Source organism: Dasypus novemcinctus, chromosome 20 (assembly GCF_030445035.2).
Source record: "Dasypus novemcinctus isolate mDasNov1 chromosome 20, mDasNov1.1.hap2, whole genome shotgun sequence".
NCBI lineage: Eukaryota > Metazoa > Chordata > Mammalia > Cingulata > Dasypodidae > Dasypus > Dasypus novemcinctus.
This window is the reverse complement of record NC_080692.1, coordinates 28,826,213-28,898,301: the sequence shown is the minus strand read 5'-3', so window position 1 is coordinate 28,898,301 and position 72,089 is coordinate 28,826,213. Positions and strand designations below refer to the sequence as shown.

The following is a 72,089-nucleotide window of genomic DNA, read 5'->3' as shown; positions in this document are numbered from 1 at the left end:
TGCATTCTTGTCGGTGGCACCTAGAATCTGTGTCTCTTTTTGTTGCGTCATCTTGCTGTCAGTGATCCGTGTGTGCAGCGCCATTTCTGGGCAGTCTGCACTTTTTTCATGCTCCCGTGGAGGCTCCCCTACGTGGGGGACACCCGTGTGGCAGGGCACTCCTTGCGCACATCAGCACTGCACATGGGCCAGCTCCACACGGGTCAGAAGGCTCTGGGTTTGAACCTTGGACCTCCCATGTGGTAGGCGAATGCCCTATCCATTGGGCCAAATCTGCTTCCCTAAATATATACTTTTAATGTTTCTTATTAAAATTTCAATGTGATAGTATTTTTAATATTTTTTTAAAAGTTATTTTTAGAGCAGTTGGATGCTTAACAGAAAAATCATGCAGAAAGTACAGAGTTTCCAGATTACAACACACACAAACAGTTTCTAATGTTCCTAAACCTTACCCACCTCTGTAATTTCTTCACCTTTTTGAATCTTTTCAAATCTGTTTCAGGAAGGTTTAAAAATTATCCTTCATAGAAATTGTTTTCCAGATTTAACATATTTTGACAGATGTTAAATAACTGTACTATGCTGGAAAACATTTTACATGACTTTCTTTTTATGTATAAATGCAGTTCTAGAAGGATAAACAAGACAATATTAACAATAGTTAATCTTGTATTTTTACCTTTTTGTGGTATTTGAGGTTTTTATAATGTAAGTTTATTGATTTTATTTAAGGTAACAATCAATAAAGATATTCTTAAGCTCTGTGGAAATGCTCAGGGAATGAAAGGGAAATCTACCACTTGTGCATCCCGCAATCTGTCAATGTACTTTTATTAGTCAGCCAAAGGGGTGCTGAGGCAAAATACCAGAAATTGGTGGGTTTTTATAAAGGATATTTATTTGGGGTAGGAGCTTACAGATACCAGGCCATAAAGCATAAGTTACTTCCCTCACCAAAGACGATTTTCACGTGTTGGAGCAAGATGGCTGCCGACGTCTGCCAGGGTTCAGGCTTCCAGGGATCCTCTCTTCCCAGGTCCTGCTTCTCTCTGAGCTCAGGTCCTCTGGTTTCTCCACAAGGTCAGCTGTAGACTATGAGGCTCTCTAGGCTTTGCCTCTGCCACAAGGTCAGTTGTAGACTATCAGGTGAATGGCTCTGTCTCTCTCCCCAGGGCTTCTGCCATGTCTAAGGAGCCATCTCTATTCCTCTGTGTTCTTCTCCTGGCTCAGGTCCTCTCTTCCTGGGGCTCCAGCTCAAGACTCCAGCCTCAAACTCCAGATCAAAAGTCCCACATCAAAATCCCAGCCTCAAAAACTCCAACTCTGTCCTTTGCCATGCCTTTTATCTGTGAGCCCCCACCCACCAAAGGGAGGTGAATCAACACCCTATTGGCACGGCCCAGTCAAAGCCCTATTCATAATTTAATCATGCCCAGGTACAGACCAGTTTACAAACATAATCCAATATCTATTTTTGGAATTCATAACTATATCAAACTGCTACAGTACTGTATCTGTATCTCTAAACAGCAACCCCTGCTTTTTCTCAGCAAACCTGACTGCACTCCTTGGGAGAGTACTTTTTGTCTGTCTTGTATGTGACTGCATGAGAGGAGCAAGGTTGTTTAGATTTTTGCTAAATTGAGTTGATGGATGGCCCACAGATAAGGAAGTGAGGCAGGTAGCACTAATAGACAAGAGGAGGGTCTCTTCCCAGATTTTATCAGATTTTTATATTTGGTGTGATTTTCAGAATCCATGAGGTAGATGGATCATGTAACAGTCACGCCTTATACTTCATTTTTCTGAAACCCACAGATCTTCATCCTCTCATGGCCAAAAGCTAGACCTTGTTACCCAGTGTATTTATCAACAGAAATCTCAAACCAAAATCCTGCTCTCCTGAGAAGACTTCATTCTTGAGATGACTCTTAGACTTTGAAATCCAATCAAGTATGCTTTGCAGGTTTTCAGAACTGTTTGGGACCTGTGATGCCTGTTTTCCTTCCAATTTCTAGTTATGCTTATCTTGTGACTGTCACTCTATTGCATATTGGAATAAGAGAACTTGTTTGCTAAGTTTCACAGGTCAATAGCCAGAGGGGAATTTTCCCTAAGACAAACTGCAAGCCTATAACTGAATTTTATGAGATTTTGTACTTAGCATTGCTACTGAATTATGTATTAAGAGTTTGTAATATTGTGGTGTAACGAATGCATTTTGAGTATGAAAAGAACATATATTTTTGGGATTCAAAGAGTTGAGTGTGACATTTTGAATTTTGTTAATCCCTGGAAGAGAGAGAGACACACAGGAAAAGCAGCTCTGCCATTTTGACCTGACCATATGAAAGAGAGCATGCCAAGTTTGCCCACAGCTGCAGAAAGACAGAGATGTCCTGAGAGGCTCAGGGAGGCAAGGGCCATGGAGAGATGCCTGATTGTTCACAGCTGAACTGCAGGAGAGAGTAGAGAAAGCCCGGAAGACGCGTCATCTTGCCTCACCACATGATAGGACTACAGGAACTGCCAGCAGATAACACTTTGTTGATGCCTTGATTTGGACATTTCATGGCCTCGGAACTGCACAGTTTTACCCCAAATGCAATTCCAATTGAAAAAACCTACTTATTTCTGGTACTTTGCATTGGCAGCCCTTTGGCAAATTAAGACAGGTATTAATTAAATATAAGTGGTATCTGGTTGCTCTTTGTTTTAGAAAATAATGTTGGGAAGCAGATATGGCTCAAGCAATTGGGCTCCCGCCTACCACGTGGGAGGTCCATGGTCGGTTCCCAGGGCCGCCTAAAGAAGACAGTGAGTTGGCACAAAGGGCAGGTGTGGCAAGCTGACACAATAAGATGATGCAACAAGAGACACAAAAAGAAAAACATAATGAGAGACAAAAAAAGCAGGGAGCAGAGGTTTCCGGTGCCTCCTAAAGAGGACAAGCAGGACAGCGCACTGGTGTGACAGGCAAGTAGCGAGGTGATGCAACAAGATGATGCAACAAGAGACACAAGAGGGAAAACATAATGAGAGACACAACAAAGCAGGGAAAGGAGGTGACTTAACAATTAGGCACCTCCCTCCCACATCAGAGGCCCTAGGTTTGGTTCCCAATGACTCCTAAAGAAACAAAGAAGATGAACAGACATAGCAAAGTGCAAAACAAGAGGGTGGGGAGAGATAAATAAATAAAATAAATCTTAGGGAAAAAAGCATTGCGAGTCTTCAAATTTTATCCTATATTTTGGTTAAAATATATTGAAAAAAAATCCTGCCCCCCAATTTTTTTCTATTCCTCCAGCTATTTCATACTGCCCTTCCCCTTGATGCACCCTCCTGGACCCTATGTTTTGAAGCCTCAATTTTCTTTTGATCTTTTAGCGCCCTTCTCGTCTCACTCCACTCCTGAAATTCTGGAATACGTGATTGACAAACTGAGTCACTATCTCACCAACACCCTCGGTCCCCTCAGTTCTCTCATTCTTTTGTCCCTCCACATGCCTGGCAAAATCTCAGCCTTTCCTGAGTCTCAAATGCCCCCCTATTAGGGTGGTTGAATACTGCTGGTAAGCCTCAGTTTTTAAAAATCACAAAAAGAAAGAGAAGATAGGACTCTCTGATATCTGTGGGGTGGGGCAGATTCAGAGGTGAGGGTAGGCTTTCTGTTGTGTATATTGTATTGTAATTCAGAAAGTAGTTTTATAGTTTTATATTAAAGGCTTCATCAAAATTATCATGCGTTCTTCTTCCATCTCATCTTTTTTATTTTATGCTTTCTTACCGTCAACACAGAAACTTCATAAAAGTCCAGTTCCTTCCTGTGTTTTTTTTTAAAGATTTATTTATTTATTTCTATCCGCTTCCCCCTCTCCCCACCGCCCCGGTTGTCTGTTCTCTGTGTCTATTTGCTGCGTGTTCTTCTTTGTCCACTTCTGTTGTTGTCAATGGCACGGGAATCTGTGTTTCTTTTTGTTGCATCATCTTGTCGTGTGTGTGCGGCGCCATTCCTGGGCAGGCTGCACTTTCTTTCGCGCTGGGCGGCTCTCCTCATGGGGCACACTCCTTGCGCGTGGGGCTCCCTACACGGGGACACCCCTGCGTGGCAGGCCACTCCTTGCGTGCATGCGTGGGCCAGCTCCACACAGGTCAAGGAAGCCCGGGGTTTGAACGCGGACCTCCCATGTGGTAGACAGATGCCCTCACCACTGGGCCAAGTCCGCTTCCACCTGTGTGTTAAACTGAAGCCTTTCTATTCATTCTTTCCCCTCAGTCTATAAACATGTTCAAGCCTCTCTGATCCTTAAAAAAAAAAAAAAAATACACTTCAAGAAAAGCAGGTGGGATATACAGGTACAGATGTAGGTAGCTTAGTGGGATTAGTGCCAGGAAAGTGAAGAGTTTCTCCTTTCTTTGCTTCTATTTTATATGGGATAGAAAAGAGGTCATCAGTCAAGAGTGAGGAGAGGAGAGAGATGGTGAAGGTTGGAGGAGAGAAAAAATGTGAAAAAATCTGGGAGAAGGAATGGACTGGGAAATGGAGTTGATTTGTACTACAGTGGTAAGGGTCTCCTTGGGGTTTGTGACTTGCATCCATCTACCTACTCCTAACTCCTTTTCTCTTATAAATAACTTTTCCTCTTATCCTTGTTTTCTGAATATAAAAGTAAGACACGTTCTTTTGGGAAAATTCTGAAAATCCAAAGGAGAATAAAAATCGCCTGTGAGGGAAGTGGATATGGCTCAGGCAACTGAGCTCCTGCCTACACATGAGAGGTCCATGGTTCAGTTCCCGGTGCCTCCTAAAGAAGACAGTGAGCTGGCAGGATGGGCAGGTGTGGCAAGCTGACACAACAAGATGACGGAAAAAGAGACACAAGAAGAAAAACATAATGAGAGACCCAACAAAGCAGGGAGCAGAGGTTCCCAGTGCCTCCTAAAGAAAACGAGCAAGTCAGCGATCTGAAGCAATGGGCAGGTGTGGCAAATGGATGTAACAAGAGACACAGAAGAGAAAACATAGTAAGAGACACAACAAAGCAGGGAAAAGAGGTAACTCAAGTGATTGGGTGCCTCCCTCTCACATCATAGTTCCCTGGTTCAGTTCCTGGTGTCTCCTAAGGACAAAGCACATAGCTAAGGACAAAGTGAACAATGAGGAGGTAGGGAGAAATCAATCAATCAGTCAATCAATCGTTCAATCAATCTTTTTTTAAAAATTGTCTGTGAATACATTGACCACAGTTACTCATCATTAAACTTTGGTTTCATTTCCTGTTAGCCTTTTTTGGGAATAGATTTCAAACCAATTGGTTTCATATGTATTTACAATTCATTTCTTTTCCTTTTAACACCAAATCTGGAACTTTTTCAAATCCAGTATTGTTTGAAGACATTTTCTGGTTACATAACATTTCATGGATAAATGTATTATTTTCCCAGATTTTTAAATTTAAATCCCACAAAGCAGAATCACTGAGTTATATAAGTATTTTTCTTACATTACCTATAGTTCTATAGAAAGGATTTATGAATTTATTCCCAGTAATAATAAATGAAAGCATTTTTAACCATATTATAGTTTAAATGAACAATGATAATATCAGCCAAGTTTCTTCAAAGAACTTCAGAAATGAAATAAAAAGAATAAAAAAACTATAATAAAAAAAGACCTGCCCCCAAATGTTCCCAATCAATAGGTACTTGTCTGGTTACATCAAAATCACCTGAGAACCTAAAATGCAGCCTGATTCGGAGCCACTAGTAAATCACCTGAGAACCTAAAATGCAGCCTGATTCGGAGCCACTAGTTTACAGTCAAGATCCTTACTTTCTCACTGATTTACTTGAACCCACTGAAAGCTGACATTGACTCCACTAACGGAAATTTTTCTGGCAAAGGTGATTTTTATATTGCCAAGTCCAATGGACTTGGTTCAGTCCGTGGCTTTCCAGCTCACTAATGGTAATAGTCTCAGTCCAACAATTCTTCAATCCCTGTCTCATCCTCAGTCCCCTAAAGCAGTGATTAATATTCCAGGATCTTCCAACTTGACAATCATTTCCTTCCTTATATCCTTTCTTTACACAAACCTATGAAAACACAACCCTCTTTTTTTTTCTTTTTTTTTTTTTTATTCTTTTGAGGTGGTTGAGGCCAGGGATTGAACCCTGGACCTCGTATGTGGAAAGCTGGTGTCAACCACTGAGCCACATAGGTTGCCGAGTTGGTGTTTGTTTGTGTTGCTTATTGTTTGTCTTTGCTTTTTCAGGAGGCACCAGGAACCAAGCCCAGGACCTCCCACATGGGAGGCAGGTCCTCCACCGCTTGAGCCACATCCACTTCTGCCACAATCCTCTTTTAAACTCTTGACTCACTTCATGTTTCATCTGGGCGGTGAAGATGGCTGGAGAAAAACACACCACCATGCTGGCTGGTCTCAATTTAAATTGATGATCACAAACCAAAAATCCACAGGTACCGTCACAACAGCAGTATAAACTGACCCCATTTCCCCGGTCCCTTTATTCTCCCAAACGCTTTCACCTTTTTTCTCTCCTGCAAACTTCACCATCTCTCCCTTTCCTCACTCTTGACCTTCTTTTAGACAGTAGCCCTCACCTGCCTCTGGGCAGCATTCTGAAACACTCCACCTCTTCCAGGAGCACTGATTCAGCTGACCCAGAAGCTCAAACAGAAGGGATTTCCACTGCTGAAAGCTGGCCTGCTCTAGAAAGCAAAGTCCAGTTGAGCCGTACAGAAACACAGATCTTGGAACCCTGGGGAAATGGCTTTTCGCCAGCAATGAAACTCAGGCAGCAGTGCATGACTTCCTTATGGCCGATTTGGCTTGGAACACGGTGGAATCTCAGTTCGGTGCTGCGGAAACTCAGGCATGTGCAGAACTACACACAGTCTCCAACTTCTGAAAGTACAGTCCACGTGCAGGATGGCATTGAGAGTTTTCTTCTGGATTTAGGAAATGGGGAACTGGGACAACAATATTAACTCTTGAATGTAGTTGATTATGCAGATGCTTGCATTCTTTGAGGTTCTTTGCCTTTTGTACTTGCAAACATGAAATGTGTATATAAATGTGAGCCCATTATAAAGTATATGATGTTGATCTAAAAAAAAAGAAGGGAAACGGACTTGGCCCAGTGGTTAGGGCGTCCGTCTACCACATGGGAGGTCCGCGGTTCAAACCCTGGGCCTCCTTGACCTGTGTGGAGCTGGCCCATGCGCAGTGCTGATGCGTGCAAGGAGTGCCCTGCCACCCAGGGGCGTCCCTGCGTAGGGGAGCCCCACGCGCAAGGAGTGTGCCCGTAAGGAGAGCCGCCCAGCGCGAAAGAAAGTGCAGCCTGCCCAGGAATGGCACCACCCACACTTCCCGTGCGGTTGACGACAACAGAAGCGGACAAAGAAACAAGACGCAGCAAATAGACACAGAGAACAGACAACCGGGGGAGAGGGGGGAATTAAATAAATAATAAATCTTTTTAAAAAATTAAAAATTAAAAAAATTTAAAAAAAGAAAAAGATAGTAACACCTCTATGAAAAAAACTATATTTTAGTGGGGGAAAAAAGTTAAATAAGATACACTAATTGTATAAATCATTTTCTGTGTTAAAAAATTCAATATTTTACGTATATAAGTATTCCCAGAATTTCTACTGATTCACTGTAAACCAAATAGAAACCCTCAAAGCGTTTTTAACTTAGAAATCGAATTTTTTTATATGGATATAAAATAAGCCAAAGTTGCCTAAATACTTTTTAAAAAGAAGACTGGAAAATTCTAAATAAAAGAGACAGAAAAACTAAAAAAAAAAAAATTGTTCACCCTCAGATTGGTAATACTTAAATAAATAAATAGGCTATTTTTACATTGCTTAAATAAATAAAATAGGCTGTTTTTACATTGTGAGGTTTTCTGTAGCTTTTTCTTAAATTCCTAAACAGTAGAAATAGATACCTCTTACCACTCTAAGGCACTTGAGAGAGGCAGGTTTACCAGGGTCCACCTGGGATTTTTAGGAAATTTATTTTAGCACTGAAGAGGAGGACTAGAAGACCATAGGAAGCCAATCAAACCATGAAATAAGAGGGAAAGACAAAAATTAGACCGTACCCCTTCTTTAAAGAATTATTTTTTATTTATTTCTCTCCCCTTCCCCACCACCCACCCCAGTTGTCTGCTCTCTGTGTGCATTCACTATGTGTTCTTCTGTGACCTCTTCTATCTTTATCAGTGGCACCAGGAATCTGTGTCTCTTTTTGTTGCATCATCTTGCTGCGTCAGGTCTCCGTGGTTGTGGCACCATTCTTAGGCAGGCTGCACTTTCTTTTGCACTGGGCAGCTCTCCTTACAGGGCGCACTTCTTGGGCGTGGGGCTCCTCTACACAGGGAACACCCCTGCGTGGCAGGGCACTCCTTGAGCATCAGCACTGCGCATGGGCCAGCTCCATGCCGGTCAAGGAGACCCGGAGTCTCAACCGCGGACCTCCCATGTGGCAAGCAGGTGCCCTATCCACTGGGCCAAGTCAGCTTCCCCCCCTTTAATCTTATCAAATAAAACCAACTCTACCAGATTATACCATGTGATTATGGTGAAAACAGCTCTTTAGCTGAAGAGATTTAGCAGGCTTAATCTCATCAAACACCACCTCCTCCCATCTGCTCTGCTTTTCCAAATCCAGGCATTTTACCATCAGTTTGGCGCAAAAGTATCAAGTCCCCATTTTATCTGGTATCACTCAGCCAGTAGGACACCCTGAAAGTGTGGACTCTCAAATGTACTCTGTGGACTCCTACTCTAATATTTGATCATGGGGAGGGACAGAAAAGTCTGTGCACGTTCTTAAAGGAAGGCTAAGGAGAATGTGCCTTGAATCTAGGAGAATTTACGGAACCCCAAAATTTGACTATTGTGATGTAGATATGTCTGATTCCTCAGAATAGAAAAGGCAAGGGAATAGCATGGAACCAGGTGCTAAATAAAGGCCAGGAAAAGTAGATTCACTTGTCCGTGTATGATGATATGTCTAAGGTTTGATCAAGAAATATGACTTTTATTTCTGACCATCTGTTATTTAGAGAGAACCCCATGCCAGCTTGAAGCACAATGGCTGGGCTGGCTACACTGAATCCAAACCCTGTGCACGCTGGAGTCAGTGATTAGTAAAAGCTGCTCCGGAGAATAGGAATAAATAGCCTTTCAATTTCCTTTGAACATGATGGAGTGGTTTCCAGTTGCCCTTGGTAGGTGGGATTAGGAGTTTAAAATCTTTGGGGTGGGCAGGAAGTTTTGGCAGGAAGAGATGTTTTAGAGAATTATCAGGTGATCTTTTTTCCCCTTCTTCTGGAAACTTTTTCCTCCCTGTCCAGTGGTGTTGCAGAAGAAGTAGGAATTTCTGAGAAATATTTCTGCTCACCCTAAGCCTTGTGTTGGAAGGATCAGAAAGTCCCGTACTGGGAGCTATACTCCTTGTACTTTTAAGAGAATGGAGGACCCCCACAAAGCTGCAGTAAGTATGGAGAAACAGGGCTTTGGTAGGTGATATGTGAGAAGGACTGTTGGCTACCCAGGGAGCAGGGGAAACTAGATGGACCTGGAATTCTGTGGTTTGCTTTTTCATTTTTCACATTTTCTTAAGGTTTTACAATTCTGAAAAGTGCAGCTTGATGCCTGAAAAGGAAAAGATCTGGAGTAAGGAAGAATTTGACAGAAGAGGAAAGCATCCTAGAAGGTTGAGGAGGAATCCAAAAAGCAAACCCATCCTGGAGACCCTGTGGGTCCATTTTAGACACCCCAGAAAGGTTAATGCCCACCAGGTACAAGTGCTGGCAAGTTTCTGGACTGGTCACCTGATCAGGTAAGCCCTTCCAGTTTTCTTCTCAAGGTAAATGTCTTGTCCTTATCAGTCTTATTCCTAGGGCTTGCTCCACATCTCACATATACCATGGTCCTTGGATTGTACTGATCTTGCTACTTAATTCCTTTTTTTCAGGTTAGACGCTGGTTTAAAAGAAAGAGATTCCTTGGAAACATTACAAAAGGAATATTTCCAGAGACAAAAGAAATCACCTGGATTAGTAAGAAAGGTAGGAAATGCAGAGAAGTGTGGGAACTCGGAGAACAGAGGCCTGAGGGGGACATCTGGTCAGACTCAGCAGTTGACCTAATGGTTCATGCAAAACACAGCTGTCCAGACTATGGGTGAGATGTCCCAAAAAGTGCCCAACCACTATCGGTGGGATGGAGGCTCCCACTTGTGAAAGTTTTTACTATGGGGGGGAGAGGTGTTTATTATGTATTTTCCTGCTTTGTCCTATTGCTTAATCTTTCTTCAAAGAGAAATGCACTTGCCGGCACCCTTTCCATTTCCTCATCTCCTATTTATTGTACGCCACATCACATCAGACTTCTGGCTCTTGTCACTCCACTGAAAAAGACTGAGTTTTTACGATGGGCGTGGCATTATTCTAGGTACAAGGGATAAGTGGTTATGAATCAGACATGAAACTTTCCTTATAGGGATGGGAGAAATAATAAACAAGTAGACCATTGAACAAGGTCATTCCTGCTGGCGATAAGTACCAGTAAAAATGATAAAGGAATGTGGTAAAGAGTTCCAGGAAGGTGCTGGAGGAGGGGACAACACTAAACAGCATGGTTAGATAAAACCTTCCCTAGGAGGTAGTTTGCAGTGGACTCAGAACCACGAGGCCAGGCATTAGAATATCTTGGGGAAGAATTTCTAAACAAAGCAAATAGTAAATGCAGAGACTCTGAGATGAGAGAGAGCTTGACATGACCAAGGAATGAAAGAGAGTGTGAAGGTGGATTAGATGTAGGGCGGGTAAAGGTTGGAACCTGAGTAATAGCTGGAAGGCTAGGCAATGGCAGAGTGGCAGGAAGAAATCAAGAGCGTGTTTTAGATTGTTCATCTCGAGGTTCCTATTACGCACTGAGGTTGAAAGGTCAAGGATGTATTTCCAGGGAGAGGTCAATATTGGACGTTAGACCTTTCAGTCATTGCATCTACATGGTATTTATACTCCTGAGGTTTTCTATAAGAGAGACAAGCTTTAAAACACTCTGACAATAGGAACTGAGCAGAGGAGGAGGTGTCAGCAAAGAGCTCTAGTCAGGAACAACCAGAAAGAGGAAAATCTCCTTGCGGTCACGGAAGCCTGGAGAGAGGAGTCTTCCAGAAAGAAGGGAGTAACCAAACGGAGGCTGATGAATGTTAAGAAGCTGAGGACTGAAAAGGGATCGCCCATTCCAGCTCCTTCCAGCTCCTTTTATAGTAAACTTTATGCTGGATGAACTTTCTAAACACAAATCTCATCATCCCCCCTCCATTCACAATCCTGGGGCTGCTTAAAACTTTCAAAGATTTTCCAGTTGTCTTACGATAAAATAAGATGGTCCCCAACAGCCACTCCTCCCGCCCTCACCTGTTCTACGTCAGCCACACTGGTTATAGTTCAGGCTCCTGTTCACCATGCCCCTTCCTGCCAGGTATCCCTGCCTGTTTTTCCTCTGTCCAGAAGCTTGGGCCCTCCTTTTTCATCTAATTCACTCGCAATGATTCCTGAAAATCTAAGCTTGGGTTCAACTAACAATAACGGTTAAACTTTTGAGAACTTAAAACCTGTCACCTGCTGTTTTAAACATTGTTGAATGTTTTATGTCATTCAGTCCTCACAACACCTTATAAATTGGTACTATTATTATCCCATTTCATAGACGGGGATACTGAGGCACAGAGCAGGTGAAGTGTCTTGACCTCGCCTTGGTGAAGCAGGATTTGATGCTCCCAGCCACGGGGCTTCACATCATGCTCCTTACCTCACTCTGTTTAATTTGACTCACCTCGTCTGCCTCCCCCCAGGGCACCACAGTGTCACCAGCATCTGCCAAATGTCTGGGTTTTAGTAGATGAGCAGCGAATACTTGTTAAATGAATGACTAGGAACAGAAATGTTTCCCTTTCTTCCCCCAGGGCCAACAACAGCAGCCACAGCAACGCCAGCGGGTCCCTGCTGGGAACCAGAGCCCAGAGGTCCCATCCCCGAGACCGTGAGAACCGCAGTCTGGGGCAGCCAAGGCCCAGGTCCTGCTCTGGATGAACTACCTTCTCATGAACTTCAGGTACACGCCTTAGAACTCCTCCAGTGACTTCAGCCACCAGCTCTCTTTTAGTAACCTCAATTCTAAATGTAGGTACTTACCACCCAGCCTGAAAACAAAAACAAACAAAAATGTCCTGCTTTGAATCCCCATCTCCCAATTGCTCTCCATCCATCCCTTTCAAATTCAAATTTCTTGAAAAAGCAAACCCCATTCCCTACTACTACTTTCATATTTTTAATCCACTCTACCCAAAAACACCCTAAGACATTACTTTTCATGGAAAAATGGGTTTTTATGAAATAGTGCTGGGAATAATCAGAGACTGACTTTGTTTTAATGTCATAACTTGGCAAAATTAGTAGTCAATTTTTTGTTATCTGCCCCTCCTCACCTGCACATCTGATATTGGTTCTAGGTTTGTGTTATTTTGTTCTGAGAACTTATTAGTCTGTCAAACAACATTTTTAAAAAACCTGATCTGCTCATTAATCACAGGTCCATGTTGTATATTTTTTCTTAATTTCAACATATTTATGTTTATTAATATTAATACTTACTGATTATGCATATTTTAATAAAATCATCTACATATTGCTAAATCCAAGGGATTCTTGCCTGTCTTTATTTTACTAAACCTTTTTGCTTTGTTGTGCACTGGAATTTATGCCTTTCTTCTTGAAATTCTCTATTTCTTTAGAAACTAAAATGTGGTACTCTTTTGACCAATTTTGTTTTACTCTCCTTTTTGGACACTAATTTCTATCCTGTCCCAGAGAGCACACTTGCCTAAAAACCTACAAATATCTTCCCCTAACCCTCTCATTCTGAAACATGATTAAAACTGTCTAATGAGTAGGTTTATTAAATTCAATATGACTTGATCTACAAGATTTCTGATGGTTTGGGGAAGTCATCAGTCAACAGTGACTTTATTTCTGGATACCTTTTGTATAACTACTAACTAAAGACTTCTGAAGTCTTTTAGCCAGAATACATAAAGAACACTTACAATTCAATGATAAGACACCATGCAGAAACAACTGAAAAACAAACCCCCACAAATTTGAATACTTTACAAACGAAGAGATATACAAATGGCCAATAATCATATTAAATGATACTCAACATCACTATTCATCAGGGAAATGCAAATAAAAAACACAGTGCAATAATACTATATATAATCTTTAGAACGGTAAGCTTGAGAAGACTGGCAGTACCAAGTGTTGGCAGTTCTCGGGTATCGCTGATGGTTAAGCACAACTTCATAATCTGTCACAGTAATTACACTCCTTCAGTATTACCTGAGGGAACTTAAATTGTATATCCACATGAAGATTTATGCAGAGATGTTCATAACAGCTTTATTCAGCCCAAACCTGAAAATAATCCAGAGTCATCAATAGGTGAATAGATAAAACAAATTGGATTATTGTCAAAAACTCATCGAAATATATACTTAAAATGGGAGGACTTTTTGTATGTAAACTATACTTGAATAAAGTTAATTTTAAAAATCATATAGGTGTTTTCATTCATCCTGAGGGGCAATGCCATCCCCCAGCACCACAGAAGGCTTGGGCATTGAGGCAGACAATGACAGCGTCACCTATTTTAAACGCCATAAAACATTATCATTATTATTATTGTTATTGTTTATTCAAAATTTAGAAATTACTGCAATTCTAAGATATTCAGTAGCAGTGGGTTTACCAAAAGGTAACTAGGAAAACCCAAATTTCTGAAAATTAAGCAATATTTGTCCTTCTAATTAACCCTTGAGTCAAAGAAGAATTCAGTGGAAATAATAAATTTTTTTGGTTTTGTTTTATATATATATATATATACACACACACACATATATATAACAGATACTTAGATTACACAAATGTTACATAAAAATATAGGGGATTCCATATGGCCTGCTCCCTACCCTTCCCACATTTTCCTACATTAACAACATCCTTCATTAGTGTGGTACATTTGTTACAATTGATGCACACATTTTGGAGCATTGCCACTAAGCATGGATTATAGTTTACATTGTAGTTTACACTCCTGCACAATTTTATAAATTAAGACAAGATATATAATGGCCTCTATCTGTCATTGCAATGTCATTCAGGATAATTCCCAAGTCCCAAAATGTCCCCACATTACACCTATTTTTTCCTCTCCCTCCCCTCAGAACCTCTGGTGGCCCCTGTCTCCATATCAATGATAAAAGTTCTTCACATTAAGTCTACCATAGAATAACTAATAACTACTATAGTCCAAAATTTTAAACTGAATAAAATTGAGCACGTGACAAATCAAAATTTGTTGGATGCTATCAAAGCAAAGCTTTGAGGGAAATTTGTATCCTTAAATGCATATATTAGAAAGGAATGAAGCCAGCTAATTAGTGATCTGTATGTTTGCCTCAAGAAATTAGATCACAAACAGCAATATAAAACCTCCAAAATAATATATAAGAAACAATGATGAGAAATTAATAAAATTCAAAATAAATGTGCAATAGAGAAATTCTACAAATCCAATAGTTGGTTCTTTAAAATAATTAATAAAGTTGACAATGCAGCAACATTGATTAGGGAAATAAGAGAAAAACTCAAGCGCCAGTATCAGGAATGAAAATGGAGACATCATTAAAGATCTGAAGTTTTGAAAAGATCATGAGTGGATATAATCATAACTATATATATTAAACAAAATTTTAATTTATTTGAAATTTTAGAGAAAATGGAAAAATACCTAGATAAACACAGTTTGCCAAAATTGACACGGGAAAATAAAAAGTCTGTACAGTCATATCTACTAAAGAAACTGAATCTGTCATTAATACCCCTTCCCAAGAGATAAGTATAGGTCTATCGGTCAGCTCCATCAGTGGTCTTGCAAGCATTTAAGGAAAAAATAACATTCTTAACAAAAACTTTCTGCCACAGGGAAAGAGGTAATACTTAACAAATTGGTTTATGAGGTCATCCTGTACATATGCAAAAATTCAACAAGGATCATTCAAAAATAAATAAGTAAATAAATAAGAGAAAAATCACAGGCCAATCTCTGATGAAATTGTTTGGATGCAAGTTTTTCTAAAGAAAATATGATCAAATTCGGTCAATAAACATATAAAAACAGATAAAACAATACAATCAAATTTGTTTATTCCTTAAGAACAAGGCTGAATTAATCCTAAAAATTAATATACCAAGAATGTAGAATGGTGCAACCACTGCAGAGGATAGTTTGGTGGTTCCTCAGGAAGCTAAGTGGCAATCCCATTAGTAGGAATATGCCCAGAAGAATTGAAAGAAGGGATGCAAAAAAATATATGCACACCAATGTTTATGTCAGCATTATCCACAATTGCCAAATGTTGGAAGCAACCCAAGTGTCCATCAACAGATGAATGGATAAGCAAAATGTGATATATACATACATTAGAGTAGTACTCAGCCGTAAGAAGGAATGAGGTATTGACACATGTGACAACATGAATGAATATCAAAGACTTATGTTGAGTGAAGTAAGCCAGTCACTAACAGACAAATATTGTATATTGATATGAACTGAGGATATTGGGCAGAATCACAGAGGTAAAGTCTGAAAGATAGATTACCAGGAGATATTAACAGAGATTGATGAGCTGATGATCAGTTTGGGCAGAATCTATGATAAGATGGATGGCGGTGGTTTGGCAGTGGAGGGGGTGATGGTGGTACAGCGATGTGAGTGGGGTCTATGTGCTGGAGCATGAGTGTGAGCAGGGTTGGGGGGTGGGTTTGGCTATCCATAGAGTTGGGGGTGGGGGGAGGGCTGGAGGAAGTGCCTAATAAAAGAAAACAGACCAACATGTCAAGCCTTCAATATTAATGCATGTAACCATGAACCTTATTCTTGTACAATTGAAACTCAGCTTAAAAATTATTGCCTAAGAGTTTCCTCCTGAAAACCTCCTTGTTACTCAAATGTGACCTCTCGCTAAGCCAAATTTAGCAAATAAACTCACTGCCTTCCTCCTGGTGTGAGATATGACTTCTGGGGAATAAGCTTCTCCGGCATCAAGGAATTAATACCAAGTGCCAACCTGCAATGCATTTGGAAAAAGTCTTGACCAAAATAGGGAAACATTAAATATGATACAGTTTTTACAGCTTAAGAGATTTCAAAGTGAGTCAAGAGGTCATTCCGGAGATTATGCTTACGCACGTCTCAGGCAGATCTCACTGCCACAGGAAACAAAACCTCATGCAGGGGTGCTCCCAAGGACTCTAGAGACATCTGTACACTATAGACAAGGCACACAACTCCATGAAATCAGCACCACATCGGTGGGCCTTACTCTGGAATATATCATAACCTGTTTCCCCAATGTATCAGAGTTAGACTTATTTATAATTTCCTTACACATAATTCTTCCACCCCTTTTATTCGAACCTATAATTAGCACTATAACCATTAAATATATGTCCCAGAGACTTAACTCTTCTAGCTGTTCATAGGCCAGTTTGAGCCCTGAATCTCAGGAAAGTTTTAACACCCACTCTCCATTCATCAGGCTCTCCCAGAATAACTAACAGAATGATGATGATGGACAAACCCCATCCCAAAAAGCAAAGATTATCTACAACTGCAGGCAAACAGATTCTTACATCTGCCCCTTAAGATCTAAGCCCCCTCTCAATCTGAAGCAGAGCAGGCATCACCATCCCCAAATCCTCAAGATTGAGGAATGAGCAAACCTAAGGCGACAATGCAACCATGGACCAAAATAGACTTATTATTGTAGTAATGGAAGACCTTGTAACATTGATATAAAGACAGTGGTTACCAGAGGTTCTGAGGGAAGGGAAGAATAGGTGGAACAGAGGGCATTTTTAGGGCATTGGAATTGTTCTGTATGATACTGCCATGACAGATACAGGCCATCATACATTTTGTCAAAACCTATATAATTGTATGGTGCAAAGTGTAAACCATAATATAATCTATAGTCCTTCCTTGGATAGTAGCAATGCTTTAAAATTTGTTTATCAGTTGTAACAAATGTACCAGACTAATGTAAGATGCTATTAATAGGGGAAAGTGTGATAAGGGGAGGGGCAGAGTATATGGGAATCCCCTATCCTCTCCATGTAACATGTCTGTAATCTGAAACTTCTTTAAAAATAAAGTTTATTATATGAAATAAAATTAATATCATACCACAATAACTGAATAAAATAATATTCGCATGATCATCTCAGTAGATGCAGAAAAAGCTTTTGCTTTAAAAAATCCATTGATGAGGATAAAGCAAAAACTCTTAGCAAAGTAGGAAGAGAAGGGAAATTCTTTAATCTGGTAAATCCTACAGGCAAACATCAAACATATTTAATGGTAAAATATTGAAAGATTTCTCCACTGTCACCATTTATATTCAGTGGTATGCTACTTTAGGGTTGAGTCAGTGTGGAAAAGCAAGAAAAATAATGGAAAGTATATACATATTATAAAGGAAAAACTAAAATGGTTGTTATAAATAGAAAACCTGTCTGTGTGCCTAGACTATCCTAAATGATCTTCAGATAATCTGTTAGAATAAAGCAAGTCACTGGATACAAAGTCTCCATTAATGCAAAGTCACCTACATTAATAAATCGTATTTTTTTTAAAAGGATTTTATTTATTTATTTATTTCTCTCCTCCCCCCCGCCCCCGTGGTCTGTTCTCTGTGTTTATTTGCTTCCTCGTCTTCCTTTTCGGCTTCTGTTGTTGTCAGCGGCACGGGAATCTGTATTTCTTTTTGTTGCATCATCTTGTGTGTCAGCTCTCCGTGTGTGCTGCGCCATTCCTGGGCAGGCTGCACTTTCTTCCAGGCTGGGCGGCTCTCCTTATGGGGCGCACTCCCTGCACGTGGGGCTCCCCTACGCGGGGGACACCTCTGCGTAGCAGGCACTCCTTGCGTGCATCAGCACTGCGCATGGCCAGCTCCACACGGGTCAAGGAGGCCCGGGGTTTGAACCGCAGACCTCCCATGTGGTAAGCGGATGCCATAACCACTGGGTCAAGTCTGCTGCCCCCAGCCATTGGATCTTGAGCAAGTTAATTGCTAGTTTCTTAACCTGAAAGATAAAATTACTACAACACTTTTGAGATGAAGTATGTAAAACTCCTAACACCTTAACATTTACTTAGCACATTTAGCACTTTCCCCTCATTATTACCCAACATTTAGATTCCTTAATTGAGCAAATTTTGTCACTTTTCTGAATAAATTCCCTGCAGTAATTTACTTGATGCCAAGTAAATTATAAAATTCAGGGAGAGAAATTAATTAATTAATTTTAAAAAAGATCCAATCGCTGGAATAAGGGTAAACTCAGAATTCAAACCCAGGTCTGAACACCTGCTTTTCCAGGTTGCCCAAACCATACCACACCACTGACAGTTTTAAGAGCAAGGGTTGGGAAACTGGACTAATCTGAGAAAAATTTGCAACAGGAGAAAATAGTCATAAAAATTCTATAAATCTACTGTGACCAAAGGATATTCATCTTTTTAAACTGAAAAACTTTGACATTTTGAAGAACATGTGTGTAAAGATCTTAAGGAAAGATTATAATGCTTTAAGAGCAGTGGGTATGAAACAAGAGATTTTGAGTTGAAGGGTTAGGCAATAAAGACAAGTACAGGAAAAGGGGAAATAAATGTGAGAGCCAGAATACTCAAGTAGACGAGGACAGGGGTGAAAAGGAGTCCTTACAATAAAATAGACCAACTATCACAGCCAAGAGGAGCCTATCAAGACATGGCAACTAAATGCAATGTACTTTAGCTGGGATTCTGGAACAGAAAAAGGATATTAAATAAAAACTAGGGAAACTGAATAAAGGATGGACTTTAGTTAATAATAATGTATCTATATATTGGTTTATTAATTGTGACAAATGTACCACACTAAAGTAAAATAATAATAGGGGGAATGGGATGTGGGATGTATGGGAATTCTCTGTATATTGGCTCAATTTTTCTTTAAATCTGAACTATTCCAAAATGACTTTATTTTTTAATTATAAAAAATAAATAAATAACATTGACCTAGAATACTATTTTGGAAATCACCATCTGGATGTATCTGATACATTGATCTCAAAATGCCTAAAATTTAATTAATGCTTTTCTTCCCCAATATTATTCGTCTTCTTGCAATTCAGAGCTGAATGATTGGCACCAGAACCTATCCAGACACTCAAGCCAGAAAAAGTGTCCTAGTGCTCGATCCCCATTTTTGCTACCTACATCAAATAGGTTGCCTCATCCTGTAAATTCTACCTTATTGTAATTCAAAGCCATCCAGTCCACTCTCTCTGGTGGCTCCTGCTTTAGTAAAGACTATTATTACTTTTATCAAGATCAATAGTCAGCAAATTTTGTCTGTAAAGAGCCAAATAGTAAATAATCTTAGGATTTGTGAGCCACACAGTCTCTATGACAACTACTAAACTCGGCTGAGGAAGCAGCCATAGATGATATGTACACAAATATGGTTGTGTTCCAATAAAACTTTATTTAAAATACTGATATGTGAATTTCATATACTTTCACGAGTCACAAAATATTATTCTTCTTTTGAAATTTTCTTTTCTTGTTTTACGTAACCATTTAAAAATGTTAAAACCATTCTTAACTTATGGGTCATATAAAAACATGCCAGTTTGCCACCCCCTACTCTGGATTATTGCATTATTCTTTTCATGGGTCTTCCTGCTTCTATTATTGCTTCTTCCCCCCGTTCTTTCTAGGTATTCTTTATAAAACTGGTTTTATTATCGCCTACTTAAAAAAAAAAAAACCTTCAGTGGCTTCCCATTGCCTACAGGATAAAATCCAAAGAACTTAGCATGACATAGACCTCTATATAACCTGGATCCTAACTACCATTTTTTTAAGCATCATCTCTATCCATACCTGCATCAACTATGTGTAGTCCCCAGTAGATATCAGGGTACTTTGTAATTCTTGCCTTTTTTCCTCTTCTGTTCATCTTTTCAAGACTCAGTTCTAGTGCCACTCTTTTTATGATGATATTTCTAACTCATCTCCCACCAAGATAGAAGTCCCTCATTTGTACTCCTTCTGTATATCTCATCACATATTTCTACCTTAGCTTCAGTAACACTTCAATGTACTTATTTGTTTGCATGGCTAGTTCTCCACACTACATTGTAAAGCACTTTGGTATAGGAAACATACATAATTCACTCTCCCACCCCACGTCAAGCTTTAAGCACAGCACCTGACATTTCATATGTACTTAATTAAATATTGGTTGAATGAATAAATAAATGGATCCCAAAAATACAGCATAGAGAAAAATAATCAATGTAATAGTTAACACTTACTGAGCACCTCTACATGCCAACCACCTTTCTGACCCATTTGCATGTATCAGCTCACTTCAGTGTGCTTTATACTTAAGGAAGCTGAGGTACAGAAATGTGAAACTGCTAGTCATATAACCAGTGGGAAGAACTAGAATTCAAAATCAGGCTGACTCCATCTCTGAAAAACAAAAGAATTTGGAAAAGGTCTAAAGAACACTGGATTTTGAGATTCTTGGACCTTTAACAAAAACGCCAGCTAGTCCACGGTGCTGCTGGAAATTCCCTCTTAATCTGGGTAGTGCTTACATGGGGTGTATAGATAAATAAAAATCCATTAAGCTGTACATTTGAGATTTGTTTACTTCACTGTGGAAGTTATTTCCTAATTTAAGTAAAATTTTAGGACACTTCTCGGCTTTTCCTCACCTTGCGCTAATCGTTTCTAGTACCTTCAACAAATGGTTCCTTAAATTGGAATTCCTCTTTCAGTTTCATGCTCTTTGCTCTGGCTTTGAATTCTTTCCTCCACATGGTTAAACTGCACATTATTCTTGGGAGGCAGAGATATCTTGATCCTGCTACCTCTTTTCTTTACAGTAACTAGAATATTCAGATGTCCCGAACTATTCTAAGTACAATATTTAAAAGCAGCACCTCAATCAGTGTTAACAGCAGTTCGTTTATTGACTACCAGCTAATTAGAGCAATAGTTAAGGTAAGATAAGAGATTCATCACAGGTGCTAGAGTTCTCCTTTTTCTCTCCCCACCACTACCATCTTCCTCCATCCCAGGCCACACCCCTCTGCCTATAATCACAGACTTTTCCAAGTTCTTCCTCATTCTTCAACACCTATGGAGCAACAGAAGAACCTGTTCTCTTCTGGTCTGAGATCACCTGGTCCCAGAGCAAGTTTATTTGTTTGCTAAACTTTGATAGGCATTCCTGGATATTACTCCACATGCCCCCTAGCTGGCCCTAACGGGGTGAAAAGAGAATTCTCTTTTTACTCGGGTCAGGTTCCCTGAGGGTAGGGTGGAAGGAGGGAATAGCAACTGGTAATAGCAGGGCTCTCCAGGTCACAACCTCTGGACAATTCAGTTTGAGGCTTGACCCTCCTGAAGTTTGCATTAGGAGACCTTATACTGTTGTAATTTTAAAATTTTCATTGTGGTAACATATATACAACCCACCATTTACCATTTTAACCACTTCGAAGACCATAGATTTTGGTAAATATAATTTAGTCCCTGAATGTTAAGAAATCCAAAGCTGAGCCATGGGTCAGAAATTTGTCTTATAGAGTTCTTGTAATTCTCCAGTTTCATAGATGTCAGTGTTCTAGGCACTGCAGCGATTCATAAATAACTATTAAGATTTCCCCCTACTGTCACCCACTGTATCCTAGAATGAGTGCTTCTCACACTTTAGGTACAGAGGAATTACAGATTCCTAAAAAACAGATTCCTGGGATCCACCACCCAGAGATTCTGATTCAGCCCGCCTAAAACTTTGCATTTCTAACAAGCTCTCAGGCGATGCGAACTCTCTGGTCTGCAGCTGGAGTTACTAATGTAGCGGGGAATCCAAACACACACAAAAAGTGTCACTAAAATGCACACTGGTAACCACGGTACGATAGGCGAGAGCAGTGGAGGTACCTAAGTCACTGGGGAAGAGGTGCTGCCCAGACCTGAGCTGTCCTGGCGGAGAACTGACAATGAACCAGGCAGAGTGGGCAGAAAAGCATTCGGGGCAGGAGAGGATTGCTTGGGTAAAGTTTTTCCGGAGCTTGAAGTTGGTCTGAGAGGCAGGCAGCAAAACACACTGAGGAGGGTCCTCTTTACCCATGTGTGGAGCCTGAGATCCTAAGCAGAGGGATAACAAGGCTGACTTGGAGGGAGATCACCCTGGCTCACTCTGGAGATAGGGCATGAGGTAAGCCCAGGAAGAGGGCAAGGGAAGGTGTTGGGCATACAGGGGGCAGATTAGAGAAGGGTTATCAAGACATGGCTGCTGAATGAATCAAGTGTGGGACGATGGAAAAAGGAGTGGTTGATGTCCCGTATTTGCCTCTTTTTTTTTCCCCCACTCTTATTTTTTATTCTGTATTGTCTTTTTTTATTATCTTTTTTTTTTACAGATACATAGATGACACAAAATCATATTTGCCTCTTGAGTGAATCTTTAATTGGAATTCAAACATAGTGCACATGGTAGTCATGGATAAACAAGATTGACCTTGAGAAGATTTATTTAAAGACATACGTGAAGATTTATTATATTGTCCATAATACTTCGTAGGTTTGGAAGTTTTCATAATAATAAAGTTATTTCAGTGTGCTTGTGTTCCTTTAGCTACAAAAGGCAGAGTAAGTGTGGAAAAATGCTGTGTAAATCCATTTGGAAACTTTAAATTGGAAGTTGTGATTGTTGTGTGTTACAAGTTACACCACAAGGTAATTTTAGAGTCGTCTATCTCCCATAGAAGGTGGAAGAATTTTTGTAAATTAGATTAAACTCTTCTAGAACTCCAGGCTCATTGAATGATCAGTTTAGGGGACCTATGACCTAGAGGCCCAGAGCATTGTTATTTTTTAAGAGTTATTTTCTATGTCACACTGAATTGCAGTTTAATTTTTAAATGTAAGAAAATGCCTCCCACCCTTAATTTGCTAACAAAGCCCTAGTTTTCAGTTAGGTCCATTCCTTTATTAACAAATAATCTTTGAGCACCTGTTCTAGAACAATAGTTCTCAAACATTAGCATACACAAGAAGCACCTCAAGAACTTGTTAAAACACAGATTCCTAGTCTCCTCTACCAGAGATTCCTGTTCAGGAATTCTGTGGGAAAACCCACCAAGTTGTGGCTCTAAAAGGCTCCCAGTCACACTGATATTGCTGATCTGTAGACCATATCTTCTAGGACTGGGATAGTAAACAAAAGAGGCAAAAATCAAAATAATTGCCTTCCTGGAACTTATATTCTAGCAGAAGTGGGGGAGATAGAAGAAATAGATAGATGATTGATAGATGATAGAAATAGAATGTATATTATGAAAGATGGTGATAAATAACTATAAGAAAAATAAAGTGGAGGAGCATAGGGAGTGAAACGTCACTGAGGAGTTAAGTAAGGATTTAAAGGAGGTGAGAGAGCAAGGAAAAGATAAAAGTAAGGGCAAATGCCCTGATGCTAGAATTTTTCAGACTTGTTCAAGGATGGGCAAGGAGGCTTTGGGGGTAGGGAGAGTACAAGGAGACAAATTAGAGGTAAGAGGAGGCTTTGTAAGTCAGCTCTTTGACTTCTTATTTAGAATGAGAGAAATCCAAAGGGAGAATTTAAGCAAAGGAATGGCTTGATCTGATTTGTCTATTAAAAAAAAAATCTGGCAAATACATTGAGAATAGATTATAGAACGGCTAGGGTGGAAACAGAGAAACCAGTTAGGAGGCTTTTGATAATCCAGGTGATAGATGGTGGTTGGATAGGGTGGTAGCCTTGGAGGTATTTAGAAAAGGCTGAGGGCAGCCTGGATTGGCACAGGTCACATCTGACCTTACCCTTCTGCAGGACACAGGGGTAAATTCCAAATCCCCAGCTCTCCTGTGACATAGGCAACAACAAAAGAAATACATGCCCCTTAAAAAAATATTTCTTGCTACTCTGATGAGTCACCAAGCCCGTGTGATGATCAAAAAATCACTCAACAGTGGAAAAAGAAAACAGGTTGAAAAATAAAAAATAAAAGAAGCGATTGGATTCTAGATCTCTTTTGAAGGCATAGTCAACAGAGATGGCTCTGAAGAATTTAGCCTGAGCAACTGGAAAGATGGAATTGTTACCCACTGGGATGAAGACAACCATGAGAAGTCTGTCATCTAGGGAATAACTTTTGAGAGTTTGGTTTTGGAAATACTAATCTTTTTTTCTTTTTTCTTTTTTTTTTTTTTTGAGTTTTGTAAAAATATAATTCCATAAACATGGCCCATATGCCCAATATTTGAAAGTGTATGAAGTCTTCCAGAATTGATTAGAACACTCTGCAGTTGAGATAGTACAAAAGAAAAGATCTCTGTACATGAAGAAGAATAACATGGTATGGTAAAGATTTTACTTGGAGGCTGTCACTGAATGATTAGTGTAGAGTTCATTTGGGAAATACTAATCTTGATACTCCTACTAAGACTTCAAGTGGAGATGTTAAGTATACAGTTAGTTATATGAGACTTGAGTTTGGGGACTAGGTCTGGGATGAAGATAGAAGAGATGTTTGAGAGCTAAGCCTGGGGAAACATATATGCAGGACAAAGAAGATCCAGCAAAGAAGAAAAAACCACAAGGAAGGCAGGAACACCTATTTAATAAGGGGAGGTTTAATTCAAAACTTAGAGTCTTTTTACTACCCATGGTAACTTCTTTACCTCTCAGGTCTCCTGTTGCAAATTTTCAATGACCTACTTAACATCTCTATTGGTATTTATTTATGAAATCACAATTATCAAACATCTATGTATCAGGCATTGGACTGGATGCTAATTAAGGTAGCTACAAAACTGAAAGCCAGTGCCTAATGCACAGTTCTCACTATAACATATATTGGATGCTGTTGTTATTTCCCACAATTCCCTCATATGCACCCTGCCGTTGAGTCACTGAGTAATATTAAATGACAGTATTGGAACCCATTATATTCTTTCATACCTTAGTGCTTCATTTGCCCAAATTGCTTTTTTCTGGAATTCGCTTCTCTTATTCTCTCCATATTTTTCCCATCTTAGCTCCCCCGAAGACCCTACATGACACTTAGACTTCTTAGACACATGACATCTTAGACCCTTCCTTCCCTGCCCCACCTCCTATTGTTTATGCTTTCTTAGTATCCAGTGCATAGTTCCTTGCTATTTTAGATTAAAACAAAATAAAACAAAACTTATCATAGGATATTATAATTGCTGTCTTTTTGGCCTTACTCTTCTAAATTGTTAGCACTTGAAGAGCAGGGATGGTATTTATTTTCTCTCAACACATGATAGGCACTTATCAGTTAATAAGCAATTAAAAAATACTTGCAGGCCAGTAGATGTTTATTAAGTCACTAAATATATATTGAACCTGATATCACAAGAAACCGATACTGACAGAATGGGTTTATTAAATACAGTGACACATTAAAGAGGAATGAAAGAGAAGCAGAAACTTATGAGAGAATTAAAGAAACTGATATACTCAAGGAAGCTCAAAAGCACAATGGGGGAGGAGTGAAAGCAATGATAAATCAATAAAAAGTTGGATAATTCCATTTCAATTTGATGTACACTCCACACCTGAAAATTGAGGAATGGTGATATTGGCTATCCTGATTACCTTGATAAATCAACCAATTCTGAAGTAGATCTGCGTTCTTAACCGATTGTGTGACCTAAAGGGCAATGCTTATCTATAAATGAGGAATAAATCTTATCTGTAAAATATATTTCATTTCTAATATTCTGCTTCCCCCACCCCACCTCCTTCCCAGAAATCCTAAGAGAATCTAGTTTAAAGCAGGCTATCACCTAATCAGTTTTTCATTTGGGCTGCAGGGCTCTAGCACATTTTAACACACCCTTTCTCCACCCACACAGCCCATCTCCACAAATCCAGTCTCCCACAGCTGACGAAACAAGCTCAATTTATTCAAATTGCTTTCCCTGGTAAAGAATGTAGGATGACTGCCTTCGGAGCTTCCAGCCCCCCTTCCCTTCCTTGGGTCTTTCACTCCGGAGGCGCTTTTCCTAGATACAATAGGACAGGAGGTGGGTGTGTGTGGGGGTGGGGTGTAGCCATCCCAGGCTTTCCTGCCAAGACCCCTGTCAGGAAAGGACAAAGCTTCCCGGAACCGCAATTTGGAGACCTGCGGGCAAACTCAGGTATTTGGTGACCTTGACTGCCCCATGCACCACCCCGTTCTGGTTGGGAGTCAGGGAGCCAACATTTCCCTCTTTTTAGAGAGATAATATCTTACTTTTAAAGAGACAGAGACTATCTGCCTGAAGCATGATGTTACCTAGTTCTACTTACCTCTCCCAGAAGCTTTTCTTCTTACTTTTTTCCTCCACGGAATGATGGTCTGAGAAGACAAGGAAAGGCTATAAAGAAATCGGTCTCCCTGTTTGAACTTTGCAGCGTTCCTCCTACCCTCACAAGCTGGCATCTTGGCATCCTGAAGGAAAATCAACTGGCGTGGGTTGGGAGCTAAGACATCTGCTCTCCGTGGAGATTCAAGTAGCAGAGGGCATGAGAGGTTTAGCCAAGACTTGTGTTCTTAGAAAAGTACGTAATTGGAATTTGCTAAGGGTTTACTTTTAGGAGCGGAGACGAGGAAAGGGGAAGAAATCTTGACTTCCTTGAATATTGGGAAATGGGGAGGAAGATGGAAAGCTGTTGATTATCTTTGTCCATAAATAAGTTAGTGCTGGGACCCAACTCTAAAAACTTTGTGCTTTTGGAAGACACGACCCCCAAATTGGCAACGCGGGTGGGGTGGGGTTGAAGGACAGGAAAGGACTGCCAAGCCTGCAAAGCAAGGGGCAGGGGACGGGGGGAGCCTGAAGATGACTGCCTGGGGAAGGGTACACGAGAGACCAAAAGTGGCGTCTAAAGAGAACCTGATGCAAAGGCTTTGGCAAGTCAATTTATTTACAGGAACATCATTTCACCTAGAGCAGGGGTTCTTAACAAGGGGTCCGTGAGCTTGAATTGAAATTAAAAAAAAAAAAAAAATTCTTGTGGGGACGTGTTGGTGCGGATGTGATACATTTATTAAATAATACACAGTATAGTGTGGACTTAGTAAGGGGTCAAAACCCCTGACCTAGAGGATGTTCTTAGCTCCCTTCGAATTGGGTTGGTTTAAAGGCCAAAACATTTCACTCTTTTATATCCAGTAATATCCCAGATGGATTAAGAAGACGGCGCTTTCATTCTAACATATTTACCGGATTAAAATAAAACCACCACAAAAAGGTAACTTCACACTTGGCAGTCATGGGACACAGATCCTGACAGAATTTCTGTTAGCAGCTACTGTTTGTATATTCCTGCTATGTCAAGTATTAAATGTGTTTAGCATTTTATCTTCTTTAATTCTTCAATGTGCAATGAGGTGGGTATTACCATCCGCATTTACAGATGAGGAAACAGACCTATTAAGGCGAGAGTCTATCTTGTATCTTGTGTATAAAAGCTGATTTTAAATCTTCTATAGTAACGGCAGATGCATAATTACTAACAGAACACCAAAACGTCTTTTTTTTTGTATTTATTTTTCTCATCATTTTCAAAATGTCTTAACGTGAGCAGGGCACAACTCTTTACCTCTGACTTTTGTGGAAAGAATTTCTCGTGCTTCTTAAAGCACGAGACAGGTAAGGTGGCAATGGGAAACAAGGACTTTTTAACATCTAATAAATGTTCTAGCAACAAGCTACATAGATTTTATTGTGACCATAGGGTGAATCAAAGAGGAAAAAGGAACTAGTTAAAGCTCCTGCCCAAGGTAGGGAGAGCTTGAGACCCTAGGAGGTCTCAAGTCTATGTTAATTGCCCCAGTGGAGTTACAATAATAACCTGTGGTAGCCTCAGGATCTTTGATTTAAAAGGTGGAAACACGGTAAACCTGGAAGTTCCTATTGTCGGAGTTTGTCTTCGGGTTCTAAGGCCCCCAGTTTTCTAGTTCTGTCCCCACCCAGTCTGGGTTACTGGGCTGCTCTCCGTTTGCATTACAATGGCCTTGGTGAGACTGGCAGACGGGATTAGTTGGGAATTCACAAGGGCGTGTGGGGGCGTGGGGGCTGCCAACAGGGGCGGGCTAAGGATGACTGAGCCTTCCTTATAAACTACGCTCTTCATCTCTTGCTGCGCTCTTCGTCTCTTGCTGCGTTGGGCTGGTTGGCTATCGTTGCTGTTTTACCTGTAGGTCTTCCATCTTTGATTTTTTTCCCTCCTCCTTCTACTCAGTAAACATGAGTGTGGATCTAGCTTCTCCCCAAAGTCTGTCTTGCCCCAAATCTGATTCCAGGGAGTCTTCACCAATGCCTGAGATTTATAAGGCTGAAGAAAATTATGCATCCTTGCAAATATCATCTGCTGAGGTTCCCCAGTCAGAGACAGGTAAGGAAAAATTGACTCCTTGAAAAACTTTGAATTCTTAAGGAAGGGAAGGGGATTGAGGTTCATCCTTTTACCTCTTGGGGAATTCTAGGCCATCACTGTAACCAGGTGGCATTCGTCTATTAATCCTGACAACCTTGTCACAGATGCCAGCAGTTGTGGATGGAGAGCCAGGATTCTCGACAGTTGAACCCGAACTTTATGTTGGTTGAGAACCTGAGAACCTATGAGTTTAGGCCCCGTGAGCTGCTGCATGAATCTTCATACACGGTTTTCAATAATAAATGGTCCTGCTAATTGGCCAGAAGAATACATCACAGATTGGGGTTAATTATATTTAAGGAGGGCCATGGCTATTATCTAAATCTCATTTTGGAACGTGTTGGGATTTTTAACTTCTTTCTCCGACAGTAGCCCTTCTCATACACTTTGGATGTGCGGGTGGTTCCGAATTTGAGCACCTGCTATGTATGCTCCAGCTTCCATGCCCAATTCTCATATCCCAAGGAAGTATCACGCCCACTTTATGGTAAAGACGCTTGATTACGGAGAATGAATAAGTAAACGGCAATGGTATTTTCTGTTTTTGAGTGATAGATTGTAGTGTTATCTTGTTTTTCTAAAATTTGTCCTTGTTTTTATAATATCAAATTTTGAAAATATGGCACTGGGTTGTAAGAGGAGGAGCTTGGAAATGAGCCATGGGCATGTTCTCAGTAAGCAAGTGCAAGGTTTGTGAAGTTAATCGGCCATTCCTGGAGGACTTTCTCCTTAGACCTACTGGCAAGAAGCTTGAGATGTAAATTTAAGGGCCATGCATTTATTCCATGACTACAGGATAGAATTGGAGTTGGAACCTAGGAACAGCAGGGGTAACTCAGTACAAATAACTATTTAAGCGACTACGAAATCTAAGTAATAGAGGAGATACGTAAATTTAATTTTTAGTTACTAAATTGATAATAGACCAGGTCCTGTGCTAGACATTTTAAAAACACTTTATATATCTTGGGTTTTTTTGGATGCCGGTTTTCAAAATTAAAGTTATTGGTATACAGAAAAGCATGCAGAAAATAGTTTCCATATGCCTCCAAATTTTTAACACTTTGCATTAGTGGGGTACCTTGTTACAAATGAGAATACTGCTATAGTTGTATTAGCCATAGTCCATGGTTTATATTAGGGTTCTCTGTATTGTACAATGCTATGTTTTTTTTTTCTAATAACATATGCAACCTAAAATTCTCCCTTTTAACCACTTTAAAATATATAATTCAGTGGTATTAATTACTTTCATAATGTTGTGCTACCATCAGCACCATTCTTCTCCAAAACTTGTCACCCAAGTATGTTATCATATTCAAATTTATGAAGAAACCATATGAGGAAATAATTTTGGAGGTGAGGACACAGAGCTAGAAAAGGCGAAGTCTGGATTAAAATGGAAGCCTGCTCAGAAGCCTGCTCAAATTTACAGCTCTTGCTTGTTCTGGTGTGTAAATGATAGTGTTAATTTCATAGGATTCCCAAAATCTGATCATGTGGTTTTAAAAATCATCTATGTGGTGGCTGGCCAAAGTACAAAGAAATTCTCTATGGAGACAGCAGGTGAAGTCAAATACTCATCCTGACATCTTTAATAACCAGTGTATAAACCCACAACTTCTCTAATGAAAATAAAGAGATGAAAGGTAATTTTTTTAAAAGAGAGGCAATGCCATGGTTTGTATACTTGAAAGTGGTTGTTCCCACAATAAAAATTGTCTAAAAGACCATGGAACTGTACAACACAGTGAACCCTAATGGCTATGGACTTAAGTTAATATAATAATATTGGTTCATCAGTTGTAACAATTGTACTACACCAAGGCAAAATGTCAAAAACAAGGAGAACTGTTGTGGGATGGGTCTCTGGGAACTCTACTGTCCCGGCACATTTTTCTGTAAACCTACAAGTACTCTAAGATATAAACAAATAATACGGAAATGGGCGGGGTTTCCTAAAATTTGAATATATTGGTTTTCTTGACACCATTGGAGGACCTTTTGAACATCATGTAGTAAAAAGCCATTCATTGTCAGACTGACTTCCACTGGAGCTTTGAGTCCTGCTCTGCTTCCCAGCAGTACTGTTACAAACGTCTCTGAGCTGCTTCCTTGGAATGGAATGCCAATAATACCTGGTGGATTGGTACAAGAGGTTAAACAAAGTGCTTGACAAGTATCGGGTAAGAATTAAAAAGATGTTCATGCCACTCATTACCTCCTTCTGGGGTTGTAAGGATTGTGAAAGTACTTTGAAAACAATCAGTTTGTAAATAGAATATGTTAAAGCTTGAGCAAAGTTTTGAAGAAGTGTCCTTTTGTTTGTTCCCAGCAGTCTCTCCTCTTCCTTCTCCCATGGACCTGCTTATTCAGGATAGCCCTGATTCTTCCACCAGTCCCAAAATGAAACTACCTGCTGCTGGAGAGAACAGTACAGCAGAGAAGGAAGATGAGGTCCCAGTCAAGAAACAAAAGAGCAGGACCGTGTTCTCTCAGGCCCAGCTGTGTATCCTCAATGACCGATTTCAAAGACAGAAATACCTCAGTCTCCAGCAGATGCAAGAACTTTCCCACGTTCTGAACCTCAGCTACAAACAGGTAAGGCTGTTCTATTGTTGGTTTGCAATCACATAAAAATAAGATTGGTTTGCAGATGAGGACTGCGAATATCTTTACGGATGTACCTCCCTGTCCTCTATGCAGCATCCACAAATTATTTCAATGTAAAAATGGTATCTTTGTGACATGTTTCTTGACCATCTCTCCCTTTCATTACATATTGTGTTGGGTGAATTTGACAATTTAATTACTTCTCCTTTTTGTACAAACCAGGATTGAGAATGTTTCCAATTTTTCTCAAAGAAGTTCTATAGCCCATCTTCCAGGTATAAGAGTCTGGCCAAAACTTGGTGGCTTTCATTAAAATAGAAATGGCATCTATTACTTTTAGTCACATGTATTTGATGACTGTGGAGGTTAGTCTTTTTTTTTTTTTTAAGTTTTCATTTCTGTAATTTTATTAGCTATTCTTAGACATTCATTTTTCCATCTAAGCATTAAGATAATTTATTCCATTATAAAACAAAGAATTGTCAATTACTTTATTTTCATACACATTTTATTTTCTATCCAAATGTTTACTTTTTTAAAAAGGCATAATTATCACTGTCACCTATTTTATGATGTTATTGAAGTACAAAAGATTTGTAATCAGTCAGTTATATGGATTCTCTTTGGCACCATGCCTAGAAAGCTCTTGTTCTATGATTGTGTGTGTGTGTGCGTGCACGCAAGCACTTTTATAACTTTCTTCTGAGCCTTGTACTTCTGTAATTTTTATCTATTAATTCACTCTATAAGCCATCTGGAAATTTTAGTTTGTTGTGTGCTGGAACATAAAGATACTTTCTAGTCTTTGACCTAGTGATGTTATTTCATAATTCCTAAATTGATAAGCCACCATTATCCTATAGTAAATGCAAATATGCTTAACGGTACGGGGTGGGGGGAGGACTTTATTGCAAATGGGTTACCTTTAATTGACTGGCATGAGAGAACGCTATTAAAATGGGGGACCAGTACACCAGTTTAAATGTGAACTTACTGATAGTAGGTTTGCAGGGTCCTTTGGCTAGGTTTAAGTGAAAAGCAGCCAACTTGATAGGGTTTGAATATTCATCTATAGAATATTGGTTTGAGTCTTTAAAAATGGATTCTAGAAAATCAAATTTTATTTTAGATATTTCTATCGATCAGGGGGAAAAAATGAACTTTTTTCCAAGCACATCTACATTTTTATTGTCTTATGTTTTCCTCTTTTTCATTCAGGTGAAGACCTGGTTCCAGAACCAGAGAATGAAATGTAAGAGGTGGCAGAAAAATGTCAGCTGGTCAAAGAGTAGCAACAGTATGACCCAGGTAACAGGAAATTTTATTTTCTGCTTTTTGCTTTCAGTGGTCTTTTAGTTTGTTCACCCCTGAAGCATGTAATCCTAACTACAGACAATTTTGGGACTTCTTGTACTTGTTCAGTTATTCCTACTTATTTTCTTTCAGAAGGGCTTAGCACCTACAGAATACCTGGGACTCTACTCTCCCTATCCCCAGGGGTGCTTGGTGAACGCTTCTGCTAACCTTCCAATGTGGAGCAACCAGGCCTGGAACAACCAGGCCTGGAACAACCCGACTTGGAGCAGCCATTCCTGGAACACCCAGACCTGGTGCACCCAAGCCTGGAACAACCAGTTCCAGAACAGTGGAGAGGAATCCCTGCAGTCCCAGATCCAATTCCAGCAAAATTATGCCAGTGATTTGGAGGCCATCTTGGGAAGTATTGGGGAAAGCCATAATGTAATACAACAAGCTGTTAAGTATTATAGTACCGCACAAACCATGGATTTATTCCCAAGTTATTACTGCATGAATGGACAGCCTGAAGATATGTGAAAGTGTGGGTAAAGATGGGTATATAATCCAGTCTCTATCTGGGCAGAGCCTGCACTACATCCTTCCTTGCAGAATTTTCTTGAGTGCTGTGTATCTAACTTTATCCTGGTTTTCACTGTGTAACTGGGGGGTGGGAGTGGGGTGTGTTTTGAGTCTAATCAGAGGTTACAAAAACTCAAAACACAAAGCAGCCAAGGTAAATATAAGATGTCTATGACTATAGAGAACTTGATATAATACTTGCATATTTTTAGGATCTAACCTCAAGTGTAGGAAGTAAAAGTATAATACAAGTGTGATAGAGTATTCATTTCATAGGACTGGAGGGCTTTGCTTAACTGAAAGTCTGAGTTGTTGAGATGAAGGGTTAAGCTATCATGATGACCTGCTTCATTAATTTTCCCTACCCCTTCTGCTCTGTGTTTTATTGCCTCTAATTTGTTAATTACAGTAATATATGTAGATAGATTTTTGTTTTTGCTGTATCATGGTAATATTATAGTAGTTTAGCTGGCTGGTTTATAAATTTATAGATAAATAAAAAATATGTTTTACCTTTGGCTCTCTGTGCCCTGATTTCACCCAGTGATTCAATGAGTAAAAATTTGATTAAATCATGGATCTCCATAACTTTTTTTTTATGTGGGGGCAAAAAAAATGTAAATGAAATCCTTTAGCCATTTAGGAGATTGCTATCTTAGAAAAAATACTCATTGCTAGGTGGCTGATTACACTTGAGCAAACTTATTCCCTCTGCCTTGTGTATGTATGTAATTTTATTGAAACAATAAAATTTGTGGTTACTTGTAGATTTGGAGCACAGAAGCAAAGAACAGAGCCCATAGCTTAAAGGCAAAATGAACAGAAACAAAGGGGAAAGGAAATAATGGAGAGAGAGTTAAAGAATGGGGGGGAAGGGCCCTCAAATTATAACTCTTCACATATGATATAAAAGGTTCTGTAACTGCATTTCTGAACAATTTATACCCTGCCAAAAAGAACATCTATGATGAAATAAGCCTATTGTAAAACTATAGTAAATGCTATTAATAAATTATATTATGCTTCTTTAAAGAAAAGAGGTGCTAAGTTTGTAGTTAAATTTTCAGACTAACAAAGCACATTAATATGTTTAAATGTTATGAATCAGTGTTAACATTTAAAAGTATTTGATCAGAGATCAGAGACTCTAGCTAGTTTTAAATACTTTTTTTTTTTTAAGAGATTCAAAAGCAAGTCACGGTTTTTGCTGCTCTACAATGTGTTAATCAGATTCCTATTTGCTTCACCCATTTATAGGATTTTGGAAGCTTTGTTCTTTTAATCTATGTTCCCCTTTTAAGATAATGTGTCTTGAACCCAAAGGATGTCAGAGAAACTGATTATCAGGCAATATGACAGAATAGGTCAATAGTTTGGTTTTGTTAAATCTATATTGAGCACATTACTTCATAATATACTAGATAAGTAGAAAAGAAAAAGAAAGCAAGTAAGAGAAGGGTACAATAATTGAAAGAAGAAAAGAAATATGGATTGGTTTTCGGTTTTCATTGATTTGGGAAATTAACAACCATTTAATGGAAATACCATCCGTCTATAGTTAACAGTGGAACTGATTCTACATTCTTACATTCAATAGGATGTAAATAGGGTAAAGGGTGACAATCTAAGGCAGAAACTAGTAAAATCCACAGGCTTTTTAAGGAACCAAAAAAGACTTGATTTATCTTTATTTTTAAAAGCCTTTTCCTGATAACAAAACTAAAGGAAACTTGCTTTTAAAAACAAATGTAAATAATACAGAAATATAATAACCACATCCATGTAGAGATAACAGTTTAATAAATACTCCTACATACTATGGGTAGTTTTGCATGTGAATCTGTGCATACAAATAGTGTAACAGGATTATACTATGTACTCTCTTTTCACACATCTTCAACCTCAGAATATATCTAGTTGAAAGAATCTTAAATTCAGAAAAACAATTACATTAAACTTATTTTTCTCAAATGCATTAGCCAAATTGAGATAGTTTCTTGCCTGAAAGTTCTCTATCAAAACATTTCTGATATGAAGAGTGAAATTTGGGTAGTTAAACAGGAAAGATTAAAGCTTTTTTAGTTCTTAAATCAGTGTAACTTTGTCATTCACTTTAATTTTAATTTAAAAAGCCATGTGAACTATAAAATATTAAAAATAAGCTACAGTAAAAATAACCGTTTTTTTTTTTTTTTAGTATTTAACAATTTTATTCATCTATATTCGTAAGGCATAAATCAAAGTGTACAATCAATGGAATTTGGTATACTTACAGTTGTGCATTCATCACTTTAATCATTAAAGCATTTTCATTATTTCAGTAATAAAAAAATTCTTGACTTCTCAATTTGTTTCCCCTGCTGTACATAGCTGCTATTTCTGGCTATACTTGCAGTTATTTATTAAGCAATTTTATTGCACCGTATTCACATACCATACAGCCTATCTAAAGTGTCTAGTCAATGGCTTTTAGTATAATCAAAAAGTTGTGCGTCATCACACAACTATTTTAGAACTATTTCATTACTCCAAAAAGAAAAACTCTACACCCATTAGCTGTTAAATTTTGATATATTACTTCCAGACATTTCTGTGCATATACATGACACAGAATTACAACACATTTTATTCCCTATACACAAGAATCATGCATATTCTGCAACTTCCTTTCTGGGTTTAAGAATTTATCATCGATATCTTTCCACATCAGTAAAATTAGATCTGACTCATTCGGTTTAATTGCTGGGTAGTACTACATAATGCAGATTACTACAATTTATTTTACCTTTTCCTACTTCATAATTTGAGTTGTTTTTCTGTTCTGGTTGTTTACCACTACAAATAATATTGCAAGTAACATTCTTATCATTTAATTTAAATAAAGGTCAACAGATAAGTTTTAAAACGAAAAATGTTTCCATAAAATAGAAATTGCTTGAAATTTCACAATACTTTTTTGGATTGGCCATTCCATTAATTACTGCTGATTCCATTGCCAAATGAGAGCTCATCATCAGCCAATTTACTGAAGCTCCTTAGATAATAGTAAAAAGATAAAGTTGTTTATGTTCCAGAGATTTAAAAAATACTGTTAATACCTAAAAAAAGATAAATGATCACACTTTGAGACTAGTGATAATAAATATTAGAGCAAACTTCAACGTTTGTGTAAGTAAGCCATGTAAGAAGCTTGAGGAAGTTGCTAAAAAGGTGCAAACCCAGTTGAAGTTTTTTCAGAGTATCCCTTTTTTTGATCACAGGGTGATCAAGAATATAAAATAGTATAACAGAAGGAAGTAAGATGAAAGGAAATTAATAAGTATAAATTCACCTGCTAACCTCTCTACCTTTCCACACCCTTTCATTCTCCAGTTTTTCAGTTCTTTTTCAATTCTATCCAAAGGAAGTGGGTACCACTTCCAATACTGTAGTTATTTTATTATATTTTTGTTTTTTAAAAATTCACTTTTTCTTGATTCTCAGCTTGCATTTCCATTTCGATTTGTCCCTGGAGTAAAGAAGAACCTTGGATTCCATTTATTTGGGTCCTTTGAATTTTACAACATGGACCCAAACCTCAGAAAAGAGTGGGAGGAGCAGGATAGCAGGCCTTGCTGAATGAATTTCAAGCACCTAGTTCATGGGGTAAAGGACAAGGTTAATTCTCCCCTGAATAATCCTACTATTCAGAAAACTTGATATCTACAGGAAAAAACAGGCCATTTACTAGGACCCCAAAGGTAAAGGCAGACAACTGCCAGACAGGGGCAGGGAAATAAGGGAAGGCCCTTAGTAAATATTGCCTGCCTCCTGGGGCCTGGTCGGCTTTGCCTCAGGCAGGAGATAAAGAGAATTTGTTAAATAAAGAAGCCAATTGGGTTAGACAAAAGCTTCTGGCACAGGAAGTTAGTTCCACTGAGGTTACCAAAATATGGGCATTTGAATAGGTTTCTTGGTGTGAGGTTGAAGTGAAACGGGACTGAAAAGAAGCAGCAGCCGGTGGTGAGTCTCTCCCTAAGGGATTCCCAGTTTCTGGGTGGTTAATGTAAACTCCCAGTTGCTAGAAGCGTGTCCTTGAGAATTTTAAAGATTAAGCACTTGGGAAATGATTTCAATTGCAATGGTAGTACTCCCTCCAAGTATACTACCAGCAAGGGCTCAAGCTACTGCGTTGTCATTACTTCCAGTATTCTTCACCAGAAATTTACACTGAAAACAAGGCAATATTTAAAATTTTTAAAAACAGGAATTTATTTTCATATTTCCAAAGTTAGTTTTGCCATTATGAGATTGTTACTTAACTTCCTCATTTTATACTTGTTTCTGTTTTTACTTGGGCTGAAAAACCTTGGTTCCTAATCAAATTAATATAATTGCATTACTTGCTTTATCCTAAAATTTTTATAAAAATAAAAATAATTTCAAAATATAATACTAATGAGAAGCAGATTTGGCCCAACGGATAGGGCATCTACCTACCACATGGGAGAGCCAAGGTTCAAACCCAGGACCTCCTGACCCGTGTGATGGACTGGCCCACTTGCAGTGCTGATGCACGCAAGGAGTGCCATGCCACGCAGGGGTGTCCCCCGTGTAGGGGAGCCCCATGCACAAGGAGTGCACCCTGTAAGGAGAGTCGCCCAGCACGAAAAGAGTGCAGCCTGCCCAGGAATGGTGCTGCACACATGGAGAGCTGATGGCAGCAAGATGACGCAACAAAACAAGGCACAGATTCCGGTGCCGCTGACACAAGTGGACACAGAAGAACACACAGCAAATGGACACAGAGAGCAGACAACTGGGGGGGGGGGGCGGCCGGGAAAGGGGAGAAAAATAAACAAAAAATATATCTTAAAAAAAAATATATATATATATATAATACTAATATTACTCTTAATAATAAGGCTACTAAATAGAATTTAAGATTTTTTTCCTGTAGCCAACTAAGTTGTTGGTCCCCCTCTCCCCATGGGGGTCTGGTATGCAATGGCTGCAGACAGCAGCCACCTTGGTGGTGGGCATAGTAGCCGATAGCTTGTACAGGTTGCCCTAAGGGAACTTGGAGACAGCTCTTTCCTGTTGATGGTCCTGCTCTCATCAGTCTAGGATCCAGACTGGTATGTGAGGTACCTTTGAAAGTCCCCAAAGTACAGTGGCCAGAGTCCACATTGGCTAAGTCATCATGTCCATCTCCACCAAGTTCAAGGTCCCTGGTCACCAGGAAGTCCATATCTCCAAGATATGGGGCTTTGCAAAGTTTATTATACCACATTAAAAGAAGGAAGGAAAAAAATACACGATCTTTTCATTTGAAACAGAAAAAGCATTTGATAAAATATAGCACCCTTTCTTGATAAAGACACTTAGAACACTAGGAATAGAAAGAAACATCCTCAACATGATAAAGGGCATATATGAAGAGTGCACAGCTAACATCCTACTTAATGGTAAAAGATCGAAAGCTTTCCTCTGAAATCAGGAGCAAGACAAAAATGCCCACTGTCATCACTGTTATTCAACATTGTACTGGAAGGTCCTGCCAGAGGAATTAGGCAAGAAAAAGAAATAAAAAGGCATCCAAATTGAAAAGGAAGAAGTAAAACTTTCCCTATTTCCAGAAGATATGATACTGTTTAAAGAAAATCTCGAAAATTCCCCAACAAAGCTGTAAAACTGATGGACGAATTCAGCAAAATGGTGGGGTATAAGATCAACAACCAAAAATCAGTAGTGTTTCTATACAGAAGCAATGAATAATTGCAAGAAGAAATCAAGAAAAAAAATTCCGTTCTCAATAGCAACCGAAAGAAGCAAATACCTAGGATTAAATCTAACCAAGGAGGCAAAAGACTTGTATACAGAAAATGACAAAAATTGCTAAAAGAAATTAAAGAAGACTTAAATAAATGGAATGACGTTCCATGTTCATGGATTAGAAGACTATATATCATTTAGATGTCGGTCCTACCCAAAGCAATTTATAGATTCAATGTAATCCCAGTCAAAATTTCAAAAACTGGGAAATGGACTTGGCCCAGTGGTTAGGGCGTCCGTCTACCACATGGGAGGTCCGCGGTTCAAACCCCGGGCCTCCTTGACCCGTGTGGAGCTGGCCCATGTGCAGTGCTGATGCGCGCAAGGAGTGCCGCCCCACGCAGGGGTGTGCCCCACGCAGGGGTGTCCCCTGCATAGGGGAGCCCCACGCACAAGGAGTGCACCCCGTAAGGAGAGCCGCCCAGCGCAAAAGAAAGAGCAGCCTGCCCAGGAATGGCGCTGCCCACACTTCCCATGCCGCTGACGACAACAGAGGCGGACAAAGAAACAAGATGCAGCAAACAGACACAAAGAACAGACAAGAGGGGGCGGGATTAAATAAATTTTTTTTAAAAAGTCTGTAAAAAAAAAAATTTCAAAAACTTTCTTTGCTCAAATGGAAAATCATCAAATTTATATGGAAGGGTAAGGGGCCCCAAAGAGGTAAGTCAGCTTGAAGTTGAGGACTTGGACATCCTGATCTTAAAACTTATCACAAGTCTACAGTCATCAAAACAGCATGGAGTGAAGAATCAGCTAGATGGCGGTGGAGTAAGGAGCTTCTAGAGTCAGCTCCTGCTACAGAGCAGTTAGTAAACACCCAGAGCTATCTGGAAAGAGCTGAAGCACCCGTTTGGGGGCTCCAGGAGGTCAGAAGAGCATCTTGCAACATCCTTGAAGGAATGGAAGGAGGAGCCTGCCCATCTGCAGAGAAGACTCATAAGTAGAGAGCCCTACACCCCGGAGGCTGGTGCCCATCCTCCACTGGAGGCAAAAGCCACCTAGGGAGCTGTTACATAGCTGGAATTGAAAACTCCACTTCCCAAAAATGGGGGAAGAAGAGATGATTGGGCACCAATTTCAGCTACTGATGAGCAAATTCAGCAGGCTAAAGTATAATCCTGAGAAGAGCTAAAGTTTGAGCCTGTCAAAGCCAGAAAGAGGATGGAAGCTGCCATCTTAACTCTGTGCCTGACAGGAGGGGAAGCAGGGCTGATCGAAAATCACAGTGCTAGTAGTGACTGGCTTCTTTCCATCCAGATCAGATTGCAGCTCTAGTCTAGGTCCCAGCCCCACCTCCAGCAAGGAGGAAGCTGTGGGGTCCTGCTCCATACTCTCCGGGAAATTGCTGGTAAAGCCATGGAGGCCAGAGATTATCCTACTCTGGCAGCACGAGCCACCCCAGGAGCTATTCTGTGGCTGGGATCAGCAGCTCCATTTCCCAAAAACAGGGAAGGAGGAGACGGTTGGCTGCCGATTTCGGCTAATGATTGGTAGACTTGGCTGAATAAGATAAAACCCTTGGAACAGCTGGGGTGTAATCAGCCCAAGTTGGAAGGAGGCTGGTGGCTGCAATTTTGACTCCACCTCTAGCCTGAGGGTAAGCCAGGCTGACCAAAAATCACAGTGATGGTAGGAACTGGTTTCTTTCACCCAGATTGGCCCACAGACCTAGCCTAGGCTTCAGCCCTGCCTCTGGCAGGGAGAAGGCTGGTGGGCCCTGCACCAGCCTATCTAGGTATCTGCAAGTAACTTCGGTTGACACAGACTGAAAATTAGAAGTCTATCAGGGCAATTGTGGTCATCTTGGGCCCACACCACATAGACTGCTGCCCACACCTGCAGTTCCATCCCTGCCCCAGGCAGGGGAGAAAGGGGCATGAAGCTTCATTAGTCTTTCTAGGCAGCTACAGTCTAGGCCTGCATGACTTGGATAATTCCACACAGCTGTAACTCTATCCCTACCCCTGGCAAAGGAGAAAGTTGGGGAGAAGCTTCATTGGTCCCTGGTGCAATAAGGGCAGCTTGAACCTCTACAGCTCACAGCACCAACTACATTCTTGGCTCCTATAGCACAACCAGCAGGGAGAAAGGGCAGGAAGCCCTAAACTAAAGAGAAAAACGGCACCCAAAATAAATATTCTAGTAAGCCAGATGCCAAGACTCCAACAAAAAATTACAGTCCACACCAAGAAAGAGGAAGATATAGCCCAGTTAGGGGAACAGGATAAGCCTCCAAATGACATAAAGAAGTTGAGACAACTAATCATAGATGTTCAAACAAATATCCTTAATAAACTCAATGAGATGGCTAAAAAGATTAATGATATTAAGAAGACACAGGATGAGCACAAAGAAAAATTTGAAAGCATACACAGAAAAATAGCAGATCTTATGGGAATGAAAGGTGCAATAAATGAAATTTTAAAAACATTGGATTCACATAATAGCAGATTTGAGGAGGCAGAAGAAAGAATTAGTGAGCTTGAAGAAACAGCCTCTGAAAGTGAACATACAAAAGAACAGATGAAGGGAAGCAGACTTGGCCCAGTGGTTAGGGCATCTGTCTACCACATGGGAGGTCCACGGTTCAAACCCCAGGCCTCCTTGACCCGTGTGGAGCTGGCCCACATGCAGTGCTGATGCGCGCAAGGAGTGCTGTGCCACGCAAGGGTGTCCCCGCATAGGGGAGCTCCATGCGCAAGGAGTGTGCCCCATAAGGAGAGCTTCTCAGTGCAAAAGAAAGTGCAGCCTGCCCAAGAATGGTGCCACACACATGGAGAGCTGACGCAGCAAGATGACGCAACAAAAAGAAATACAGATTCCCATACCACTGACAACAGCAGAAGCAGACAAAGAAGAACACACAGCAAATAGACACAGAGAACAGACACCTGGGGTGAGGGGGGGTGGAAAGGGAGATAAATACATAAATAAATAAATCTTTGAAAAGAAAAAAGAACAGATGAAGAAAAGAATGGAAAAATTTGAACAAGGTCTCAGGGAACTAAATGATAGCAAAAGGCATGCAAACATATGTATCATGGGTGTCCCAGAAGAAGAGAAGGGAAAAGGGGCAGAAGGGATATTTGAAGAAATAATGGTAGAAAATTTCCCAACCCTATTTAAGGACATAGATATATCCATGTCCAAGAAGCACAACATACTCCCATCTGAAAAAATCCAAAAAGATCAACTCTAAGACACATACTCATCAGAATGTCAAATGTCAAAGACAAAGAGAGAATTCTGAGAACAGCAAGAGAAAAGCAATGCATAACAAATAAGGGATATCCAATAAGATTAAGTGCTGGGAAGCAGATTTGACTCAACTCATAGAGCATCCGCCTACCACATAGGAGGTCCAGGGTTGAAACCCAGGGCCTCCAGACCCATGTGATGAGCTGGCCACATGTAGTGTTGATGTGTGCAATAAGTGCCGTGCCACACAGCAGTGTCCCCTGTGTAGGGGACCCCACATGCAAGCAGTACATCCTGTAAGGAGAGCTGCCCTATGCAAAAAAAGTGTCCTGCCCAGGAGTGGTGCCACACAAATGGAGAGCTGATGCAGCAAGATGATGCAACCAAAAGAGACACAGATTCCTGGTGCTGCTGACCAGGATGCAAGCAGACAAAGAAGAACCTACAGTGAAAGGACACAGAAGGCAAACAATGGAGGGGGGGGAGGAGAGGGGAAGAAGGGGAGAGAGAAAAAAAAAAGATTAAGTGCTGATTTCTCACCAGAAACCATGGAGGCAAGAAGACATAGATCTGACATATTTAAGATAATACAAAAGAAAAATTTCCAGCCAAGAAATTTATATCCAGCAAGATTGTCTTTTAAAAAATGAGGGTGAGATTAGAATACTCACAGATAAACAGAAACTGAGAGAATTTCTAAGCGAGAGACCGGATTTTCAGGGAATACTAAAGGGTGTGATAGAGCCTGAAAAGAAAAGACAGAAGAGAGAGGCCTGGAAGCGAGTCTAGAAATGAAGATTATATCAATTAAAGTAACTAAAAGTGTCAAAAGAGTGGTGAAAATAAAATATGACAGATAAAACTCAAATAGTCAGGAATAAACTTAACCAACAATGTAAAGCACTTATATTCAGAAAACTGCAACCTAATGTTAAAAGAAGTTAAAAAAAGGCCTAAATAACTGGAAGAACATTCCATGCTCATGGATTGGAAGACTAAATATCATTAAGATGTTTCTACTCAAATTGATATACAAATTCAATGCAATCCTGATAAAAATTCCAACAGCATTAAAAAAAAAAAAAAGGAAAACATGATCATCAAATTTATTTGGAAGGGTAAGGGGTCCTCAATAGCCAGAAACATCATAAAAAGGAAAAGTGAACCCTGATCTCAGACTTTAAAATCATTACCTAGCTGTAGTGGCAAAAACAACATGGTACTGGCATAAAGACAGACACGTAGACCAATGGAACCAAATTTTTGGTTCACAATCAGACCCTCACAGGTATGATCAAATGATTTTTGACTAGCCTGTCAAACCCACACAGCTCAGGCAGAACAATCCATTCAAGAAATGACACTGAAAGAATTGGATATCCATAGCCGAAAGCAGGAAAGAGGACCCGAATCTCATACCTTATCCAAAAATTAGCTCGAAATGGATCAAAATCTAAAAATGAAAGCAAGAACCATAAAAATTCTAGAAGAAATAGTAGGAAAATAGGAAAATATCTTCAAGACCTGGTGGTACGTGGTGGATTCTTAAAGGCGATAAGAGGAGGACTGAGATGGACTACTGCTGTTTAATGTATGTTGAAATTTTAATTAGCTTTACTGTAAAAGTGTGGAAATGTATAGAGTGGATGGTAACACATAGGGAGTAACAGCTAGTTTATAAATGGGGATGCAACTAAAAATGGTAGTCTGGGTATGTAAATGCCAATTGACAGAATGCTAGAGAATAATCTGGGAACTGAAAAGTACAATAAACCAAGAGGTGGATGAGAATTGTGATTGATGGTACAGATGCAAGTGTGTCCTTTGTGAGCTAGAGCAAATTTACATCACTACTGCAAGGTGTTGGGAATGTGGAGAAGCATGGGATAAATACAGCTGGAGTGACCTATGGACTGTGGTTAGTAGTAATAATATTCTTGCATCTATGTGAAAGATGTACCATGTTGATAATGAGGCAGTATGGAAAATGTGAACCAAATGTACACTATTGGGAAGCCGATGTGGCTCAACTGATAGAATGTCTGCCTACCATATAGGAGACCCAGGGTTCGAACTCAGGGCCTCCTGGCTTGTGAGGTGAGCATGCCCATGCACAGTGCTGCTGCACTCAAGGAGTGCCATGCCACAGAGGGGTGTCCCCCGCATAGGGGAGCCCCACATTCAAGGAATGCGCCCCACAAGGAGAGCAGCCCCCATGCAAAAAGAGTGCAGCTTGCCCAGGAGTGGTGCCACACACACAGAGAACTGATGTAGCAAGATGACACAACAAAAAGAAACACAGATTCCCAGTGCTGCTGAGAATGTAGGAGGACACAGAAGACACAGTGAAAGGACACAAGAGAGCAGACAATGGGGTGGTGGGGGGGAGAAATAAATGAAATAAATCCTTAAAAAAAAAGTACACTATGGACATGGTATCAATCAGATGATATTATCTTTTTTTAAAAAGATTTATTTATTTATTTATTTATTTATTTATTCCCCCTTCCCCTCCTGTTGTCTGCTCTCTGTGTCCATTCACCATGTGTTCTTCTGCGTCCACTTGTATTGTCAGGCGGCACTGGGAAACTGCGTCTCTTTTCGTTGCGTTATCTTGCTGTGTCAGTTCTCCATGTGTGTGGCACCACTCCTGGGCAGGCTGCACTTTCACTCAGGGCAGCTCTCCTTGCGGGGTGCACTCTTTGCGTATGGGGCACCCCTATGCAGGGGACACCCCTGCGTGGCACAGCACTCCTTGTGTGCAGCAGTACTGCACGTGGGCCAGCTCACCACATAGGTCAGGAGGCCCTGGGGATCAAACCCTGGACCCTCCATATAGTAGGTGGATGCTCTATCAGTTGAGCCATGTCTGCTTCCCTGATGATATTATCTTATCTGTAGCAAATGTTCCACCACAATGTGGGTGTTGATGGAGGGGTGTTGTTTGGGAATTCTGCACATGTGCATGATTGTTTTATAAGTTTACAACTTCAGTCATAAGAAATATGTTTAAAAAATAGTAATAGGGTTGGTTGGGGGGAAAACACACCAAATGTGAGGTAAGGACTATGATTTAGTAGTAGGATTTTGACAATATTCTTTCATAATTTGTAAAAAACATCTCACAACAATGCAAGGTGTTGGTGAAGGGTTGATGTATGGGACCCTTATATGATGTTTTGCATGTTTGCTTTGCAAGTTCACAACTTTTACTATACACTTAATTGTTTATGTATGTTCATATATAAATGATATAAAGATAATAATAGGGTTGGTTAGGGGAAAAATACTTTGGTTAGTAGTAATATTTTGACAATGCTCTTAAATCATTAGTTAAAAAGTTTAACAACAATGCAATTTATTGGTGGTAGGGTGAGTTATGAGAGTCCTATATGATGTTATATATGTCTGTTTTGTAAGTTCACAACTATTATTATACACTTATTGTTTATGCATGTTTATGTATGAGTGATATACTTCAATAAATTAAGTTTAGGGAAACGGACTTTGGCCCAGTGGTTAGGGCGTCCGTCTACCATATGGGAGGTCCGCGGTTCAAACCCCGGGCCTCCTTGACCCGTGTGGAGCTGGCCATGCGCAGTGCTGATGCGCGCAAGGAGTGCCGTGCCACGCAAAGGTGTCCCCCGCGTGGGGGAGCCCCGTGAGGAAAAGCCGCCCAGCGCAAAGGAGGGAGCAGCCTGCCCAGGAATGGCGCCGCCCACACTTCCCGTGCCGCTGACGACAACAGAAGCGGACAAAGAAACAAGACACAGCAAATAGACACCAAGAACAGACAACCGGGGGGGGGGGGGGGGGGGGGGAATTAAATAAATAAATAAATCTTTAAAAAAGTTTAAACAACACCATGGATTGAGTTGATGAATGCACAAGTATATGATTATATCAAACACCATTGATTGTACACTTTGCATGAATTGTATGCTTTATTAATATGTATCAATAAAATTGATTTGTTAAAGAAACAACATGGTAATGGTACAAGGACAGACATACAGCGCAGTGGAATAGAATGGAGGGTTCAGAAATCAACCCTCATGTTTATGGCCAACTAATTTTTGACAAGATGGCAAAGACCACTCAGTGGGGAAAGAATAGTGTCTTCAAAACAGTGTGGGAGCAAGGACAGGGCGGGCCCAGAGTGGGCCACTCATGACAGGTGATGTGTCTCAGACACAGGATGGAAAGGCAGTGCTCGGTGGTAATGGCCCTGAGGATCCTCAGGCCAATGCTGCAGGGAAAGACTGTCACCTTGTAAATTAAGTAGGGATGTGTTGGTGGCACAGTGGTGAGCATAGCTGCCTTCCAAAGATTGTCACCATGTAAATTAAGTAGGGAGTGGACACTAGATGGAAAAAGATGATGACTTCATTCAGGGAACCTAGAATGGAAAAGGAAGTTCAGCGTAGCCAGGTTGAGGGTGCAGGCAGAGAAGGTGTTCTTCCACATCCAAACACTCAGCAGTGAGACCACGGTCACATTTCACACCTGCCCAACCAGGGCGGTGATGAGGATCAGGATGTACATGTCACAAGTCAAAAATCACTTCCATTCATTAGTGTGAATTCCATTCCCCAAGCTGGGCTGGTTGGATTCATGCTCAGAAACCCTCCACTGGTGCCTCCATGTGAATGTATTTAACACCGCTGAATCAAATACTTAAAGTGGTTGAATCTCTAATTCTAGGTTGTATATGTTACCAGAATAAAAATGTTAAAAAATAACAACAAACCCATAGAGCTATACATCACAGAGTGAACCCTAATGTTCACTCTGTAAGCTATGAACTATAGTTTATAGTATAATTATAACAGTATTGTTTTGTCAATTGCAACTGCACAAATGCAGAGTATTAAGAACAGGGAAAACTGGGTATGTGTATGTGGGGTATATGGGAACTCTGCACTTTCTGCAAGGTTTTTCTGGAAGCCTACAACTGCCCTATTTAAAAAAATTTTTTTTTAATTAAAGGGAATAAATATTGAGGAAAAAATGGTGCTGGCAAAGCTGGATCTCCATTTGCATAAAAAAGGAGGATGCCTACCTAACATCACATACAAACAGCAACTCAAAATAGGCCATAGACATAAATATAAGAACTAGAGTTATCAAACTCCTAGAAGAAAATGTAGGGAAGCATCTTCAGGACCTTGTATTAAGCAATGGTTTCTTAGAGTTTACACCTAAAGCACAAACAACAACAAAAAAGTAGATAAATGGGACCTCATCAAAATATTTTTGTTTCTCAAACAAAATGAAAAGACAATCTACACAATGGGAGAAAATATTTGGAAACCACATATCCAATAAAGGATTAACACATGCTATATATAAGGGAATCTTTCAACTTAACAAAAAGAAAACAACCCAATTAAAAATAGGGAAAACACTTGAACAGACATCTCTCCAATGAAGATATACAAATGACTGAAAGGCACATGGGAAGTTGCTCAACATCATTTGCCACAAGGGAAAAGCAAATCAAAACCCCAATGAGAAAATAAAACAAAACCAAAACCAAAAAAGCACCCCAATGAGATAGCATTTCACACTCATTAGAATGGATCTGCTATTTAAAAAATGGAAAATAAGTATTGGAGAGGATGCAGAGAAATAAGAACACTCATTCACTGCTGGCGGCAATGTAAAATGGTGCAGCTGCTGTGGAAGACAGTTTGGTGGTTCCTCAGAAAATTAAGTATAGAACTCCCACATGACCCAGCAATCCCGCTATTAGGTATATACACCTAAAAGAATCAAAAGCAGGAGTTCAAACAGATACTTTCTCGCTATTCTCATGGTGGTATCATTCATACTTGCCAAAAGATGGAAGCAACCTCTGGCAGTTTGAGATTGTTTTATGAATCCCCAAAGGAGAAAGATTATGTTTGAAAATTAATCTATTCCTCGGGGGTGATACCGTTCGTATTAAATTCGCTTGAGAATTCTATGGTTAGATTACCTATTAAGATTGATTGAGGGCTTTTGACTTGACCATGTCAGTGGGCGTGACTCAGGTTGAGTGTCTGCCCCCATGCTGGATTGGATATAAATGGAAACTCTGACAGACACGGGAAGAAACAGCTCTGTCATTTTTGATCCTGCCATGTGACAGAAAGGAGAAGGCTCAAACGGCTGAAGCCCTGAGGAGAGAGAAGCCATTTGCTTGATAGCTTACAGCTGACCTCGGGAAGAGAGCAGAGCAGCCAGGACTAATAGAGGAAGCCCTAGGAGACAAGCCCTATGGCAGCCTGCAGCTGAAAAAGTGGAAGCAGCTGCACGTGGAGGGGAAGGAGAAACCTGGACAGAGGTCGGTCGCCATCTTGCTTTACCACATGGCAACACACCAAGGTCAACAGTGGCTGATTTTGGTGAGAAAGCATCCCTGATGGTGCCTCAAGTTGGACTCTTTCACAGCCTGAGAAGTGTAGGCTTTTACCCCAGATAAATGTCCTTTATAAAAGTCAGCAGGTTTCTGGTGCTTTGCATTGGCAGCCCTTTGGCAGACTAATACACAACCCAAGGGTCCGTCAACCAATGAATGGATAATAAAATGTGCTATATACACACAAAGATATATTATTATCCTGTAAAAAGAATGAAACTTTTTTTAAGATTTAAAAAAAAAATTTTTTTCTCTCCCTTCTCCCCAACTACCCCAATTGTCCACTCTCTGTGTGCATTCACTGTGTGTTCTTCTTTGTCCACTTGTATTCTTCTCAGTGGCACCAGGAATCTGTGTCTCTTTTTGTTGCATCATCTTGCTGTGTCAGCTCTCCATGTGTGCAGTGCCACTCCTGGGCAAGCTGCAATTTTTTTGCACTGGGCGGTGCTCCTTTCGGGGTGCACTCCTTGCCCATGGGGGTCTCCTATGCGGGGGACACCCCTGGGTGGCACAGCACTCCTTGCGCGCATCAGCACTGCACATAGGCCAGCTCATCACGCAAGTCAGGAGGCCTTGGGTTTGAACCCTGGACCTCCCATGTGGTAGGCGGATGCTCTATCCATTGAGTCAAATCTGCTTCCCAAGGATGAAACTTGAAGACATCGTGTTGAGTGAAGTAAGCCAGACACAAAAGAACAAATATTATATGAACTCACTGACTTGAAAGAATTAGAATAAGTAAACTCACAGAGTCAGAATGTAGAATATAGGTTACCAGCAGGTGAGGTGGGGATAGGAAATGGGAAGTTAAGGCTTAAAATGTACAAATTCCTATTTGGAATGATGGAAATGCTTTGGTAGTGGAGGGTAGTGATGGTCGGACAACAATGTGAATGCAATTAAAAACACTGAATTCTATATCTCAATATGACTGAAAAAGGTAATGTAGATTGTATATGATAAAAGAATAAAATAAAATAAAATCCATGAAACTACACTACACAGTGAACCCTAAGTTAAATCATGGACTTCATTAATTATACAATCACAAAAGAGTGCTATCATCAATTGTAACAAATGCTCCACACCGATGCAAGGAGTTGGTGGTGGGATGTATATGGGAATTCTGTATTTTGTGCACAATTGTTCTGTAAGCCCACAACTCCTATAATAAAGAATAAAATTTTAAATCATGAAAGCACTAGAACATGATGCACTATTTTTTTTTTTTTTGGTACTAGGGAATGAACCTGAGACCTCATATGTGGTAAGCCAGTGCTCAATCACTGAGCTACATCAACTCCCCAGAGTTGTTTTTTTTTTGTGTTTTTTGCTTGTTGTTTTATAGGAGCACCAGGAACCAAGCACGGGGCCTCTCACATGGGAAGCAGGCACTCAACTGCTTGAGCCACATCTGCTCCCCTATGTACTATTCTTACAATCTAGAATGTCCCATATAAGCCAGGAAACCCATAAGATACCATGCACATATTCTCAGTTTCAAAACAATAGAACTAAAATAAAAGCAGTATAATACTTTCCATGTATCAGCAAAATTTAAGAAATATTTGTGGTTGATGAAGTTGTGGATAAACGGGCACTCACATAGAGTGTGGAGAGAGTAAATTGCCAGTCACTCTGAAAGGCAATCCAGCAGATTTCACAATAGAGTGGCCCAAGGTTTAGTAGTCAGTAAACCCTGGAATGACCATCCCAGCTGCACCTTTTGTAGCTTTGTGGCCTTGGGCAATTTACTCTGCAACCATTTGTGTCTCAATTTCCCTGGGCGTAAGTAGAAATAATACTTGAAGCTATTTCAAAAGATTGCCCTGAGGACTTAAGAGAATATATGCAATAACTGTCAGTTACCCGCATGGGAATGTAGAACGTGAATACCATTGGTCCACCAATTTCCTTTCCTGGAATTTATGCTAAGGCATTAACCGAGCAACCACACGAAGATATTCATTGCAACATTATTGGTAGTAGCTAATTAAAAAAAAAAGTCCATCAGTAGGACTTTGCTTAAATATGTCCTGATTTATCCATATATTGGAGTATTTTTGCAGTCATTAAGAACAAAACACAGCAAAACAAAAGGTAAGGCAGATCTAAGTCCGTGGAGGAAAGTCCATTGGTTATCGTGGCAGAGTCGTTTACAGGTTAAGATGATTCCATTTATATCATAAACATACATAAATAAAGTGTGGGAAGATAGGTATGTACTAAACAGCAGTGGTTACCTCTAGAAAGTTAAATTATGAGGGAATTTTCCCAATCTGTTATTAGGATTTTTTAGAGTGCATATTATCAGATGAAAATAATTAATATCCCTATTTTGGAAGAATAAGAGTAGCCTCTGTGGAAATGAGATACCAAAGAAAACATTTTTGAAATACAAAAATAGTTCAGGTACTTGTATTATTACCATTAGGGAAAGTTGGAATCCTGGAACTCTGATTTTGAACCACAGATTTGAGTCTTGCTTTGGGCAGGGCCAGAGGCTGATAGCCTTACTTCGGAAGGGTCACATCTCCCCCTAGTGGTCATCTGTTGCTATGGCCTCACCAATCTTCCCAACTGATTTAAAATTTTAGAAAGTTTCCTAACCATTAGCAAACATTCAGGGACAAAGGAAGAGATGCTTAGACATATTCCTCAGTGAAAACTATGCTTGAACTGGGAGTTTCCAAAACGGAACCAGCTGGAGGCCCTGAAAAAAAAATCTAATGAAAAAAACTTGGCAAAGGCAATGACACTTGTTTTTACAATTTGATTAATAGTGATTCCAAACAAAGTGGTGAAGGCAGACGTGCAGACATTCTTGGCTGCTAAGAAGAATGAAGTACAATTACTTCACTGTACTTGATTAGCTAATAAAATGGTTAACAAATTGCCAAGGGCACGCAGAAAAGAGATCTGTTGATTGTTAGGGGGTTAACTTAAAGTATTATCAGTCTCATTCATCTTGTTTCAGTGTATTAGCAGGAAGAGAGAAAAAGGGGAAAAAAAGCAAAGGAGAAAACAAAAACCCAAATGCTATTTTCCAAAACTTATAAGGAGCAACTACCACACCCCTAGGATATAACATTATTAATTTATGCTATAAATCAGTCATTAGTCAACAAATCTTTATTAAATATATCTATTTTCCGGGCCATGTTCTAAGCACTGGAAATATAGTAGTGGAAAAAACAAACAACAACAACAAAAACCAGTTCAGTCCACAGAGTTTATATAAAAAGTCCATTTCCATAGATTTTTTGGTTCTGTATTTTAGTGATAACAAGGAAAAGATTTTTTGCTTCTTTTTCTCTAGAGTGCCTCCAAAATTAAGCTTATTTTCTAAATTCAGACTGAGAAGACAATGCATGACATGCATCTACCTTTTCTGACTGAGTAGACAGTATCTAACCCAGAAATTCTTCCTCTTTTTTTCACACTTCTTTTTATATTGTAAGGAGACTAGATTAAATTGATAAGTAAAGCACATTTAAAAGAAAAATAATGTATTTGAATTTATGATTTTCAATTTACCTTTTAAGTATATTTCTTAGAGAATTAAAGCCTTCAGATTGTTTCTATGCCACCTAAGCCCTGACACCCAGCAGGGTTCTCTACTTCATTCTGCTGCTATTCTAAACTCCTGATTTTATAAATTAGGAAAGAGTCCTTGAAGGGTTAAGTAAGTTGTCACAAATCACACAACCGAGAAATAGCAAATTTTGGCTTCAAATTTAGGACCTATTATTCCAAATCAATACTTCTTTTACCAAATATCATGGAAACACGGGTAGTGGAATATTTCAGAATTTTGAGGAGGATGAGACCTAGAAAAATATTAGAATCTGGAGGCTGTTGATATTCTGAGCATTCACCAAGGCAGGGTTCTTAACCTTTTTTTTCCGATGGACCCTTTGCCAGTCAGGTGAAGACCACAGACCCCTTACTAAGTCCACACGATACTGTGTATTATTTAAAAACTATATCACTCCGACACCAACACATCCCCACAAGAATAAAGTTTTTTGGGACGGCGGACTTGGCCAAGTGGTTAGGGCGTCCGTTTACCACATGGGAGGTCTGTGGTTCAAACCCCGGGCCTCCTTGACCCGTGTGGAGCTGGCCCATGCGCAGTGCTGATGCGCGCAAGGAGTGCTGTGCCACGTAGGGGAGCCCCATGCGCAAGGAGTGCACCGCCTAAGGAAAGCCGCCGAGCGCGAAACAAAGTGCAGCCTGCCCAGGAATGGTGCCGCGCACACAGAGAGCTGACGCAGCAAGATGACGCAACAAAAAGAAATACAGAGTCCCTTGCCACTGACAACAACAGAAGCAGACAAAGAAGAAGATACAGCAAATAGACACAGAGAACAGACAACTGGAATGGGGGTGGGTCAGAAGGGGAGAGGAATAAATAAATAAATAAATCTTTTAATTAAAAAAAAAAAATGTTTTTCTGAATTTCAATTCAAGCTCATAGATCCCTTGTTAAGAACCCCTGCTCTAGGGGCTGGGGGAATAGAGTTTACAAACTATCCAGGAAAATTACAGTTTTGAATATTGTGACTCATTTTGATTCAACATCACAATTTATATCCTGAATGATGTTTACTTCTTTTCTTCTACTTTTTGTTTTTCATTTTCTATTTATTTTTATTATTTTATTTAATTATTTTTTTTATCCTGAACTTTTTTTTACAGGTCTACTCTCTTTATTTTTATTTTTTATTTATTTCTCTCCCCTCTCCCCCCATGTGTCTGCTCTCTGTGTCCATTTACTGTGTGTTATTTTGTGTCCGCTTGCTTTCTTGTCAGCGGTACTTGGAAGGTATGTCTCTTTTTTTGTTGCATCATCTTGCTGAGTCAGCTCTCTGTGTGTGTGGTGCCACTCCTGGGCAAGCTGCGCTTTTTTTGTGTGGGGTGGCTCTCCTTGCGGGGTGCACTCCTTGCATGAGGGGCCCCCTTAGCAGGGGACATGCCTGCGTGGCATGGCACTCCTTGCACACATCAGAACTGCGGGTTGCTCAGCTCACTGCACAGGTCAGGAGGCCCTGGGTTCGAACCCTGGACCTCCTCTATGGTAGGTGGACGCTCTATTAGTTGAGCCAAATCTGCTTCCCCTGAAAGTTTTTATACTGAAGAAGATATTGTTACATTCCACGTCACTCATATTGGTTAGGCTCTCTTAGATGAAAGAAGAATTATAAATTATATCAAGCAGTTATAGATTATAGCGTCAATTCTAAGAAGGCCTAATATAGTTAGCTCTAGGTAACCATATTTCCTAAAAGGAAACTGCTTGTGGTGGTTTGGAGTTGCATGAACCCCAGAAAAGCGTGTTCTTAAATTTAATCCATTTCTGTGGATGTTACCCATTGTAAGTAGCACTTTTTTTATTCTTTTTTTTTTAGATTTATTATTTATTTATTTAATTCCCCTCCCCTCCCCCGGTTGTCTGTTTTCTGTGTCTTTTTGCTGCGTCTTGTTTCTTTGTTCGCTTCTGTTGTTGTCAGCGGCACGGGAAGTGTGGGCGGCACCATTCCTCAGCAGGCTGCACTTTCTTTCGCGCTGGGCGGCTCTCCTTACGGGTGCACTCCTTGCGCGTGGAGCTCCCCTACGCAGGGGACACCCCTGTGTAGCAGGGCACTCCTTGCGGCATCAGCACTGCGCATGGGCCAGCTCCACACGGGTCAAGGAGGCCCGGGGTTTGAACCGCGGGCCCTTCATGTGGTAGACGGACACCCTAACCACTGGGCCAAAGTCCGTTTCCCCGACTTTTTTTATTCTTAACACTTTTTAAAAAATTAAAGTTAATAGATCACATGGAACGTTACATTAAAAAAACATAAGAGGTTCCCATATAACCCACTCCCCATCCACCACTCCCATCATTTTTGTAAATTGACGAGGCTACTTCGGTTAAGGTGTGACCCAACTCAGTCAGGATGATCCCAATCCTATTGCTGTTGTTCCTCATAAATAGAATGAATAGAGAGAGAGCGCCACTGAAGCAAGAAGATGAAATCAATGAACCCTGGAAGAAAAGGGAGAGACCAGGAGATCCTGCCATGTGCCTTGCCATGTGACCAAGGAGCCAAGGAACAAGGATCACCAGCCCCCAGTCCCACAGACTTCCAGCAGAAAGCATCACCTTGAGGATGCCTTGATTTGGACTTCCTTTTAGCCTCAAAACTATAAGCTAATAAACTCCCATTGTTTAAGACCACCCATTTCAGGATATTTGCTTAAGCAGCCTGGGAAACTAAAATTCTGCTCATGTGCAAAAATCACTCAAACACGTATCCAGAATAAACATTGCACCCAAACACTTCCTGGAAGATGGCAGAATAGAAAGACATGGGGCTCAGAGGACAGGCAGAAAGAGCCTAGAAAAAAACCTCCTAGGGTTTAGGACACCAGGGGAAGGCTAGACACTGCCCAGAAAACAGAAAAGACTAGGAAAAGATAGTGACAGCCAAACGGTGAGTTAAACGTGGCAGCTGCTACTGCCGGCTGCCTCCACAACACTAAAGACAGTTTGAATCCTCAGGCCTCTGGGCCATTGCATACACAGGGGACCCCAGGATCCACCTCCACAGGAAAGGGGAGAGAGAGGGACACAGCCTCAGGCTGACTCAGCTTTTGGCCACGCGTTTGGTCTGCTGTGTCTCAGGAGCCCTTCCAGGCCCGGTGGGCCCCACCAGTCCTTGCCTTGGGAGCCAGCCCTAGAAGAAAGCCATCTGGGATAAAGAGATCCCACCCTCCCTGTCTCCCTCTCTAGCAACCTGGACTGATTGCTGAGGATGGAGAAGGGAGTGGAATTATTTCCTGCTTGGGAAAAGGGTGAGGACTGGGAAAAGGGAAAAGGTTGGAGAACTGTCTCTGAGAAAGTTTGAATTGCGAGGCTCCCAGCCTCCAGGCAGGAACCTCTGCCACATGGATCCCACCTTGGAACTGAGAGGCTGCCTAAGAGCACCATCTGCTGGCAGACTAAAGAAGTGCATGTGAGGAAATTCAAGTAAATGACAGGCTTTTTCCAGCCTTTATAGCCTCCCCCAACAAGGCCCTAGGGAGCGGATCTGCAACCTGTTACTGGGTCCAGAGCCCAGCTTTGAGCACTTAAGAGGGACAACCCTAAAGACCCAGACTGAACCTAGAATCAAAGAGTAGCAGTAACAGTCTCCCGACACTAAATCCCGACAAAAAAGAGAAAATTAAGCATCTGAGTAAACCAAACTAATCCAATACCTAGACGTCAGCAAGAAATTACAAACCATACTAAGAAGACATTGAGCGAGCACAAAGAAGAATTTGAAATCCTGAATAGGAAAGTAACAGAGCTTGTGAGAATGAAAGACAGGATAGGTGAGATCAAACACATTAGAGAGACACAGAGAACAGATGGTGAGTGCAAACAATGGGAAGGGAGGGAATAAATAAATAAAATAAATATTTTTAAAATAACTTAAAAAACCACATTAGGCATACAAGAGCAGACTCAAAATAATAGAAAAAAGAATAAGTGATAATACCAAAGAAAGAATAGCTGGAATTGAAGAGAGAAAAGAATGAAAAACAATTGAACAGGGGCCCAGGGAGTTGACTGACCATGACACACAACAACATACGTGCCATGGGAATTCCAGAAGGGGAAGAGAAAGGAAAAGGGGCAGAAAGAGTGTTAGAGGAAACAATAACTGAAAATTCCCCAACTCTTATGAAGGAAATAAATGTGTCTGTTCAAGAAGCACAGTGTATCACAATCAGAATAAATTCAAATAAGCCTCCTACAAGACACATATTACTCAGAATGCCAAACATCAAAGATAAAGAGAGAATTCTGAGAGCAGCAAGGAAGAAGCAAACTATCACACCAGTAAGACTTAGTGTGGATTTCTCATCAGAAACCATGGAGGCAAGAACACCATGGTATGACACAATTAGGATGCTGTAAAAAAAAACAACAAAACAACAACTGCTAGCCAAGAATTCTTGATACAGCAAAAGTGTCTGTATTAGTCAACCAAAGGGGTGCTGATGCAAAATACCAGAAACTGGTTGGTTTTTATAAAGGGTATTTATTTGGTGTAGGACCTTACAGTTACCAGGCCATAACGCATAGGTTACTTCCCTCACCAAAGTCTAGTTCCATGTGTTGGAGCAAGAGAGCTGCCGATGTCTGTGAGGGTTTAGGCTTCTTGGGTTCCTCTGGGCTCAGCTCCTCTGTTTTCTCCGCAAGCTAAGCAGTAGACTATGAGGCTCTCTAGGCTTTGCCTCTCTCTACAAGGTCAGCTGTGGTCTATCAGGCAAATGGCTCTGTCTCTCTCCCCAGGACTCCAGCTTAAGACTTCAGCATGGAACCTCAACATCAAAACTCCAACATTAAGAACCCTCAACCCTGTGCTTTCCCATGCCTTTTATCTGTGAGTCCCCACCCTACAAGGGGCGGGATCAATGCCTTAATGATATGTCCCAATCAAAGCCCTAATTATAACTCAATCATACCCAGGTACAGATCAGATTACAAACATGATCCAATATCTATTTTTGGAATTCATAACTAGGTCAAACTACTATAGTTTCTTCAAATATGAAGGTGAGTTTAAATAATTCACAAACATACAGAAATTAACAGAGATTATAAAAAAGAATCCACCTTTGCAAGAAATATTAAAGGAAACATATAGCCTGAAATAAAAAGACAGGAGAGAAAGGCTTGGAGAGTATAGAAGAAAGAATAGCAGAAAGGTTAACCAAAAGAGTGAAAAAGACAGATGAAAATAAGGTATGACATGTGAAAAGCAAAGAATAAAATGGTGCAGTAATTAATGCATTTACAGTAATATCATTGAATGTGAATGGATTAAACTCCTCAATCGAAAGTTACAGGTTGACAGAAAGGATAAAAAAACATGAGCTACCATATGCGGCTTACAAAAGACTCACTTTAAACCCCGGGACAGAAACCAGCTGAAAGCTGGTTTTTCCAGTCTGGAAAAAGATACTCCATGCAAATAGTAACCAAAAAATGATCTGGGATAGCTATACTAAAATTGGGCAAAAAGACTTCAAATGCAAAAAATTTATAAGAATACAGAAGTCCATTATATATCAAGAAAAATGTACAATCCACCAGGAAGGTACAAGAGTCATAAATATCTATGCACTTAACCAGGGTGCCCCAAAGTTTAGAAGACAAACTCTGGAAAAACTGAAGGGAGAAACAGACATCTCTACAATAATCTTTGGAGACTTCAACACAGCACTCAGATCATTAGATGCAACTACACAGAAGATCAACAACAAAAAAATGAGAACTTGAACAATATGATAAAAGAGTTAGACCAAACGGACATATACAGGAGTTATACTGAAACTCAGTGGATTATGCATTCTTCTCAAGTGCTCATGGGTCTTTCTCCAGGATAGACCACATGTTAGGGTACAATGCAGCTCTCAATAAATAGAAAAAGATGAAAATTATACAAAACATCTTCTCAGATCATAATGGAATGAAAATGGGAAGGTAAATTCACAAATGTGTGAAGCCTAACCAACACATTCTTAAATAATGAGTGGGCCAAAGAAGGATTGTAAGTGATCAGTAAATATATTGAGACAATTGAAAATGAGAACACAATTTATCAAAACTTATGGAATATAGTAAAGTCAGTCTTGAGAGGGAAATTTATAGTCCTAAATGCCTATATTAAAAATGAAGAAAGAGTTAAAATCAAAGATCTAACAGAACACTGGAGAAATTAGAAATAGAACAGTAAACCAATCCCAAAAAAAAAGAGAAGGAAAGAAATAAAGATTAGAGCAGAAATAAATGAAATTGAGGACAAAATACAACAGAGAAAATAAACAAAAACAAAAGTTGGTTCTTTGAGAATATTGATAAAATTGACAAACCCGTAGCTAGACTAATAAAGAAAAAGAGAGAGATTATGCAAATAAATAAAATCAGAAATGAACCAGACAAAGTTACAACTGACCCCACAGAAATAAAAAGGATCATAAGAGGATAGTATCAGAAACTGTATGCCAACAAACTAGAAAACCTAGATGAAATGGACAAAGTTCCAAAAATGCACAACCTATGCTGATACTACAAGAGAGACAAGAACCTACTAACTAGCCAATCACATTGAAGGGGATTGACTCATTCATTAAAAATCCCCCAACAAAGAAAATCCAGGACCAGATGGCTTCACAGGTGATTTCTACCAAACACCTCAAGAATTAACATCGAACCTGTTTAAACTCTTTCAAAAAATTGAAGAGGAGGGAAAATTACCCAACACATTTTATAAGGACAACATTACCTTAACCTTAAAGACACGAGAGGAAAGAAAATCACAAACCAAATCTCTCTAATGAACATAAATGAAAAAATACTCAACAAAATACTTGCAAATCAAATCCATAGCATGTCAAAAAGCTTACACATCATGATTTTGTGGGATTTATTCCTGGTACCCTTGATGGTTCAAAGTAAGAAACTCAAGTGATGTAATACAATACCCCACATTAACAAATTGAAGGGGAAAAAAACCACATGATCATCTCAATCGATGCAGAAAGGGCATTTGAGAAAATCCATTATTCTTTCTTGATAAAAACACCTTGAAAGATAGGAATAGAAGGAAAATTCCTGAATATGATGAAAAGCATATATGAAAAACCTACAGCCAACATCAAACTCAATGGGGAAATGTTAAACTCTTTCCCTCTCAGATAGGGAACGAGACAAGGATGCCCACTGTCACCATAGTTATTCAACATTGTCCTAGAAGGTAGAGCAATTAGACAAGAAAAACAATTAAAGGCATCCAAATAGGAAAAGAGAAAGTAAGACTCTATTTGTGGATGACATAAACCTATATTTAGAAAATTCTGAAATGTCTACAACAAAGCTACTTGAGCTAATAAATTAGTTCAGCAAAGTGGCAGGATACAAGAACGACACACAAAAATCAGTCATGTTTCAGTACACTAGTACTGAACAATCTGAGTAGGAAATCAGAGAAAAAATTCCATTTCCAATAGCAACAAAAAGACTCAAATACCTAGGAAACAGTTTAACCAGAGAAGTACAGGACCTACATGCAGAAAACTACAAAATCATGCTAAAAGAAAGCAGTGAATACCTAAACAAATGGAAAGACATTCTGTGTTCATGGATTGGAAGACTAAAGATCATGAAGATGTCAGTCCTACCCAAACTGATTTATAGATTCAATGCAATACCAATCAAAATTCCAACAGCCTACTTCACAGACGTAGAAAATTTCTGTAATTTTAGAAAAATTACTAAATTCATTTGGAAAGGAAAGTGCGTCCCAATAGCCAAAAGCATTCTAAAAAAGAAGAGCAACATGGGAGGAATTTCACTACCCTACCTTGAAATATATTACAAAGCTAGAGTGGTCAAATCGGCACGGTACTGGCATAAAGATAGACACATCAATCAGTGGAACAGAATTGAGAGTCCCGAAATAATGCCTCACCTTTAAGCCAACTGGTTTTCAACAAATCTACCAAAGCCATGTTAATGGGACAAAATAGTCTCTTCAACAAATGGTGCTGGAAGAACTAGATATCCATAACCAAAAGAATGAATGAGAACCCCCTATCTCACTCCCTACACAAGAATCAACTCAACATGGAACAAAGACCTAAATATAAAAGCCAGCACCATAAAACTATTAGAAGAAAATGTAGGGAGACACCTTGTGGTAGGTGCTGGTTTCTTGGACCTTATACCCAAAGCAGAAAAATACAAGTGTTGGAGAGGATGTGGAGAGATAACAACACTTATTCACTGTTGGTGGGAATGCAGAATGGTACAGCCACTGTGGAGGTCTGTTTGGTAGTTCCTAAAGAAGTTGAATGTAGATTTGCCATGTGACCCTGCAATACTACTATTGGGCATATACCCAGAAGAACGGAGAGAAGTGACATGAATAAACATCAGCACACCTCTGTTCATTGCAGCGTTATTCAGGATTGCCGAAAGTTGGAAACAACCCAGGTGTCCATCAACTGATGAATGGAGAAACAAACTGCAGTGTAGTCACATGATAGAATATTATGTAGCTGTAAAAAGAAATGAAGTAAAAGCAAGGATGAACCTGGAGGACATTATGTCGAGTGAAGCAAGCCAGACACAAAAGGACAAATACCATATGATTGCATTACTATGAACTAAATATATTGTATAACATATTGTTTGATTCCATTTATATAAAATGTAAATACAATTCAATTTATAAAGATAAAAAAAGAATTTTTGTAGTTGTGCTCATGAGGGATACTGGTTGAAATGTTTTTCTTGTAATCCCTATCAGATTTTAATAGCGAAATTGAGAAGTACTTCCTCCACCTCTGTTTTCTGAAAGAGTTTGTGGGAAATTGGTATTATTTCTTCCTTAAATATTTGATAAAATACATCTCTGGGGAAATGGATATGGTTCAACTAATTGGGCTCCCGTCTACCATATAGGAGGTCCAGGGTTTGATGCCCAGAGCCTCCTGGTAAGGGCAAACTGGCCCATGTGGCAAGCTGGCCTACGTAGAGTGCCAGCCCATGCAGGAATGCCACCCTGCACAGGAGTGTCGCCCTGCATGGGAATGCTGACCAGCACAGGAAAGCCACCCTGCACAGCAGTGCTGGCCGACGTGGAGAGCTGGTGCAGCAAGATGACGCAACAAGAGACACAGAGGAGAGAAAATAAGAAGACACAGCAGAGCAGGGAGTTGAGGTGGCGCAAGAGAGTAATCACCTCTCTCCCACTCCTGAATGTCCCAGAATGGGTTCCTGGAGCTGCCTAATGAGAATATAAGTGGACACGGAAAAACACACAATAAATGGACACAGAGAGCGGACAACGGAGTAAGGGGGGGAAGGGGAGAAATAAAAATAAAGTAAATCTTTTTTTTTTTTTTAAAGATTTATCTAATTTCCCCCCCTCCCCTGGTTGTCTGTTCTCTGTGTCCACCCGCTGCATCTTGTCTCTTTGTCCGCTTCTGTTGTCGTCAGCGGGAAGTGTGGGCGGCGCCATTCCTGGGCAGGCTGCACTTTCTTTTGCGCTGGGCGGCTTTCCTCACGGGCGCACTCCTTGCGCGTGGGGCTCCCCCACGCGGGGGACACCCTTGCGTGGCACGGCACTCCTTGCGCGCATCAGCACTGTGCATGGCCAGCTCCACACGGGTCAAGGAGGCCCGGGGTTTGAACCGCGGACCTCCCATATGGTAGACGGACACCCTAACCACTGGGCCAAAGTCCGTTTCCCAATAAAGTAAATCTTTAAAAAAATACATCTCTGAAGTCATCTGGAGAATTTTGTGGAGATTAAAAAAAAAAAATTCAGTTTCTTTGTCAGACTTCTATTTCATCTTGTCCATTTTAGTAATTTTTGCCTTTCAAGGAATTTTCCATTTCATCAAACTGTTGAATTTTTATTTTCCTCTTATAAAGATTTATTTTTTCTTTATTTCTCCCCACTTCTCCCACTCTGTTGTCTGCTCTCTGTGTCCATTCGCTGTGTGTTCTTCTGTGTCTGCTTTTATTCTTGTCAGTGGTATGGGATCTGTGTCTCTTTTTTGTTGCGTCATCTTGTTACATCAGCTCTCCGTGTGTGCGGCGCCACTCCTGGACAGGTTGAACTTTCTTTTGTGCTGGGCGGCTCTCCTTATGGGGTGCACTTCTGGCATGTGGGGCTCCCCTACATGAGCGTGTCAGCACTGCAGGTGGGCCAGCTCCACGCGGGTCAAGGAGGTCCTGGTTTGAACCGTGGACCTCCCATGTGGTAGGCGGATGCTCTCTCCATTGAGCCAAGTCTGTTTCCCTGTAATTTATTTTAAATCACTCCTTTTTTATATAATCATTTGTAGGTATAAATTTTCTTCTAAGCATTGTTTAACTGTATCACTCAAGTTTTGATATATTTTCATTCAGTTAGGAATAATTTCTAATTTTCTTTGTGATTTATTCTTTGACCCATGCATTACTTAGAAGTCTGTTTTTAATTTCCAAATATTCTGTGATTTTCTAGACATGATATTATTGATTACTAACTTACTTTGGAGCCTTAGAACATACTCTGTAAGATTTCAGTCTTTTGAAATTTATTGAGACTTGCTTTATGGCCAAGCATATGGTTTATCCTGGTGAATGTTCATCATGTGCTCTTGAAATAATAAGCATTCTGTTTGTTGTTTGTAATGTTCTGTAAGTGTCATTTATATAAAGGTGGTTGATAATTGTAGCAGTTTGATATAATTGATGAATTCCAAAAAGAAATATTGGATTATGCTTGTAATCTGATCTGTACCTGGGCATGACTGAGTTATGATTAGGGCAGATAAAAGGCTTGGCGAAGAACAGAGTTGAGGGCTTTTAATGTTGGAGTTTTGATTTTGGAGTTTGATGCTCCAGAATTAAACTGGAGCCCTGGGAAGTCAGCACGCAGAGGAAAGAGAACCCAGCCCCAGCAAGGAAGGAACCTTGAAGCCAGAGTAAAGCCCCAGGAACACAGGAACCCAGGAAGCCTGAGCCCTCGCAGACATCGGCAGCCATCTTGCTCCAAATAGACTTTGGTGAGGGAAGGAGATCATGCTTCATGGCCTGGGATCTGTAAGCTCCTACCCCAAATAAATACCCTTTATAAAAACCAACCAATTTCTGGTATTTTGCGTCAGCACCCCTTTGGCTGACTAATACAAGAATGTTGTCAGATCTTCTGTGTACTTGCTGATTTGAGTGTTGTTGGTCTATCTGTTACTGAGATAAAGTTGAAGAGAGAGCTTTTTATATGAGTTTATATTTGTCTATTTCTCTCTTCATTTCTGTCCATTTTTTAAAACCTTTTTTCTTCTCCCTGAGATGGCTCCTTTGTCTATTTGCTTGTAATTTTTGCTCATTGTCCTTTTCTTTCTTCTTTTGGAGGCACCGGGAACCAAACCCAGGAACTCCCACTAACTATAGTCTTTTTCTTATATTTGGTGTATTATTTCCACTTACAATTTTTCTAAAGTGTTCAAGCAATAGCATTTGGTATAATCACCGCATTGCGCATTCATCACTTCAATCAATATGAGAGTATTTTCATTATTCAAAAAACACCCAAAAACCAACAACAAAAACAAACCACTATCATACCCCTATGTTAGTGCAATGAATTACAAATCCTATGATGTGCTTTCACCATTTCTATTCATTTCAAAACATTTCCAAAGAATGTTTTACAAATTCTGCACAGATTAAACCTCAGCTTTCCATTCTCTAACCATATTCTTTTTCTCTGGTGATTTATAGTCTAGCTTTTAACTCCATGAATTTGTTCATTTTATTTAGTTCATAATAGTGTAGCCATACCATATTTGTCCATTTGTGCCTGGTTTGCTTCACTCAACATAATGCCCTCCAGGTTTATCCATGTTATCATATCCTTCACGACTTCATTTCTTCTTACAGCCTCATAATATTCCATCATGTGTATATACCACAGTTTGCTTCTCCATTCATCAGTTGATGGACGCCTAGGTTGTTTTCCTCTTTTGGCAATCAAGAAGAATGTCTCTGTGAGCATCAGTGTGCAGATGTCTGTGTCATGCTCTCAGTTCTTCTGGATAAATGCCTGATGCAGTATGGCCAGGTCACAAGATAGATCTCTATCTCACTTCCTTAGGAACCACCAAACAGAATTCCACAGTGGTTGTACCATTCTACATTCCCGCCAGCAGTGAATAAGCATTCCTATTTCTCTACATCCTCTCCAACACATGTCGTTTTCTGTTTTGTTAATAGTGGCCATTCTAGAGGTATAAAATGATACCTCACTGTAGCTTCGATTTGCATTTCCCTAATAGCCAGTGATGCTGAGCATTTTTTTCATGTTAATTTCATCATTTGTATTTCTTCTTTAGAAAAATGTCTATTCAGGTCTTTGACCCTTTTTTTTTTTAAGATTTGTTTATTTATTTCTCCCCTCCTCATTATTTTGTGCTTGCTCTCTGCTCTTTGTGTCTCCTCTTCTTCTTTTTAGGAGGAAACAGGAACCAAAGTTGGGGTCTCCCATGTGGGAAGGAGGTGTCCAATTGCTTGACACAACTCCCTGCTTGTGTCTCTCGTGTCTCCTTGTTGCATCATTTTGTGTTGTTGGCTCATGTCATCAGCTCGCCATGCTAGCCTGTTGCACCAGCTCACTGTCTTGCTCATCCTCTTCAGGAGGCACAGGAACTGAACCTGGGACCTCCCGTGTGGTAGACGGAGCTCAATCATGTGAGCCACATCTGCTTCCCTCACCATTTTTTTTTTAAGATTTATTTTATTTATTTCTCTCCCCTCCAACCCCCTGTTGTCTGCTCTCTTGTGTCCATTCGCTGTGTGTTCTTCTGTGTCCACTTGCATTCTCTGCGGCACTGGGAATCTGTGTCTCTTTTTGTTGCATCATCAGCTCTCCGTGTGTGCAGCGCCACTCCTAGGCAGACTGCGCTTTCTTCATGTGGGGAGGCTCTCATTATGGGGCGTACTCTTGTGGGTGGGGTGCCCCAAACAGAGGGCATCCCTGCATGGCATGGAACTCTAGGTGCATTGGCAACGCTACATGTGGGCCAGCTCACCACATGGGCCAGGAGGCCTTGGGTTCAAACCCTGGACCCTCCTATCTGGTAGGCAGATGCTCTATCAGTTGAGCCACATCTGCTTCCCACCATTTTGTTTTGACCACTGTAGCTTTATAATACACTTCAAGGTCAGGGAGCATGCACCTTCTGACCTTGCTTGTCCTTTTTAGGATGTTTTGGTTATATTCAGGCAACTTTCCCTTCCAAATAAATTTGATAATTGATTTTAAACAAGCCAATTTCATTGATACAGATTTTTTTTTAAGATATATTTTTTATTTCTCTCTCCTTCCCCCTCTTGTCTGCTCTCTGTGGCCATTTGCTGTGTGTTCTTCTGCGTCCACTTCCATTATTCTGTGGCACTGGGAAATTGCATCTCTTTTTTTTCCCTGTCACATTGCTGTCTTAGCTCTCCATGTGTGTGGTGCCACTCCTAGGCAGGCCGCCCTTTTATCACCCAGGGTGGCTCTCCTTGCAGGGTGCACTCCTTGTGCGGGGATGCCCCTGTGTGGCACAGCACTCCTTGTGCCCAGTAGTGCTGCACGTGGCTCAGCTCAGCACACGGGTTAGGAGGCCCTGAGATCCAACCCTGGACCCTCCATATGGTAGACAGACGCTCTTTCCATTGAGCCATGTCTGCTTCCCAGATACATATTAATAAAACATACAATTCAAACAAAGTGTACAATCAATGGTATTTGGTATAATCACATAGCTGTGCATTCATCTCTTCAATCATTATTAGAGCATTTTCTTTTTTTAAATAATAATAATACACAAAAAAACAGACAAACAAAAAACAAGAAAATTCTTCACTTCCATATCTCTCCATGTTCCCCAGCCTTTTGTAGCTGCTATTTCCGGCTATTCTTGCATATTTGTTTATTTATTTTTGGTTTCTTATTTTGAAAATATATTTAGGAGGTACTGGGAATTGACCCAGGACCTCATACAGAGGAAGAAGGTGCTCAACAACTGAACTACATCCATTCCCCCATGAGAGTTAGTTTTTAAAACTGTTTGGTTGTTGTTTGTTTTTTTAGAATGTACTGGGGATTGAACCCAGGACTTCGTTCATGGGAAGTGGGCACTCAACTACTGAGCTACATCTGCTCCCTTGTTTTTTTATTATTAAGCAGTTTTATTGAGATATATTCACATACCTTATGATCTATCCAAAGTGTATAATCAATGATTTTTAGTATAATCACAATGTTGTGCATTCATAACCACAAAAGAGGGGTTATTTTTGAACTCTCAATTCTGATCGATGTGTCTATCTTTATGCCAATTCCATGCTGTTTTGACCACTGTAGCTCTATATTATGTTTCAACGTCAGGTAGTGAAATTTCTCCCACATCACTCTTCTTTTTTAGAATGCTTTTGGTTATTCAGGTACACTTTCCCTTCCAAATGAATTTAGTATTTGTCTTTTCCTTCTATTCCTATCTTTTGAAGTGTTTTTATGAAGGATGTGTTTTTTTCCCTTCAAGTTGTTAATGTGGTGTATTACATTAATAGAATTTCTTATGCTTTCATGCTAATGTGCTGGAGGTGCAGTTAATGTTGGGGTTTAAGATATATTTAGGGGATTTGAATCTCTGGACTGACAATGTGATAGCCAGGTCCTGAGCCTCAACAGACTCCAGCACCTACAATCTGATCTATTGGACGATGGGTATGGGGAAAGGCAGGAAGAGATGAGAGGTGGAGGCGTCTTTGGGACATGGAGCTGCCCTGGATGGTGCTTCAGAGGTAATCACCGGACATTGTAAATCCTCACAGGGCCCACTGGATGGAATGGAGGAGAGTATGGGCCATGATGTGAACCATTGTCTATGAGGTGCAGAGGTGCCCAAAGATGTACTTACCAAATCCAATGGATGTGTCATGATGATGGGAACGAGTGTTGTTGTGGGGGGGAGAGGGGGGGTGGGGGGGTGGGGTTGAATGGGACCTCACATATATATTTTTAATGTAATATTATTACAAAGTCAATAAAAAAAAAAAAAGAAAAAAAAATAGAATTTCTTATGTTAAACCACAGTTGCACACCAGGAATAAATCCCACTTGGTCATGCTGTTGGATTCTATTTGCAGGTATTTTGTTTATAAAATTTGCATCTATGTTCATCAGAGAGATAGGTATGTACTTTTCTTTTCTTTTTTTAAAGTAGGTTTTGGGAATTGAACCCAGGGCCTTGTACATGGGAGGCAGGAGCTCAATCACTGAGCTACATCCGGTCCCCAATAAGAGGACGTTTTTTCATTTGTTTGTTTCCTTGTTCTGTTTTTGGAGGTACTGGGGATCAAACCTGGGACCTTGTATGTGGGAAGCAGGCACTCAACCACTTGAGTTATAATCTGCTCCCCAACTTTCTTTTCTTTCTTCATCTTTCTTGTAGTGTCTTCATCTGACTTTGATATTAGGATAATATTGCCTTCATAAAATGTATTGGGTAATTTTTCTTCCTCTTCAATTTTTTGGAAAAGTTTAAACAGGTTTGGTATTAACTCTTCTTGAAATGCTTAGTAGAATTCATCTGTAGGGAAGCGGACTTGGCCCAATGGATAGGGGGTCCGCCTACCACATGGGAGGTCCGCGGTTCAAACCCTGGGGCTCCTTGACCCATGTGGAGCTGGCCCATGCGCAGCGCTGATGCAGGCAAGGAGTGCCCTGCCACTCAGGGATGTCCCCCACATAGGGGAGCCCCACACACAAGGAGTGCGCCCTGTAAGGAGAGAATGTGCAGCCTGTCCAAGAATGATGCCGCACACATGGAAAGCTTACACAAGATGACACAACAAAAAGAAACACAGAATCCCGGTGCCACTGATAAGGATAGAAGCGGTCACAGAACACACAGCAAATGGACAGAGAGAGTATACAACTGGGGTGGAGAGAGGGGGAGAAATAAATTTAAAAAAAACAAAAAAACAAAAAAACAATAAAAGTATTCACCTGTGAAAGCCAACTGGTCCTGGACTTTTCTTTGTTGGAAGGTTTTTGATGAAAGATTCAATCTCTTTAAATGTGATTGGTGTGTTAAGTTCTTGTCTTTCTTGTAGGGTCCATGTAGGTTTTGTGTGCATTTCTAGGAACTTGTCCATTTTATCTAGGTTGTCCTAGTTTGTTGGCATACATTTTCTCATACTATCCTCTTATGGTCCTTTTTATTTCTGTGGGGCCATTTGTAACTTCATCCCTTTACCTTCTGATTTAATTTATTTGCATTGCCTTTCTCTTTTGCTTTCTTAGTCTAACTAGGGGTTTGTCAATTTTATCGATCTTCTCAGAGAATCAGTTTTTGGTTTTGTTGATTTTCTCTACTGTTTTTTCTTCTCAATTTCATTTATTTCTGCTCTAATCTTTATTATTTCTTTCCTTCTGCTTGCTTAGGGATTGGTTTGCTGTTCATTTTGTAGTTTCTGCAGTGTTCAATTAGATGTTTGATTTTAGCTCTTTTCTTTTTTTTTTTTAGGAGATACTAAGGATTGAACTCAGGACCTACCTCGAACATGGGAAGCAGGTGCTCAACCACTTGAGCCCCCTTCTCTTTTAATATAGCTATTTAGGGCTATAAATTTCCCTCTCAGGACTGCCTTTGCCGTATCCTATAAGTTTTGGTAAGTTGTGTTCTCATTTTCATTCATCTCAGTATATTTATTAATTTCACTTGCTATTTCTTCTTTGAACCATTGATTATTCAGGAATATCTTGTTCAGCCTCTACACATTTGTGATTTTACCTCTGTCCTGTCTACTATTGGTTCCCAATTTAATTCCATTATGATCTGAGAAGGAACTTTGTATAACTTCAATTTTTTATATTTATTGAGACCTGCCTTGTGACCTAACATGTAGTCTATCCTGGAGAAAGATCCATGGACATTTGAGAAGAATGTATAACCTGCTGAGGTTGGATGCAAGGTTCTGTATATATCTCTTAGGTCTAGTTCATTTATCATATTGTTCAAATTCTGTTTCCTCGTTGATCTTCTGTCTAGCTGTTCTGTCTCATGATGTGAGTGGTGTGTTGAAGTCTCCAATGCTTATTGTAGAGATATCTGTTTCTCCCTTCAGTTTTGCCAGAGTTTGACTCATGTCTTTTGGGGCACCCTATTTAGGTGCATAGATATTTATGACTGTTATACCTTCCTGGTGGATTGTACCTTTTATTAGTATACAATGGCCTTCTATGTTGCCTATAACTTTTTTGCATTTAAAACCTATTTTGTCCAATATTAGTATAGATACCTCTGCTCTTTTTTGGTACGTTTGCATGGAGTATCTTTTTCCAACCTTTCACTTTCAGCCAGTGTGTATCCCTAGGTCTAAGGTGAGTCATTTGTAGGCAAAACATGGATGGCTCATGTTTTTTGTCTTTTTAAAAATTTATTTTGTACATTTAATAATTGAAAATATAAACAATTTAAAAAGAAAAAGAAAACACAGTTGAGTAAAAACATATATTTCTCAATTATATGTTTTGGATACATGTGAATTTTTATATGACTCATACAATATGTTACACAATATATTTGGTTCATAGTAACCCAATCGTACAGTATTTGTCCTTTTGTGTCTAGCTTGCTTCACTCAACATAATGTCCTCCAGGTTCATTCATGTTAGTTTAAGCTTTTTTTAATCCATTCTGTCAGCCCATATCTTTTGATTGGGGAATTTAATCCATTCATATTCTAATTCACCATTTTGCTGTAGCGATTCTCTTTCTTTCTCCCTCTCTCTTCTGGGCAACGTCTATCCTTCCTCTGTTGCCCTAAATCCTAGAAGACTTCTTTTCCAGGCTGTTTCTGCCTGTCTTCTAGCTATTTTTCTGGGAGAGAGTGAGTCCCACATCTCTCTAATCTGCCATCTTCCTGGACATCCTCCCATTCTATTTTGAACTCATGACAATCAGGTTTTAAACCACATTACTGGAAGTGAATATAGCTTATGGGTTGCACACCTGCTTCCCGGGTCTGAGATCCCAGGTTCACTTCCCAGTACCTCCTTAAAACAAACAAATAAGCAAAAAACTAACTTTCATTGGGGAGCCAATGTTGCTCAGAGGTTGAGCCCATCATTCCCATGTATGGGGTCTTGGGCTCAATCCCCAGGACCTCCAAACAAAACCAAAACCACCACATTACTTCACCAAAACTGCTCCTACTGGAACCTAAGGATCTCCCTATATTGAATTCAGAGGCAATTCTCAATTCTCATCTTATTTGATTACAAGGAGGGAACCAGCCATAATCAAAATAACTCGAAAGTCCCATATTACGATAAAAATTCAGCTAACATGAAAGTTGTTTAATGTTTAACTCCTTTGAATAAACATCATAAAGCTTTTTATAGATATTGTTATACTCCTATTTGTTTTTCTAAACACTGTTATTACTTTTGTTTGAAATTTATATTTGACCTCTCTTCTAATGTCTGTTATCAGTATATGTTTCCAATAACTTTTCTGAAGATTGCTAATTAATGCTAAGTTCCACCTTTTCCTTACCTGCTAAGCATCAAATGTCATCTTTCATGCTAGTGTCACGAGGCCCCCTCCTTCTCCACTTAGAATCAAGCAAATAATGGAGTGGGTATTTAGTATATTCATGTATATAAACAAAGGCCTCTAAGTGTAATTATTTTTTTATTTCCCCCCCGCCCTCCCGTTTGTCTGCTCTCCAGGTTCATTCGCTGTGTGTTCTTCTCTGACTGCTCCCATCCTTATCAGCGGCACCGGGAATTTGTGTTTCTTTTTGTTGTGTCATCTTGTGTCAGTTCTCCGTGTGTGCGGTGCCAACCCTGGGGACGCGGAACTTTCTTAGGCCCTGGCCGGGAAGCATTTTGATTGCCTACTGTATTGTAGTTCTTATTAATGACAGGATTTTCCTTTCTAATTTGTTGCTTTGTTGCTTTTTAGCTCATTTCTTTTTCTGTTGTTTTTTCCCCCACGGAGGCACTTTATTTGCAAGTATATTTTTCATCCCTAGAAAAAGAAATCCCAGAATCTTTCCTCCTGCGTGTTTCTGTCTCCTTCTTGTGGTCCATGATGCTAGCTAGCTGAGGTCATCAGAACAATGAAACCAAACTGATGGGATGGGAACAGATTAGTCTGCCCTTTTTCCAGATCTTTGAGTTCCACATCAAATCTAGGTCGAATCACTCACACTTGTTTAACTTGCCTGTGAGGGTCACAACAATTTTCCCAGCTCTGTGGTCATCAAGGATTTCAAATTTGCCAATGTACGCATGCTTCATCATCACAGTCAGAAACCTGGTGTTGACTTTGGAGCACGGCCTGATAAGTACCTGGCATTTGCCTCTCTTCTCGGCATTGCTGGTGCTCTTGAGAGCATTGGCCAGGTCATCCATGTGCACCATTGCGGCGGCACAGAAAGACGGCCAAGAGAGAGCTATGGTGTTTTTTTCACAGCAGTTTGGCATATTCCTGGAAGGATCTGGAGCCCAGTGGAGTGGCTTTCAGGACTTGACCAAGTGTGCATATGGTGAAACACTTGGTGTCTTAATTCTTTGGCTGCTGAGGGATGCTGTGGCTAAACTCCATACGTGAGCTGTTTTCAGAAGCGTGTTTTCATGTAGGAACACTAAACTGAGCCTCTTTGTCTGCGTACCTGTCAGATTTTCTAGCCCCTATATATACATAATATATATATTAGAGGAGTTGTAGGTTTATGAAAAATTATGCAGAAAGTAGAGTTCCCAGATACTATCCCCCTGACACACACATTTTCCCCCTTTATTAACATTTTGCTTTAGTATGGTACACTAATGCAACTGATGAGCCAGTATTATAAT

General features: G+C 40.1%; 1 protein-coding gene and 1 non-coding gene across 8 annotated transcripts; both read left to right on the top strand.

Annotated features, from left to right (window-relative positions):
• Positions 1–26,232: 26,232 nt before the first annotated feature.
• On the top strand, positions 26,233–33,727 carry NANOG (Nanog homeobox). 7 transcript variants are annotated; one of them, XM_058282732.1, is made up of 7 exons: positions 26,233–26,440; positions 26,697–26,843; positions 27,458–27,536; positions 28,591–28,682; positions 31,063–31,325; positions 32,556–32,645; positions 32,784–33,727. In XM_058282732.1, exons 4-7 carry the CDS (start codon positions 28,604–28,606, stop codon positions 33,171–33,173), a joined length of 822 nt encoding a protein of 273 aa, XP_058138715.1. In that variant the 5' UTR covers positions 26,233–26,440; positions 26,697–26,843; positions 27,458–27,536; positions 28,591–28,603; the 3' UTR covers positions 33,174–33,727. The 7 variants fall into 7 exon arrangements, with proteins under 7 accessions (XP_058138715.1, XP_058138714.1, XP_023443658.1 ...); XM_058282731.1 differs by having other exon boundaries at positions 26,233–26,843; XM_023587890.2 differs by lacking the exon at positions 28,591–28,682 and having other exon boundaries at positions 26,233–26,843; positions 31,060–31,325.
• A 4,421-nt stretch (positions 33,728–38,148) lies between these two features.
• Positions 38,149–38,286, top strand: LOC111763375 (small nucleolar RNA SNORA70). Its single transcript, XR_002796252.1, has one exon. It is a non-coding gene; the product is annotated as a small nucleolar RNA SNORA70 (small nucleolar RNA).
• The last annotated feature ends 33,803 nt before the right edge of the window (positions 38,287–72,089 follow it).

What these genes read in the sequence shown, in the direction of transcription:
- NANOG (XM_004455269.4), top strand. Translation starts at nt 28,535, where the DNA reads ATGAGTGTGGATCTAGCTTCTCCCCAAAGTCTGTCTTGCCCCAAATCT. An exon ending in GGTTCCCCAGTCAGAGACAG is followed by an intron (nt 28,683 to 31,062) that starts GTAAGGAAAAAT and finishes TGTTCCCAGCAG; the next exon opens with TCTCTCCTCTTCCTTCTCCC. An exon ending in TGAACCTCAGCTACAAACAG is followed by an intron (nt 31,326 to 32,555) that starts GTAAGGCTGTTC and finishes TTTTTCATTCAG; the next exon opens with GTGAAGACCTGGTTCCAGAA.